The sequence below is a fragment of the Manis pentadactyla genome, chromosome 6, assembly GCF_030020395.1.
Source record: "Manis pentadactyla isolate mManPen7 chromosome 6, mManPen7.hap1, whole genome shotgun sequence".
In the NCBI taxonomy this organism is placed as follows: domain Eukaryota; kingdom Metazoa; phylum Chordata; class Mammalia; order Pholidota; family Manidae; genus Manis; species Manis pentadactyla.
The window spans coordinates 10,469,657-10,541,745 of record NC_080024.1 but is presented as its reverse complement, the minus strand read 5'-3'; the positions used below and the strand labels follow the sequence as shown (position 1 = coordinate 10,541,745).

Below are 72,089 nucleotides of genomic sequence, written 5' to 3'. Positions count from 1 at the left end.
TGCTGTGGCTGTGGAGGCTGTGGCTGTGGACGCTGCGGCGGCTGCACCACCTGCAGGTGCTACCGGTGGGACTGCTGCTCCGCCTGCTGCCCCTGCTGCGGTGGCTGCTGCAGCGTCCCGTGGTCTCTCTGCTCACGCCGCTCCCTGGCAGAGACCAGGCTAAAACTGTGTGACTGTGCTCATATCAGAAACTGAGTCCTCCAATTCCTTTGGACTCCAGCCAGCAGCAGAACCATAGCTTCTTGTTTCTGCATTTGCCTGAATAGGTTATGTAAATGCTTTGCATTGGCAAGATTCCGTCAATGACAGGAAGATAACTTCCATAAGCTATAAACTAAAAAAAGAAAAGAAGAACAAATCAGTGAATCACATAAAATGGATATTTGACACTAAAAGATATAATAATGCTTTATTACTAACAAAGAGATCTTCAGCAGGTCATTTGTAAAATTAGAATAGTAACAATACCTGCTCACACATTTGTTGTGAGGATTAAGTGAGTTATTATATATAAGGCATATAGAAAAGTACCTAGGTGGCAAGATTTCAATCAATTGTAACTGTTTCTATAGTTCTGAAACTCTGCAAATATATATATATATATATATATATGTATGTATATAAACTTCCTTCTTGCTTTTCTTCTTTTTTCATAGTCACATTTAGGAGTTTATTTTTTCCCCTAGACAGTAATACACTTGAAAATTTTGCAGTGTTTCTGTCTAAAATATTGAAATTATATTAATAGATGTATGGAAGTTTAGAATTTGGATATATATTCCTAATGAATAAATTGAACCAACCTGGATTCATTTTTAATGACTCTATATATCCAGGTCAAGACGTCTTAGTTATATTTTATCTTTTAAAGAATTTACCTGTATTAACTTTAAAAAATTTTTGTTAGCTTGGAGTGAATTTTCCCTCCCCCCACCTTTAGATGTCTCTGTATTTTAGATGTGTTTCCTAAGAATAGAATATAGTTGTGACCCTTTTTAAATCCAGTCTGATAATATTTTTCTTTATTATTGTATTTTTTTTACAGGATAGTTTCGCTAAGACTTCCTTGGTTCATTCTATTTTTGGAAAATGATAAACATTCACAAAAGTGGACAGACTTGTATACAAATGCCCATACATCCATGACCTGGCTTCATCAGTTACTGATTGCTTGCCAGTCTTGGTTCATTGCTGCCCCAGCCACTTACCTTTTTCCCTCACAGATTAATCTGAATCCCAGGTTATATAATTTAATAGATATTTCAGCTTGTAACTTTAAAAATAAGGACTCACAAAAACATAACCACAAACCACTCTCACACTTTAAAAAAATGAATAATTTTGTCTAGTCAGTGTTCACAGTTTCCTGATTGTCTCATAACATTTTTAGTTTCATGGGATGAATGAGAATTCAAATAAAATCCACAAATTGTGACTGAGATAGAGTACCCTATCACACTACCAATCTCTCTTTGTTTCCCCTCAGATTTTGATAGTTGGAAAAACTATAGAGTTTCCCAGATTCTGGTGTTTTCACGTGCTACTCCTGCACACCGTTTAATGAGTTCTTCTGTCTCCTGTAAAATGGTGGTTCAATCTAGGGGTTCATTGATTATTTTCGTGGTCATTGACATATTTATCTTCACTTGTGCTATCACGTTTTCCCTATTTTTCATGCTATTTAATTTGTCCCTTTTCTTTCTTGAATTCTTTTGTGTTAATTGTTTTCCATATGTTTTATTCCTCTCTTCTGGATAGACATTACGTAATCTATTTCTAATTTTTTAGTAGTTGCACTTGAAATGTTAACTCTTAAATGGACAAAGCAGTGGTGTGTACCCTGGTGGGAGTGGGAGCTGTCTGGCCCGAGACAGGCAGTATTGTCTGTAGCCAGCTTAAAAACAAAAATAAAAGTGATTAAAAGTCTGTCTGCATTTTATTATTGCCACGCCACAGCAATTCTAAACGATGGTGGTGATAAAATGCTCCTCCCTGCCAGATGGACGGCCACCCCACGCCCAGCTTGGTGTCCCAGCCTAGCAGTGTCTGTTCAGTATTTTTGCCCTTCTCTGAAACAGTACAGAAATCTTTAGTTTTGAACATTTTTCTATTGACTTGTGCATTATTGTTTTGTCCAGTATTTTAGTCATCTTTAAAAAAAAAACTCCTCAAGATATAAAATACAAGCATTCCTGTTTTAAATGGTGAGTGCTTGTTTACATTTAGTCACATATTTACCGCTTTATTCACATTCCTCCCATACCTTCCTTTTGGGACAATTTTCCTTCTTCCTCAAATGCACACTTTAGAAATTGTTTTTGTGAGAGCTATTGGTGATAACACACTCATCCCATTTCTTTTTGTCTGAAAATGTCTTTATGTTGCCCTCATTCTGGAAACGTAGCTTCTCTTTGTATATAATTCTCGGCTGTTAATTATTTTCTCCAACGCTTTGAAGGCACAGCTTGTCTCGCTTATGCTATGTGCTCTGAAGTCAGTTGTCAATCTAACTGCTGATTCTCTGTAGCTGCTGTTCTTGTTTCTCGGTTGTTCAGATTTCTTTTTCTTTGGTTTTGTGCATTTTTACCAGTGTGTTTAGATACGAATTTCTTTTCACTCTCTCTTCTTGAGATTTTTGGGGCTTCCTAATTCGGAGAATGCGTGCCGTTTATTAATTCTGGAAAATTCTCAGTAAATATTTCTTTACCTGCTTCCCTCTCTACTACCTCTATTATATCAACAAGGAATGCCAAGTAGGTATTCGTAGAACTTTCTCACTTTAATCTTTGTGGTAATAATATTTTCCATTTCTGAGCTGCATTTTAGATGACTTTTTCCTGTTTAATAGTTTTCCCTTTGTATGTGTCTAAATGGCTCTTAACATATTTAAGTTTCTAATTCTTATTAGTTCTGTTTTTTTCCCAAAGTTTCATTATCATTCATGATATATCTTGTTCCATTTTTGTGTTATTTTTTTCGTCTGTATAAATACATTAAACATCTTCCTTTATGTTCAAATGCTGGTAATTCCTCCATCCCAAATCTTTGTTGGTCTGATTCTGCTATTTATTATTTCAGTTGGTTTACTAGTGATACTTTTTATCCATGTATGGTTTTGGATTTTTTAAATCATAAGTTCATATTTAATGGAATTTTATCTGTAGCAATTTTTTGATTCCTGTATTGAGGGACACTCTTCCAGAAAGCATTTACCATTAATATAGATAGGTACCTGGGGCCATTGCCAATCAGAGCCACTTTAAGTTAAATTCTCAGCTTTAAAAAAGTTTAGCTTATTGGAATTGGGCTGCAGAATTCTGTGAGTGCCAGTTTATGAAGGCAAATTCCTAGGGAAAATTCGTCTGACATGGCCCAGATTAATCTTTGTTAGGGTTTTCCCCACTTTTACCCCTGCCCCCCACTCTCACAATTTCATATTTTATTTTCTTTCATCATTCCCTGAGGGTGTACCCCTTCGAGTTACTACTAAAACCAAAATTCCAGTTCACTGTGAGAATCAGAAGGTGTCTTGAGCACATGGCAGATTTGGTGTTTCCTTACTATTTGGTTTCCTGGTCTTGCTTTGGCCTCTGAGTTCTCCTATTTCTTACCAATTCAGCCATTTCCTGAAAAAACAAAAACAAAACATCTTGAGTTTATATCTGGAAGTTTTAGTTGTTTAGTCGTATAAGGATTTTCTGATATCTAGCCTGTTGTTGCTTTAATGGAAATAAGTCTTTCTTATTTGAATAGTTTTAAAAGGCTGTGGCTTTTGATGGAAGTAAGTCTTTTTCAATTTAATAGTTTAAAAACCACTTGTTGCCTTTCATTGAAATTTTAAATTTCAAGCAACCCAGAGGCCCCCTTTCTCCTTCTTCAAACTCAATCCCTCAGTCCCATCCCCCTGAAGGCACTGTGTCAAGGCCATCTCCTTTAGAAAAGAAAAGTAAGAAAAAAGGCAGTGTTTGAATGACCAGGACCCAAACTCATTGAAAATCCATGAAAATAGTTATTTTGTTTGATAATGAAAATCTGGCCTTCAGCTTCAGCTTTTCTTTAAGACTCCAAAATAGTTTATGAAATGGTGAAAGCTACGGCGGGGAGACCTCACTCATCCCATGTTTGAGTTAATGAATGTGAATTAGAAACACTCATGTGCGCTGTCTGGACTGGCAAATATTATATACTTTAAACACACCTGAAAATGTTCAATTTTAATGTATTTTCAGTTTTGTGAGGCTGCTCCAAATCTCAGTGAATCCCTGTATCATGCACTAAAAAAAAAAGCATCACTGTTCTATGTTTTCTGTGAGGTAATCTTTCCATTTGGAGGACCCCATTCCTTACTAAGCCCTTCGGGGTTACAACTAAAAATCCATTTTCATGATTCTAATTTTCATTTAATTTAAGGTAGATGAAAGGACCAGCTACCCCAGCTGGAGAGCTAATGGATGTGCACTCAGGGGCCATCTGGCTGGTCCCACAGCGGCTGTGTGCGGTGGCGTCCTGCCGGCTGAGTAGGGAGGACCACGCTGCATTTCCCAGTGCGGGCATGAAAGACAGAGCCGTGCAGCGGCTGGGATTTCTGTGACATCCGCAGGCCCCGTGGCACCCCTGGCCTTTCCCTCTTCTTTTTCATGTGCGCTTCCTGAACTTGTTGGTGACAGGGCCCAGGACATGCCACTGCAGAACCCGGCACTGTGGCATACTGAGTGATTTTAACCAAAGGAGTCTGAGACATCGCAGGCGCAGAAGGGATTGTCTGACGTTCCCCTGAAGGAGGTCCTGAGACCCTCGTGTCTACCAGGGAAGGAACATCCTTCTCCCCAAAGATGAAGAGACACGGAGAGGAATCTGAGTGAACAGGCCGTGGGCAGCTTCCCCCAGTTCACTATTCTTAACTCATATCCTTTGGTCCTGTCACATTTTTCCCCATGACTTTCCACTCTTCCTCAGATCTACTATAAAAACAGGGAGGTTTAACTCTTATTTCCTCAGGGCTTCATTTCCTTATGAAGGCTCCTATGTTACATGAAAGTTATATCAAATAAATGAGTATGCTTTTCTTTTGGTAATCTGTCTTTCACCACAGAAACCCAGTTCTCGGATTGGAAGAAAAAATATCCCCCCGCTTTAGTATCAAGTGCTGCTTTTCATATCTTAAGCCACAAGTCCGTCCACAGGGAAGGAGGGTGAAGGCCGTGAGATTCATGAATGGAAGAGATTAATTTCTTTAATAAGGAAGAAGTTGATGTTTACCAATCTGTTCTTCATTCCAAGGAGTATCTCTGAAAACAGTGGGGTGGAACTGGGTGGGGGGGTGAAAGGGATGGAGAGAGAGAGTAAAAGTAACCAATTTGTGGATGGTTGGGTGCTTTGGTGGAAAACTTGTGGGGAGTGTTATTACTTCATTCACCTAATGAAAGGATTATTTAAGCTATTTATAAAAATAATTTATAAAAAATTTATTAACAAATTTGCCTTTTTTTGAAGGGTGGTGTGGTTATTGACTCACTCCCTCCAAAAGCCCCTCCTACTTTAGACTTATGAATTTCACCTAATTTTTTTAAAATTCCCCCAGGAATTATTTTATAATCACTGATACACCACAAATGTTCTTATGCCTTCAGAAAAGATAGAGACTTTACAGTTACCTCTCCTTATATAACTAGCTAAATCACTCAGCTTTTTCTAGATGAGGTAAAAAAGATTCTTTTAGCTTTTCTCCTGGGCCTTTTAGGCCTTAGCCTTTTGGTAATATTCAAAGATGTGCTTGAAACCTCTTTTTAGGACCTTTATAGTCTTCTTAAATTGAGAAATCCATAAATAGCCTATGTTGTGATAACAGATAAATAATGAGAAAATGGAAGAATTACTCCAGGACGTCTCAGTGCAGCCTTCTCGCTGATGAATCTGTCTTATGAACATGCTGACTCGGGTATTTTCTGATTTTTTTTTTTTAGATTTCAATCTTTTAGAATGTCATTTCGCATTATATTAAGAAGCTCATGGGATATCATAAGTGCACAGTCAATGATAAAGGAACATTCGTGATTGAGGTAAGGGAGTTATTAATCAATATACCTTTATATTCTTGACTCTTTGAGTCTAATTCAAACATACTTAATTAGATTCCTACCAAAAAGTCAATTTTTAAGAAGCTTGCTTTTCAAAACTGGTGATTTGCATTAACACATTTTTGGCTGCAGAAATATTTTATAAAAATAGGATTTGTCTTCTGGTATGCCTTTGGACTGTAAATTTTGTGCTTACCCAGCTCTGGCACCTGGCTAGACTAGTCCTTTCTTTAGGAGTTGAGTTTTAAAATAACGTGCATGTAAGAATCTCTGTGAAAGTTGAGAATGTTGGCATAGACTGGAAGAGATGGAAATACAAAGATCTTAGGTGCTTGCCTTAAATCTAGATTTCCTTTGGTCAAGAAGGAAAAAAGATTTGGAAATCTTGAATTATCAGGGGAGACAAAGGGGAAGCTTGACTTTTTCTGCCAAATTTAATTTTTTGCCCTGCTTTTGATGTTTGTGCAAACTCCCCCCAAAAGTCAAAATGTATTGATTTGCCTGAAAAGCAGACATTTAAATCAGGTTATGTTATACAAAATAGTGGCAGAGAGGATAGACAGGTTGGTGGGTAATGTTTTTCTCAAGTTCTATTTTGTCTACCTCAGTTATAGAAATTCATTAATTTCAAATTAAGACACATGGATTTGTGGAAAAATAAGGGAAATATCTGGAGATGATTAATGTAGAAGTCCTTAGAAAAGGTAAGTGCATCCTAACAATGCTGACTAATGTGAACAAATATTGTTTATTCAATTAAGAAAAGAGAGAAACACAACCATTTATTAAGTACACTGTGGGCCAGGAATGGTGCATTTTATAGGCTAGCCTTTAATCTGTGTAAGCCGTCATGAAGCAGGTATTGTTCTCTATGTTATTGACAAGAAAGCTGAGACATTAAAAAAGGGTACATCTTTGGATTATGGATGAGAAATTGCATAGAGGGGGTACAGATGAAGCAAGATTGGCCATAAACTGACCATCACCAATGCTGGGTGATGGATACATGGGGCCTCGAAACACTATTCTCTTTAAAAAACATATTTGAAATGTTCTAAAATGAAAGTTTTTTTAAAAGTCACTCATAAACATCAATATTCAATTCCATATTTTGCTGATTTCAGGCTTGTTCCCTTGCCTTTGTATGTAACACACTTAGTAAATTCTGGAAACCTGGAGGAGAAATCGCAAGCTGGATAATTAACCAAGAATTTAAATTTTATTTTAGAAAGTATAATTGTTTCTTTTATGTCTTCAAAAAGTATTGCATCTATGTTAATCTTAGTTTTAATATTTAATAAATGAAGCCATCTTTCAAGTGTGAGACTAAGTATAACCTTAAAATAGATTTTTTGAATATCCTGGTGTTATTTCACTTAATTGTGTTTTCTGAAATGATTTGTTTTTAAAGAAGGTAGTTCAATATTCTAAACATTTTGTATTGAATGTTTGTAAAGATACGTAGGACTGACTGTTTTGTCCCTGAGGCTGAGGAGGCTTAGTGGAGCTTGCGAGCTATGCTTTAATCAGAGGCACTTCAGCCAGGGCAGGAGAGACCTTTGGCTGTGGGTACTGAGACCCCCTTCCACTGGAATGACTCGATGGCTGTGTTAGGAAGTACTTTCATTCTTTCACCGTTTTAATGAAGAAGTTTCTTAAATAGAATGTATCTTAACTACATCATATTTATATTTCTCAGTACAAAATATTTCATTGAAGACAATAGGCTAAACAAGAGGAATCAGAAACAAAAGGCTATAAGATACCCCAGACCCTTGAACGACACAGGTTTGAGCTCCATCCAGGCGGATTTTTTTCAGTAAACACTGGAAAAAATGTTGGAGGCTTAACGAGAGTTTGAAAAAACATTTTCTTTTCTCTAGCTTACTTTATTATAAGAATACCATATATAACACATATACAAAATACATGTTAAGCAACTGTTTATATTATCTGTAAGGCTTCTGGTCAAGAGTAGGCTATTGGTCAGTGGTTAAGTTTCTGAGGACTCAAAAGTTATATGTGGATTTTTGACTGCATACTGGTTGGTGTTCCTGCAGCCCATGCTGTTCAAAGGTCGACTGTATATGATTCCTTTTATATGACTTTCCAAAATGACAAAGTCATAGGAATAGAAAACTGATCAGTGGTTTCTGGGGAGCTGAGAGGGAGGGAAGAGATTGACTCCAAGTGGCACGGGGCACTGTTAGGAGCGAAGGAACTCTCTTCTTTATTTTCATTGTGGTGGTGGCTACACAGCTGTGTTTTTGCCCAAATTAACAACTGTACATAAATTTATTTATGTGTTGATTCATTGTATGTAAGTTATATCTCGATAAGTCTGATTTAAAAATATATGAATGTATATACCTAATTTTAAAAATATGCCTCTGTGTCAATGGGGCACAGAAGCAATGGACTCACCTGAGTGCTGAGTGGAAGCCCCAGTGCCGGGTTGTCAGCCCCAGGCAGGGGCTTGATCGCCTGGATCACCAAGGCAAGGAGAGCAGGATGATGCTGAACAACAGGGCGCAGCGTTCCATGCTGAGATTAACGGCAATCTGAGATCTAACAGGGTACAAAGGGAAAGGCTTTTGAAAGAACATGTATGTGGGTTTTTAAATGCAGAGCACTGAGTTATGCTCCCAAGAACTTTGCTCTTCTCAAGAAACCCAGGCTTTTGTTGACAGTGTCTTGCTAAAAGCTCCTCTAGCAGAGAAAATGGAATGAAGGGTAAATGGAATAGAGAAATGTATTTTAGCCTTTCATGGGATGTGATATATTATGGTAAGAATCTAAAACCAGGTGAACTATTTTTAAAAGTCTGTAACTAGGGAACATTGAACATTTGATATAGATATGATTTAGTGGTCACTTTTAAACATGTCAATGAGAGAGAACAGGTCAATTTGATGAATTTTTGCCTAATTGGAGATTGTTCATTGATTGTCTAAGTTAGCAGTTTCAGAATCTAGTAGATGATTTTTTTTCTGGGAAACTCACAAATTATTTCCTTTCACAGTTTATTCAATCTGGCAATTAATTCATTTAAAATAATTGTACTAGGTTTTCAAATTTAGTCAGGCAAGAATGGCATATATACACAAGAATTCTTCCATATAATTTAGCTAAAACATTTGCAACCTGAATCTGTTTAAAAATATGAAACTAAATGAAAAGGTTTAACTACTTTTACATTTCCTCTCAAAATCATCACATTAAAAAACAAAAACAACCATTTAAAAATTATGTGATTCAATTAAAATGCATTAGTTTAGTGCAAAAAAAAATTACCTACACCTCACAGGAACCATCAATAACCCTAAATCCCCCAAAGTGAACGTAACAGGCGGTCCAGATGGGCTTTATGATTTTAGGAGTTTCTTGTTCAGCGAACATTTTCTCCTTGTGTTATACTAGATTGATGCTTTTGAAACCTAGCTTAAATCAAATGGCAGATTCCCTTGTAGCATGCAAATTATTCCAAGATGGAATCTTGATTTAATTTGTACAGATGCTTGAACAGCTTGTCGGTGATTATGTGGTTTTGGCTAAGTGCCATGTACACAGTGGATTTGGATGAAAGCACAGTTCTGCTATCGGGCTGAAAGTGGCATTGAATCATAAGATTTTTCAGTTTTAGCCAGAAATTTCTGCCCCAGGTCCCTGAAATTACATGTGATCATATTATCTGTACTCTTATTTTGTAGCTCCTCCTGGATCACTCCTCAGCGGCAGCTAAATGCTCATCGTGGAGACGGGAAGCTACTGTGGCTCAGGGCTAGTAAATTCTTGGAAAAAGAACCATATTCATGTTTTTCTATGAGGTATTTAGCACTAAATAGAGATGAGCTTCTGGGATAGTCTATAATCTAAAAGATAGTACCACCTTGAAATTTTATTTGATCCTTTATGTACCAATTTACCCTGTAACTGAAATCATAGGAATAATTACATTTTCTAAATATTAAAAAAACAATGTTTGTTTGTGCCTATATAAAAATAAAGTTAAATTAAAAAAAATTCAATAGCCAAAGTTTTTTTTGTTTTTTATATTATATCCATTCATTTATTTTTTTTCAAGAAATGCTAACCAAGTGCTTGTCATGAGGTAAGAACCAGGGTGAGCACAGGGGCATGATGCTGAACAAGCTTGACCCTTGCAGAGTTTACTCCCCATCAGGAAATAGTTAATTGGTACTCAATAACTTTTTTGACTTATATTTAGTTAAATTTATCAGTTTTTACATCATGGAAAAGAAATATGAAAAATCACACGTTAATTCATGTGAACTCCTTGTGTCACGTGATGGTTGACACCGTGGGTGGTTAATAATCTCAGAATTCTTCCATACCTGGACACTAACCCTTTGCATTAGAGATAAATTTATCTTACACTTGCTACATTTGTTTCAAAATTTGTCTAGGCTCTCCTCTCTCTCAGGTCGCCCACACTTTCTTAAGTGTGTAACCTTTTAATCTTAAACTTTCTCTCTCCAATCTTTCAGGTCGCCTGTCCTTGCTGAGGTTGCCTGCTGCACTTTTTCTCTCTTCAAGTAACTTTAAATAAAACTTTCACTCTGCTTCCAAATAAATTAATTAATTAATTAATTTAATTTGTCTAGAAATTATAGTGGTGATTAGATGTAGTGAAGTTATAGAGATTGGAGTTACCTACAGAAAATGGTACTCTATCAATACGCTGATTGGATACGTGAGTGATAATTTCATTTAGCTCTGAATTTGACACATCTGTGAAGTGAAGTTCTTGTCTTTTCACCACTATGAGTGTGTATGGATGTTAAAATACTAGGTTTGCTCAATTCTGCCCAGCAATTAGACAATTTTTTTAAATGTAACCAAAATTATGTGTGAAATAGTTCTTTCACTAAACTTACCAATCATCTGACTGAATTGACAAATTAGTTGAAAGATAATGGCTGGGCCTTGGGTAGAAAGCTCTACACATACTTTCTAGGCAAACCCTGACAGTTAGCTTATGGGACCCACCTTCATGGTCTCTGAGAAACAGCATTGTCGCACTATGTATGTGCTTAACCTTATCCTTCCTTTATGTTTATAATAAAACATTCTGAGAAGTTTTCAATACATCAAAACATTTTGGATGTTGCTTTTTTCCTAAACCATCTCACATTCCAACGATTAAGCTTACTATTTTTCAAATGTTCCTATTTGTTTCTTTAGTAGAACAGTATTGACTTGCCTCATGGTAAGCCATGGAAAAGCAAGGTGGTTGTAAACCAATCTGTTCATAAATATTATCAAATAATAATATATTTTTTGCCCTTTAGCTCTGTGGAAGCTGTGGTCAGGGACAGTAAAAATAACTCTGAAAAATGATTTTACCAACATTCAAAAGCACAATGAAATGTACAAGAACAAAGAAAAGGACACAGGTTAGTTTGAACACCAACTGGAGCCAACAACATATAATGAATGGGAGGGAAATCTAGCATCTATCTAGCTATGCTTTTGTAGAAAATATGGTTTACAAAACACCTGAAAGGAGCAGCCGGGTCTTAGAATTTGTGGAATTAATAGGCTGGTACATATAGTCTGGTGCAATTTCAGTTTTGAAATCTGTTTGAAACAAAAAATTGTTCAAGAGATAGTTTATTTCTTAGTGATTTGGCTTTCTTTTTTGTGTCAACTTTTCTGTTTGTTTTTTTACTAAATTTCATTGTATTGTGTTTGAAAATGTGCTATATGCTGTTTCTATGAATTTACTCAGGTTTTCTTTAGAATTAGTGCCTGTAAATGCACCATTGGTACTTAAAAATAATATGCTTTTCTTCACCATATAGAGTTTGAAACTCGCCTGTTGGATCTGTCTTATTAGCCTCATTAATCAGGTCCTGTATAGTCTCACTTATTTTTAGTTCCCCTGATATGTCATGGGATAAGACCTCTGAGTCCTTTTTATCCTTTCAAGTTCTCCTTGTTTTTATAGCAGTTTTGATGCTACATATTTTGATCACACCTGCTACTCAACATTTAAAGGTCCAAGATGTCTACATTTTCAATTATACATTTCATTATAATTGGAAAAAAATTATTTCACTCACTTTCAGGTTCTCCTTCCTTCTAAATGTAGCCATGGTGCATTAAGCTAAGCTAATTTAGGTTTGGCTTGAATTCTTTTTCCTAATCAGAGTTAGATTGCTAAGGGAAAACAAAATGTTTAGAATATCTTCTAAAATAATAATAGGGGAAAGTAGAGATTTACATCTTGTTAGGGTGTAGAAGGACAGGAAAGACCAGGCTAACAATAAGAAAAGAACAGGGTAAGCTAAAAGTCACACTTTTCCATAAAAAAAAATACACAAATAGAGTCAAACAAAAATAAAAGAATATGAAAGAAAAAGTCGATGAAATTATTGTTAAATAAATAAAATAAAAGCAGAAAATGTTAAAAGCAGCCTAAAGCAAAAATATCATTGCATTTTGGGGAACAATGAGAATAACAGCGAACTCCTTAATGCAAACCAGGTTTATATTATGATTATTCAAATAAGTAGGGAAAATTGGGAATGAAAACTAAATTTAGCTAATGGATATAATCGCATTATATTATGTTGCTAAATAAAAGTAAGTCAATGTAGAAAAAATGGAGCGCCAGTACACTGCTAGTGGGAATGTAAAATGGTCCAACCACTACGGAAAATAGTATGGAGGTTTCTCAAAAAAACAAAGACTGGAACTACTATGTGATCCAGCAATCCCACTTCTGAGTATTTATCCAAAATAACTGAAATCAGGATTTGAAGAGATACTAGCACTTCCATGTTTATTACAGTGCAGTACATGGTAGCCAAGATGTGGAAACAACCTGATTGTCCATTGATGGATTTATGGATAATGAAAATGTGGTATATGCACACAGTGGAATATTATTCAGCCTTTAAAAAGATGGAAATCCAGCGATATGGGACAGTGTGGATGAACCTTGATGACACTATGCCAAGTGAAATAAGGCAATCACATCTAAGTCACCTCTACAGTACTGTATAGCACACTTAAAAGTCTTCAAAAGGTAGATCTCATGTTAAGTATTCTTACAAAAATAAAATAGGAAAGAAAAAAGTCAAGGAAGTTATTGTTAAATAAATCAAATGTAAAAAAATTTAAATACAAAACCTGAGAATATGTCACTTTATTGTGAGAACTTTGAATTTTTTTTTGCATTGTTTAACATTACAAAAATGGTCTTCCGAGGAACTAGAAGAATAAAGATATATACGTTGTTGCTTTAGGTTTAGATAAAGAAAAAAATGCTTATGCTGCTGTTGTTAAAAGAAACATGTAACTTAACTTGAATGTCAAGTAGCTAGCGCAGCAGGCCCAGACATCGGTTGTGTAATGCATGAGAAACAGAGATCCTGCCTCTGCTGCTCAGAAGATCCCTGGAGCCAGCTCTCCCAGGAGCCCCAGGAGCCAGCTCCCCCCAGGAGCCCCAGGAGCCAGCTCCCCCCACGAGCCCCAGGAGCCAGCTCCCCCCACGAGCCCCAGGAGCCAGCTCTCCCAGGAGCCCCAGGAGCCAGCTCTTCCAGAAGCCCCAGGAGCCAGCTCTCCCAGGAGCCCCAGGAGCCAGCTCCCCCCACGAGCCCCAGGAGCCAGCTCTCCCAGGAGCCCCAGGAGCCAGCTCCCCCCACGAGCCCCAGAAGCCCCAGCTCTCCCAGGAGCCCCAGGAGCCAGCTCTCCCAGGAGCCCCAGCTCTCCCAGGAGCCCCAGGAGCCAGCTCCCCCCACGAGCCCCAGGAGCCAGCTCTCCCAGGAGCCCCAGGAGCCAGCTCTCCCAGGAGCCCCAGGAGCCAGCTCTCCCAGGAGCCCCAGGAGCCAGCTCCCCCCACGAGCCCCAGGAGCCAGCTCTCCCAGGAGCCCCAGGAGCCAGCTCCCCCCACGAGCCCCAGGAGCCAGCTCTCCCAGGAGCCCCAGGAGCCAGCTCTCCCAGCAGCCCCAGCTCTCCCAGAGGCCCCAGTTGACTTTCACTTAGCCCACTGTGAAGGCTGCCACTGCCCTGAAGAGAAAGGAATGTACATTACATCTTGTCCATGTATGTTCCATTTTTGTCATTCCATGCATAATGTAGTGGCATACCATTTTGTTTAAATCCATATCGTATAAGCATTGAAGCATTTTCAGGGGATGGTAAAAAATACTGAGTTACTGTAAACTTTGATTGAATGAAAAAACTCTTGATCCAGCTCTGTGAAGTGTACATATCTTTCTTAAAGTTTGAAATGGATCAACTGAGTTTGGGTTTCAATAAATCACACATTAGAAAGGACTGGATAGAGGTCGTTTTTTTTTTTTCTTTCCTCTTTCCTGTGCAGAAGATAAAACTCAGGCTCAGAAACCCAGCGTCCAATAAAAACAAATCCGGACTTTGGTAAGGAGGGGCTTTGTTGAGAAGAAAGACTATGGAAAAAGGGAGTGCACTCTGATGGCTAAGATCTGCAAGCATCTTAAAGCCAAACAGAAAAAGAGTTTTCTTTTTAAGAGGGTAATCCTTTGCTACAGGGCAGAGATAAGCAGGATCTTTGGAGGGGAAGCTGGACCAGCAAGGGGAAATGACCGTGGAGTCGGTCGGGAAGTGTCCCATGTGGTCAGCCTGCTCCCAGGAGAAGCTGACAAGGTGGGGAGCACGTTCCACATTTTTTGTGTTTGCTTGGGGGTGGGGCAGGCGGGTGTAAGGAGCCTGTAGGAAAGAGAAGGCATGGCTAAAGTTTGGTCAAGACAAAGAAGGTAAGAAACGGGCAAATGTGAGTGCTCGGTGACCAAGCAAGGTGCCAGTCTTCAGCTGGGATGCCAGCTCCTTCTTAGTCCTGACAGATACCAGACTTCTTTTCAAGAATTCTTTCCACACACTCCTGCCCGGTGTTGGACCCTTCCCTTCTTTATTTGCTCACTCATTCCTTCACTTATCCATCAAACATTTTTGAGCTTCTCTGTGGGAAAATAACACAGCCCACTGGAGAAACTACATAAATAAATGTATGGTTTTAATAGAGTGTAATAAGGGTCATAAAGGCTCTGGCCCTCACTGAAATCCAGCCTCACCCGAACCCAGCGGTTCGCACCAGGGGCGTTTTGCCCTTCTCAGGGCAGATGGCAATATTTGAAGACATTTTTGGTTGTCATGCCTGGTGGGGAGGGTGTGGGTCTGGTGGGTTAGCGGCCAGGGATGCTGCTGACCATCTTGCAGTGCCAGGACAGCTCCCCATGGCAGAGAGCTACCCAACCCCAAATGTCATTATTGCTGAGGATGGGAAATCCTGATCCAGGTTCTGACCCAGCTCACCAAGAGCTTGGGGGCACATGTAGTCACAAGACACACCACAGAGAAATCCATTCTATAATGTGCATTACGTAGATGACGTACTTCTAATGTGTTCCTATGATGCGCTGTGAGCTAAGTGGTCGACTCTCACTCTTCTTTCTCAGCTCAGCTTTATTTTTTAAAGATATACCTTAATTTACATGCTTGGGTCAGCAAACCAATCCTACTTCACCTGGTTTTGCCCAAAATTTTGATACTAATTTAGATCTTCAGTTGCACCAAGAGACTAATATTTGTATTTAAAGAGCTTTTAAGGAATAAGTTTTATGAAAAATGTACCTTTTCTATACAGCCCCTAAGTAATGGCAATTATCTGAAGAGGAGATAATTTTTTCCCCCCTTCTTTCCCGGAGAAAGTACTTATAGAAGTAAAGGTTTAAGGTGAACCAAATCCTACTACAGGTTCCTAGGAGTTGACATGGAATTTCCAGAAAGGGAAATGAGAAGAATATTACCTCAACAATAGACCCTGAAATGTTAATAAATATGTGGGTGTGGAACACCCTGACTTAAAAATAGACATCTTCAAAGTCTTATTTGATGTAAAAGCTTTGTTATGTCAGGAAAATCCATGTGCGTTGTTGGGCCAAGTTCAAAGGGCTTTGGGTGTTGCCCTTCTGACCGTGGACTGTTCATTGTTGCATCAGCCCTCTTTCTCACCCTCTCTTCACCTCACTTCCTTTGGAATAGCACTTCAAACTTCACAAAGTGCTTTCTGGGAAAAAAAGAATAGTTCATGGACGAGTATCTAAGCCCCCCAAAACTACCAAAGCTTCTCAGTTGGGAGGGAAGTTTTGCCGAAGCAGCAAGCCCAGGGCGGGGCTGGGGGTGGGTCCAGCAGCAGAAGCTGGGAACCTCCCATCCCCCAGAGACCTTCCCAAGGTCCCTCAGTCTCCCTGCCTCTTACCTCTTGGACAAAACGCAATCTCAGAAATCCATCTATAGGTAAATCAGGACGAAGCAGACACGTACGAGCCAACTCAAGGAAAAGCAATGAATACGTGGGCACTTGCATATTCCCTTGGAGGCCTTCCTCTCCCACCTCTCCCACCTCACCTCTCCCCCTTCCCACAGTGCTTCTTGTCTTTGGCTGCCATTTTCTCCATAAGCAAGAGTTACTATTTGTTAAGGGGCTGCTGTGTCTCTTGTTCTTACTAATGACAACTGAATTGAAGTATAATACCTATGAAAGGCCAGAGAGAAAATTATACAAGATAATGCAGTAACTCGGTTGAGGAGAAGAAACGGGATGGAAGGTTGTAAGAATCCAGTCTGGTTTAACTATTATTCTAGCAAATACCTGTATATGGTAGGGAATGGGGAATATGGCTGTGGAAAATAGTCTTAAACAGAAGGCAACCAGCTTGAACAAATCCTCACATGGAGAGTTAAGGAAAGATACCAATACATTATTTAGGTCATTTTGATGGGATCCCATGAGAAAATAAAGTAGTTCCTAGACTTGTAGCTTTCAAACTTCTTTGATGCTTGAAAAAGAAATATACTTTATATGTTGACCAGTGCACATATATGTATGTGTAAACAAAATTTTCACAAAGCAGACCTTATACTTACAAGCGGATATGCTCTCTAGTCTATTCTCTATTCTATTATATTCTTTCTTCTGTTCTTTAATTTAAAAATGCTGGTCAGAAATCCACTAAATTGATTTCAAGATCTGTATTCTGTAAAGGGCCAGATAGTAGATATTTGAGGCTTGTGGATCATATATCCTTTGCTTTGTTTGTTTTTTGGCTGAATTTATATATATTTTTAAAATAGCCCTTTTCATATATTCTTCTCTTACCCTTACAACCTCTTAAAAATGTAAAAACTATGAACTCTGGTAGCCCATGGAGCCATTGCCTGTCTACCTCTTATTAATGGTTTGCAAACCACACTTTAAAGACTCTAGTTACTGAAAGGTCAGAGAGAGGAAAGAGTTTTGATAGTTTAACCTTAAACAAGCCAGTTCTTCTTGGCCAAACCAGGTTTCACCACTGGGACACCAACTTGCAACACTTATTTTTAAGGATGTGTGAAACTTTGTCTTCCACGTACAGCTTTATCAGTCTTCTATTATATATATTGCCTCTATTAAATTTTGTGACAAAAACTCTTTTCTTTTTCCAAGTATTTGGTATTCTGATTGTTGAAATCACTACAACAAAGTTATCCAAGAATATATTTGGAAAAATGCACTTGTGCACATTGAAAAGATAAAGGCTTGTATACCTGCCCCTGAAGGTTGCAAGGGCTTCTATTGTTCCATTTTATATTGTAGGACTCTGGGACGGGGCCTTGTAATCCCACAGGGTTTGAACATGGTTCAAAACCTGGTTAAAACCTGCTGTGGAAAAAGCCCACCACAGGGGGCTTTTTTACTACCAGGAAAAAAAGATTCTTTGAGGAGTAGCCCTCTTTCAAATCTTGGAACCACTGCACAAAAGCTCTCAAAGGTACCTTTCCTGGCTTCGGGCTGCTCAGCTGGCTGTCACCCAGGTTCCCTGAAATGGTGAATAGTCCTTGGCAGACTGGTCCCTGATCCTTGGGAGGTCCTTCTAAGAAAGCATCCTTTCCTGGTGGCTTTGGAGGAGTTTCTTTGCTGGGATTTGCATGAAAAAACATGCTCTTCTTAGGCATCAGTAGAGAAAGTGAGACAAGAAAGGCCACGGACACAGAGGCCAAGGTTATGACGTTGAGGTAAAAGTACGACAGGTTGGCCAGGGAGACCAAGAGTTGGGCCAGCACCGACGCCGCCGTGTAGGCCACCAGCGTGACACTCCTGCAGCAGCCACTCACTCTCTGGTAGTGCTCGGGGCTGACCACGCTGTAGATGTAGGCGTAGTAGGCCACCTCGGTGGCCGAGACCATTCCGTAGAAGAACTCCACAGCCTGCATGGCCTTCACTCCTTGGCCAAACAGCAGCAGCAGCCAGGTGACGATGAAGCTAATCCCTTGTAGGACGATGACGGGCTTGTAGCGGATGTAATCGGTGAGGATAAACACGGGGAGGAGCAGCACCAGGTAAGAGTATGTCCAAACGGGAAAGATTAAATGGGGAGGGTGTGAGCACAAGAACATCAGAAAGTGAAGTGCACCATGGATCTCTGACATATACACTATACAGATGACGTGTATCAACCCCAGGACACATGCCAAAGGATTTCTGACAATACAATAAAAAGCATCAGGAAACTGAAATTCAGGGAAACAAACTGCAAAGATGACAAATATTCATAATATGTGGGCTCATTCCTCCAGGTGTAGAGCAATAGTAGTTATTGCTCTTAGTTGAGTTATCTGCTTCCTACATTTAAAAAATGTTCTTTGAACTGCATAGACTGTTGAATCTGGGAAAAGAGGCCATAATGCATGCATTAATATTCTTACTTCACCGTATTTCCAGGGTAGTTCAGGGCTGCTCAGGTACTGCTGCCTGAAAGCATTTAAAATACTTTCTTTTCTTCAAAGTCATAGCTATAGGTTTAAAAAGGATGTTTTAGTGCTGACAGAGCCTGACCACCTTCACCTTTGATCCACATCAGTATGTGAATGTGCAGACCATCAAGATACAATTTGGGTGATCAGGCAAATACAGAACAAATGGCCAGTTCAAGACTGAATGTCAGAAAAAGAAACGTGTTCATCTATTTCTGCTCTTGCACATTCTTGGCCTGACTTTAATGGGCTGCTCTGGAGGAACCGTGAGAAACTGCCTACTATCTCTCTTGCTTAAGTCAATTTTGGTCGCAATTTCTCATGGGACACTGGTTGTACTAGCAAATTATCTAAGCCCATCCATAGTACATGATTACTGCAGCTTATACAGGAGGAATCTGTAGTGGATAGAAGATGACATAAGAGAAGTTGCCAATCCCTGTTTGCTCAAACCACTGAAATAAACACACTGATTTACTGAGCCCAAGAGTGTCTTTGTTTTGACCTGACCTTTATTATCTCTTCTTGGGTTCCAGGTAGACTTTACATAAGTGTTCTTAAAGTTTGGTAGAACTTTATTCTTGCTCTTTCTGATGTTTAGGTGTAGTTAATGACTGCATTCCATATCTGCTTTTTATGAGAGCCTTTGAAGTATAACTCCAGACCCAGGATACCTCCCAGCTAAACCTGTCTGTGCTCCACAGCATTCAAGATTGGAATGCGCTTGTGTTTGTTGTGAGGAGAGATGGTTGACCGGTTTAGGGGACAAATTTTTCTTGATATGGGTACAGGAATGAGGAAGGTATCTGGAAAAGGGAGGAAAATGGAGATAAAATATTTATGCCCCATTTGCAGAATAACCACCCTGTAAAACTGATGCTGGAGACATTTTTTTTTTTCATACATAAAGGGAAACTCTCCAGTCCCTTGTCTAATCTTGTTATTGCTCTATGGCTTAAAGCAATGGTTTTTAAATTTTAGTATGTATCAGATTCACCTGTAGGGTTTATTTAAAAACACAAGGAATTTAGATTCAATAGATCTGGGATGGGCTTGACAATTCATACTTCTAACAAGGTCCCAGATGATGTGGATGCCTTTGGTGGTCCAAGGGGGACACTTTGAGCACCCCTGACTAAGGAGCTCCTTAGGATTAGATCCTGTGATCTGACTAAAAGTTAAACACAGCCTTAATGTTTCTCAATAAAGAGGGGGAAATCTTCAGAAGATTTTTCACATGCTTTTCAGTAAGTTTTTCCCCTGCAGACCATTCACTATCCTCTAAGATTTGTACTTAGAACTTCAAAGGGATGATTTTATTTTAGGTTAATGATAATAAGCCACGAGGTCCTGGAATATTGTTTTTGTACAACTGAAAGATTAAAGGCAGGTTGTTTTGCATCCACCCCATTTTTCTTGCAGCTAACGGTTTATATTTTTACATGACAAATATATGAAAATCATTAAGGCCTATTTGTTCAAATTGGACATGGTAAGAAGTGCTGGTACCCAAGTCTTTACATACTCATTCTAACAAGATTTAAGACTAAGATAAGCATGTTAGTTAATTTACCACACTGAGGCTTAGATTTTTATTTGGCCCTGCTAAGTGAGGCATGATACATGGCTTGAATGGCTTCATCATTGAGGAAAATTCAAAGGAGCTGAGACTTACTGTGGAAGACCCAGGAATGGCTTGGTGATGTTGGGCAGCAATTCATGGATGGTTAATCTGCTGCAGAAAAAAGGAAAAAAGCAAGTAAGAAGAGTGGCCATCAATCCAATTGATTTCTTTTCATAAAACTTACGTTCTGTTCCCTATTGTCCTCCAGTCTTAAAAATGAAAAAAAAAAATCACCGTAACAGTGGAAATATATCTCAGGTCAAAGCACAGGAAGTGAATCTTTGCTTTTGGGTTCCTGGGTCTAAAGAGAAAACTAATGATTACCTGAAAACCCTGTGTAAGCGATTGATCTTAGCTGGCATGGCAGGCTCAGTGATGAAAAAGCGCTCTCAGCATTTCTTAGATAAGTCAGTTACACTCTGCTTTAATCTTTTGCAGTAGAAAAAAATCAGGAATTTCTGCTAAGGCCTCTTAGGCAGAAGATAAGATTGGTAGGATTTAGATAGGCGAGATGCTTTCAACAGACGTAATTGCTAAGCAAACATCTGCTTCATGCTTTGCATCACGAGCTTGTTAACCTTTAGCTATTGATGACTTGGAAATTCATTGGAATGAGAATTTTAAAATGGTGAATGAAATAGGCTTTAGAGAGTGGAGACATAATCAGATAGACCCTTTGCTTTTTCTAAGTGTCAAATTCAAAGTGAGCATTGATTTAGCATCAGAAGCCTCAAATTACTTTGAACTGTCATCCATCTAGGGGATATGATTTGTTTTTAATACCTATTTTCAGAAGAAGAATTATGTGATGCCCAGACAATATCAAATCATGGATAAAATTAAAATGCAACACTTAGGAGTATTTTCTCACTTGAATTACAGCCCCCACTCTGTTCCTATTTTTTCCCTTTTCCTCTGCTAATACTGAAAAGTGAGAACTTCCATTCAGGATGATAATCCTTAAGGTTGGCTGCCTGAAGGCAAGATGAGGCCGTCTTTTAAAGAGGCTCCCAGAGAACTCACACTCGCTAGCGACTGCTTCCTCCCGGAAGCCTCCCGGCCACCTTCTCTCCATCCTTACTGCCTCATCTCAGTCACAGACCTGGCAAGACAGACACTGGTAGGGCAGTCAAGGGCAGTCAAGGGCAGGGCTTTGGAGCCAAATGAGATCTAAATCCTTCTCTGCTACTTACAAGCCTGTGACCTTTTGCAAGTTACTGGACCTCTTTGTTACCTCAGGTAAGTCATCTGTAAAATGGAGATGATAATACCTGCCTCACATTGTGGGGATGACATGCAGCAGCACATGTTACAACAAGGCCAGTCAGTAAGCCCGAGCCACCCAGTGTGTAGTACTGATGGCTTTGGAAGGTACCGAGCTGGTGACACACACATCTGCTCATTAGCCAGGGATTCGTCTTTGTCACCCACAGTCTAGCACAGCATCTTACACATCAAAGATCTCCTGAAAATGCTTGTTGAAAGTACAGCCTTTGGACCAAACAGAAACATTCTAACCAACCAGAAAAATTCAAATAATAAAAACAAGATGTTTTCCAAGTGTTTCAGGTATTTAAAGTTGTTCGCTGGAGTGGGAACCACAAACCCCCATTTGATTCTCAAGAATATTCACATTGAAGCAACCTAAGTTTCCATCAGTAGATGAATGGATAAAGAAGATGTGGTACATATACACAATGGAATACTATTCAGCCATAAGAAGAAAACAAATCCTACCATTTGCAACAACATGGATGGAGCTAGAGGGTATTATGCTCAGTGAAATAAGCCAGGCGGAGAAAGACAAGTACCAAATGATTTCACTCATCTGTGGAGTATAAGAACAAAGAAAAACTGAAGGAACAAAACAGCAGCAGACTCACAGAACCCAAGAATGGACTAATAGTTACCAAAGGGAAAGGGATTGGGGAGGATGGGTGGGAAGGGAGGGATAAGGGGGAAAAAGGGACATTACATTAGCACACATAATGTAGGGGGAGGCACAAGGAGGGCTGGACAACACAGAGAAGACAAGTAATGATTCTACAGCATCTTACTACGCTGATGGACAGTGACTGTAATGGGGTTTGTGGGGGGGACTTGATAATGGGGGGAGCCTAGTAAACATAATGTTCCTCATGTAATTGTAGATTAATGATACCAAAAAAAAAAAAAAAGAATATTCATGTTACTCTTGAAGTAGTTTTGGAATAATAAAAAGAAGATTACCTGATAAGAGGAACACAGGCTTTGTAGCTGAGCAAATTCCAGTCTCTTGACCACCCTTCCAAGTCCTGTGAGCCTGGACAAGTTTGTTAATGTGCTGAGGTCCCAGAGTTCTTCTCCTGCATAGGTGGATTGCGATGCCCATAGCAATGTGTAGTTGTGAGGAAAGTTCCTGTCATGATGGTGTCACTGCTGCAGGTGGTTAGCATGGGACAGAGTCTTTCCTTTGCCTGGAGATTCCATATCAGCATCTGGGGCAATGGACTGGGGAAACATCATCTTTAGAGACACTGTTGGCATTTGCCATCACTGCTCTGTGTCTAGTGGAGTATGAAACGCTTAAGCCACAGGCAGGTTCTAAAACCTGGGGCAATTAGGTTTATTGAGATTATTGTTTACATGGATTAGTAACTTAAATGCCTGCTGGCAGCTAAGGGGAATAACCAGAGAGATATCTCTTTATCAGAAATAATCCCCTGGAGAGTAACACGCTAAAATAACGGCATATTTTGTAAAAATTATAATTTCTGCGCTGTTTGATCCACTGCAGTTTTTGAAAGTGTTTTTTAGAGAGTAGTAATTCTTGGGATACTAATAAAAACATGCAGAGCAGAAACACACAGCTTCCAACAGAATTTGTACCCAGGAAATCTCAAATCCTTCCTCTGAATCCACGTCTTAGGTGTTGGTGTGGATGAAATATCGCTTAGCACTTTTGATACCAGGCGCTTTGCTTCCAGACACCGTGACTCCAGGTTTCTATTTTGGAGGTAACTTCCGGTTCCACCCTTAATGTTTGCAGCCAGTTTGTAAAAGTGGAAAGCTGATCTCAAAGTGGGTAGACGGGTTGGTCTGACTACATTAAGGAATCCATCACCACGACAGTGAGAAGACTCACGTAAAGTGAGCACGTGGATCAATAGCTGCAACAAATCCTCCCGAATGTGAGATTTCCACTAGTCTTATTCGGAGGGGGAATCTAAGTTTGCCCCCTGCTGGTATCCTCATTTATTGCAAAAAGACTTGTACGTGTGTTCATTTTATCTGTTGGTATTCTGCCCACAGTCCTGAATGGAAACGCTTTTCTTGTGGTTTGCAGAAAGCTAACAGCTCCCTAGGAAACACTTTGAAAACATGGGGAGTATAATGTTCCTGGAGTGAAAGGAGCAAAAAACTCCTCATGAAAGATGAAGGCACCTCTTCCTCGGCACTCTTTTTCTAATTCATAGGCATTTTTCTCTTTTTGAAATTAATGGTGGAATCACAGCTTTTAAAAAGGGCAAATGCTGTATTTAAAATTTCACAGGCTATCCCAGAGTTGTAATTTTTAATATTTCAAGCAGGTGATAATTTTTAGTTAATTTTTAACCTGTTGCTGCAAAGGTCATTGGAAATCAGTTAAAATGTTACCAAATACTCTGATTTGCTCCTAATTATGTTGAAGTGCACATTTGTAGCTTTTCCTGAGGAAGTTGGGTGTACTGAAAGCAGGAGGCTTCTGTTCGCGACACTGGTCTATCCCAGCGTCTTTCAGCTGGGGAGTCCTGGAGCCTGGGGGCCCTGGCTCATTGCCACGAGTGGGTGGCATATTAAAAAAAGATGTTAACAAAAGACGTTAAAAAAAGATGTTAACAAAGACGTAGCCTCACCCTTTTTAATGGTGATTGGACAGATCTTCTTCCTGGTCACTTTCAATGGTCGCCTCACTCACCTTGCTGTTTGGATGCTATGAACTAGGACTAGAGACACAATTCAAGGGCATGTTTTCTTTGCACCCAGGAAATCACAAGGATTAATGAATCGTTGATGCCAATCTTGGTACTGGGCAGGCAGTGCAGGGTTGGGGTGGGAGTGCTGTGGCTGTTGTAACAAATACCTAATAGTGTGTAAGTGGCTTTGAAACTGAATAATGGGCCGAAGCTGGAGGAGTTTTGAGACATGTGATAGAGAAAACTTAGAATGCCTTAAAGAGACATATGGACATCAAAGACAATTTTGGTGAGGGCTCAGATAGAAGAGAGAGGTGCTATTAAGTAACGACTGTCTTGCAGGGTACACCTATCACCATGCACAGAATGTTGCTAGAAATATGAATGTAAAGGTGCTTCTGGTGAGGTCTCAGAGAGAAAAAGGAGGAAATGTTATTGGACACTGGAGGGAAGGATCTCTTTGTTATAAAATGGCAGAAAACATGGTTGAATTATGTTCTGTTTTGGGGAGGAAAGTAGAACTTGTAAGCAATGACCTTGGATGCTTTACTTGGGTATTTCTCAGCAGTGTGGAAGGTGCAGCCTGGCTTCTCTTTGCTGCTTAAATGTGAGAAGAAAGAGATAAATTGAGGAAGGAACTGCAAAGCACAAAGGAACCAGCCCTTGATGATTTGGAAGATTCTCAGCCTATCCAGATAGTGTACTTTAGAAACAGCGTCACGAGTGTGGCTGGACAATCACTTGCTAAAGAGATTAGGTGTGTGATTAGTGGATCCTATCGACCATTTCAGCAGAAGTCAAGTCCATACCTCAAAATGGGACTTATTTGGAAGCAGGGTTGTTAAAGGTATAATTCGTTAAGTTACAATGAGGTCATATGGAAGTAGGGAGAACCTTCAATCCAGTATGACTGGGATGCTTACAAGAAGAGATACAGATACAAAGACACACAACGAGAAGGTGGCCATGTGACAATGAAGGCAACTGTTGGAGTCATCCATCCATTAGCCAAGAACATCAAGGATGGCCAGCAGGCACCAGAAGCTAGCAGAGGCAGGGAAGGACCTTCCCCTGCAGGTTCCAGAGGGAGACCGGTCCTAGTGACACCTTAGACTTGGTTTCTAATCTCTGGAATTGTGAGACAATACATTTCCATTGTTTTAAACCACCCAGTTTGTGGTATTCGGGTACAGCAGGCCTAGTGACCTGCTACAATTCTGATACATCTAATTTGAATTTTTGATAATTGGACAAGATGCATGATGCACTTCACGTTTACAATTTTTTATTGACTATGTTCTATCCTGGCTTTCCAATATGCATACTTTCATTATTGTTAAATATGAATAGGACAAATGAGTCTTATTTACATATGGAGTGAACTTTTCCAGTTTGTTTTTGCAGCTACTCATAAATATCTTTAGTTTGGTGATGAGCATTGGTTAGACCCCATACGGAGGTTTTTGGAAAACTTAAGTGTTCTCATAAAAGACTAAATGTTACTTTTTTAAATTACATGTTACATGATTTGCAGAAATGATGGAGAGCTCACCCATTTAGGTGACCTGCCTTTCTAAGCAAGTTGTAATTTTCAAATAAAAATAGACAAGTCTCCTCATAGCTTAGTCATTACTTTAAATTTATTTTATACTGATTTTTCCCTTGCGATACTGATGTTTATAACTGCTGCTCTTCTTTTTGCTGGTTCTGCCTTCTTTATCACGTTATCAAGTTTTGGGAACAGGTGGACCATGGTGACAAATGAAGGTGTCTTCTGTGTGGGAGGCTGACTCCCAGGGCACCTTCGGTAGGGCCAGGCTTTCAGCCAACAGAGTCCTCATCCATCCCCCGACAAGGGTTGGGCAGCCTTTGGGGAAGGAGGAAAGCCATATTCTCTTGTAGTTGGGGCGAAATTGCTCTAATCCAATTGTGCATCTTCACCTGGTCTCCCTGCGAATGGAACATGGATTCCGCATGGCTGACCACAAAGCACACGTACGCCGAAAATACCATCCCGTGTACATGTCAAACACAGGTTAGCTTTACAGGGTCTTCACCATGATTTCCCAATGCAAACCCTGCTGTTTACAATGGGAATTATCACCACAGAACTTTTCCTTTAAAGAAAAGATGACCGGGAACAGGCTTTCCGCAGGCTGTTAACAAGTCCTTTTTCTTTTTTCTTTCTTTAGTTGACAACAGCCACATGGTACCAAAAATTGCTTCTCCCACCCGTGGGTGATGGGCTGAGTTACAGTTCCGTTCCTTATCTGGAGGACGGCTTGGTGGGTCTCTGCCCCCTTTACTGATGCAGTGAGTTTCAAGTGGGAAAGGGTCGAGATGGAGAATTTTCATTTCTAACAAGCTCCCAGGTGCTGATGACACTGGTGCTCAGGAACTTCACTTTGAGATTCACTGCTTAGCAAGTAGCGATCTTGGTCAGCTCTTGGGCTGAAAGTTTGAAAAAAGAGATGTCCTAGACTGTTAGCTTTACTTTCTCTGAAGATGAGACACGAGGGGGCAGTGCGACGTTGGAGAGAGAGCTCGTGGGCTTCACACGGAATCCAGACCGGTGTTTGCCAGCTAGTCCCCACTACTCCTGCTTCGGCCCAGCACCTTCGATTTTACCTATTTTGTTTGCTGATGTTTCACATAGGAATTTATATATAAGAAAGGCTCTATTGTGAAAAATAAACTTAAAAGCTGCTCTTCCTCCGGTCTGCTTTTTTTAAGAGTCCTACTAGTTAACTAGAGAGCTGGGCATGTCGTGAGATTTTGTGTCCCGTTATTCAGATGACTTAAGAACTCAGAGATGAATTGGCTTCCTGAGTATAGTGTTTCTTAAAAAGTTTTCAATGAATCCGAATTCTGTTAATAGTAGAAATAGGGTTTTGAAACCAAATTAAGTTTGGAAACATTGGGTTAAGTTATACAGGTTCCTTTACCAGGATGATCCTCAGAGCCGTTATCTGTGCCTCGGACACCTGGCAGGAGGGTGCGGCACGCAGGACCGCTGTGGGCATCTAGGAATGGAAACACCGACCTGGCCCTAGTCCTTCATCTTTTCTCTAAGGACGCAGGGACCAGGAGATGTACAATGACTGTGGGGAAGCGACAGGACGTCCCCTGACTGCAGCTCAGTGTATTCCCACAGCACCAAAATACTTCCAGGGTTGCGTGCAGACCGGTCAGTGGAGCTTCCTCCTCATGGCCGTGCATCTTGTCACCCCATCAGCTGGAATACCCTTCCTCCGGCACCTGTGGGCCCTGCCCCGCCATGCCTTGGAGACTGGACTCAGATGCCCCTTTCCAGAGACCACGTCTCAGAGCACCCCATCCTCAGTGGCCCTTTGCTGTCACTCTCTATTGCCTTGCTTTGCTATCACTTGTTACCTAATAACACGCTTATTTGGTTTTTGTCTCTTTCTTCCCTATAAAATAGAAAAGCCATAACAGAAGGGAATATCAGTCTTGGTGTTCCTACTGTATTCCTAGTACTTAGTAGGACTTAACATTTTTTGGATCAATTAACTAATGCTCTCAAAATCTATGCCATAAGATGGAATATTGTGTCAGTCAGGGTGCTCCAGAGAAAGAGAACCAATAGACGTCACATATGTCAGGTGTCAAATGTGTTAAAGTGGTAAAAACCAGTGTGTTTTATGAAATAGTTCTAACAGGACTCAGATAATCTGAGCACTCTATGATTTTATGGAAACATTTCTGCTCAGATTTCTGGGTTTAAAACTACAATACCTGACACTTCCCAGTAATTGTTTAAACGTAACGATGTTTTATTTGTACATACGCTGGTTATGTTAGACACTATTCTCACAGGCTTCAGGAAGTTTGAATTTAAATGCTTTAAAGTAGTGGGGATTTAAATTTATCTACAGGCCTCCCTGAGAAGGAATTGTGCAGAGTTTGATTGTAATGACAAGGACTGTCTTGGAGAATTCTGGCCACTTTTTTTCTTTTCTATTCTCCAAATCTCACAGGAGTACCTGACCTGCACCCACAGAGGGAAACAAATTCAGGTGAATGTCATCCCAGGTTTCTTCCATGCAGGAGGGAGGAGGCCCTGGGAGGTGGTGGTGTGGTGGTGGTGACTTTGAGTTGCCAACAGACAAGGAAGCAGAGGACCGTTCACAGGTATTTCTGAGGTTAATTCACTTGAGAGAAGGGCCACCTTTGAGTGGACCCTCTCCCACTGGGTCTCACAGACTTGATCTTCTCTCCTTGGATGGCAAGGCCCCTCCTCCTCTGCTGACCATGAGGTAATAGGAGTGGGGTTGCAGGGGTGTGCGTGTGGGAGGAGTTGGGAGACTAAAATTGCAATATTTCCAGAATCTCTTACCTGGCTATCAAGAGGTGTTTCTAAGGGGTGGAGAACAGTAGAGGCCATCTCCAGATGAATAGATAATTCCAAGGGTGAGCCAGGACTTATCTGAGGTTGGGTGGGGCTCTCCTGCAGCCGGTGGGGAGAGATGTAGGACAACTGCTTGTAAGAAATAAATGGGTTTCTTAAACTTTATTTCTACCTTCAACTGATTTCGGTTTCAAAGGTATTTTGCCCCAGGATTTTCCCCCCGGAGTTACTGTGTACTATTAGATATAAAAGAAAACCTGATAACAGATATCATGGGTTAAAGAACTCACGTGTTCAATAGCTGGCTTCTGGCATTCTCAGCTGGAACAATCCTGTCTGCAGCCAGAGATGAAGGTGTTAATATAAGCACATTCACACTCACCTGCTAGTAACAATCAAGTGGTCCTTTGGTAATTTTACTTTGAAAGGAGGTGAGAGACAGTGCTCACCATGGAAGATGATGCTCCCCAGAAAAGAGTGAGAAACTTTGGGTGGAGTTCCTGCTCTCCGTGGCAGAACTTTGGGAGGGACGACCTTCTGAATCACCCCACACTATCTACCACCCACTGTCCCCTTTCACAGGGTGAGCCCATGACTCATTTGGAGACCCAATAGATAGACTGTTCTCTCCCTTGAGGTAAATATCGATCCTATTTATATCAACAAATCTCTTCCTTAAACAGAGTAGGTGACAAAGACAATCGGAAAATGAATTGTATTAGTCAAGAGATGAATTGCATCATTCATGATGACAATGACAAAAATTTGCCAGTGGAAAGTTGAGGAGACTGCTTTCCACTTATTTCTACTGACAGGACCTAAGTACAGAGTTCTTCTACATGGGAGGTTTCTGGGATTTTCTAGGTCTTTCTTGTATAAGTAACTGATGAAATGACTGTCTGCTGAGTCATTGAGGAGCCTTATGAGGTCATTAATTTTCTTGTGCTCCTGGAAGCCTAGTCTCTTTTATTGTCCACTGTATTTCTGTCTAGTCTGACCATGGATTGTTCGCACAACTCCAAAGTTGAACTTTGAGCTGAACTTCTGGTCTTCTCTTTTCCGTGCTTTTCATGGACCTATGATCACCTCTGCTGTCCTGCACGTGCTGACATGCCTCTGCCTTTTCTCATCTTTTTGCCTACTCTGGAATTCCTGCCCTCTGAATTTGGCTTGAGAAAATCGGAAATAAACTTAATAGAAAACTATTGATGGGGATGTGAGAGGCCAGAGTCTGGGGCCATATAGAAGAGCTGAGGTTCTCAGCAATCATCACAGGACTCCTAGGTAAGAAGCACCCTTATCAGCTCTGACATTCAACCCCAGCTCTGAGAGCTGCTGGGGAGGCCTCTGGGGCTGCCGGAATCCTGCCACTCAAATGCTCAGATGCGCGCACCCCCGCAATCCCACCTTTATTCCAGGGTTTGGGTGGCTGTCCCAGGTGATTGGTTTAAGTTCCTGCCTCCTCTTTTGGTCCTCTTCACACGGGCCATTTAGCAAAAGGCTGTGATGAATAGGTTCGAGCATCAGAGTCACCTGGGGGGCTTGGTAAAAACACAAATGTCCTGGTCTCATCTCTACAGCTTTTGACTTTACAAGTCAGGTTTGAAGCTCAAGGTCCTGCACATTTAACAAGCCCTGGAGCTACTGGTGGTGTGGTCACTATTGGGAGCAGTGAACCAAGGTGCACTGCATTTTATTTTCACAGGGGTCTCCCTACTGGTCCAGTTCTCCCAACAGCAAACCCCTGAGGCACATCCCACAATGGCCATTCACAAAAGTAGGAAATAAGACTGTCACAACTACTTTGGCATTTCCACCTTCTTTCATGGAGATCCTGGAATGCCCTTCCAGGCGAAGGTACTAGAATGTCCCATGTGCAACTTCAAGCTGCTACTCAGTGATCCTCCTGGTTCCTATGCACCCCACCCGCAAGCTGAGAACCACCCTGGCACCCCTGCCTAGAATGCTTTCCCCAAAAGGGGCCACCTGAGTGTCAGCCCTTCGTGCTGCCTAGTTTAGGGCTATACAAAGTGGTATAGCAGGGCTACACTAGGGAAAAGAGGTGCTCACAAATACCTGGAATTCTTCAGACCACAAAAACTCAGCACCTGGAAGTACTTGGGTAGTAAAATACAACTCATCTTCTTCTAATAGCTCTTTAATTTAAGTAAGCACCCTTAAATATGACTTCTAGCAACCTACTGCAGTCTGGTTGTACCTGTCTTCCCACATTTTTTGAGATTGAGTACTCGGATTATATTTCAAATATGCAATCCTTCACCAAAATGAAATCATTTCTTCCTAGCACGTAACACCAGCAAGCACACAAAAACAAGACTGCCAGAAGCTGCCACTTTTAACTTAACAACTAACTTCTTTGCTTATCCTAATACCTACACATTTATACTACATGCTTTCCATTGCTTTTTTCTATTGCTTTGAAAAGTGTGCAAAGTAGCTATTGTCTCCATTTGCAGATGAGAAAGCAGACATTCAGGGATAGACCACCCGACTTGCCCAGGGTCATACAGTTTACAATCCAGTTCTGTAAGGATGCAAAGCCTGAACTCTTCTACCTGCTGGGTGGGGCCTGATCGTCTCAGTTCCTTTTTCTCTTTCTTTTCAAGCTGTTCCATGGTCTTGCATACTTCTGTCTCTGTCCTGGTGACTCCCAAAGTTTGAGCCTTTGTTGTATACTACTTAAGGTTGCTATGTTTTTTCATATGCATACAATAGTATATCATACACCAGTAGTAGTATACAACTCCTTTTGGATTCCCGGGCCTGATTCCCATGTGTGCATTGTTGGGGGAAGGAGTATTCTGACAACACAACACCAAGTGACTCTTGAACACCAGCAGGGAGTCTGAGAACTCAACTCATTTTTGATGCTGTCTGCCTGCACACAGCCCCAGATTCCTCAGGTCAAGGGCCCTGTCCTGCAAGACTCCCCTCCATCCCCAACTCCAGATGCCAGTTGCAAACCCCAGGCAGTTACCTGTGCTCTGACCTACTGGCTACAGATTGGAGATTCCCAGGACCTCCCCCCTTAGGCTCCATTCATTTGCTAAAGCGGATCAGGAAAACACGTTTACCAGTTTAATAAAGGATTCTGTAAAGGATACAAGTTAACAGCCAGAGAAAGAGAGACATAGGGCACGGTCCCAAATGAAGAAGCTTCCAGCCTCGTGGAGCTTGGGGCCCGGCTTGGTGGAATGAGGCTGCTTTCTGGATCCCCAAGCATGGAAGTCCTCTGACACAGAAGCAGAATCCAAGAGATCGCTCTTCTCCAGGGGTTTTTGTGAGGGGCTTCATTGCATAGTCATGATTGACCAAATCAATGGCCATTGGCTGATCCAACCTCCAGCCCCTGCCCTTGGGTGGGGTCAAAGTCTCTCATTAACATGATCAAACACCCATTTCACCTTTAACACTCTGCAGCCCTTTCTGGAGACCAAATATACTTAGGAAATCGATACTTGGTCATATGAATGACCAAGTATGTATTTCTTATAACTCATTATATTGCAGTTGTCATCTAAAAGTGATGCATATTCTTAAATGGTCACATATTACCTTAACTGATAATAAATGCAGCATGCATTCTTTTTTAAATTGACATACAGTATCCTATTTCTTTAAGGTGTACATCATAGTGATTTGATATTTTTAAACATTAAAAAATGACCTCCATAATAAGTTTAGTCACCATCTGTCATGCCATTCAAAATTACTGCAATATTACTGACTATATTCTCTATGCTGTACATTACATCCCTGTGACTGATTTATTTCATAACTGGAAGTTTGTATCTTTTAGTCTCCTTCACATATTTTACCCAAACTCTGACCTTCTCCTCTGGCAACCAACAGTTTGTTTCCTATATCTGTGAGTGTGTCCCTTTTGTTTTGATGTTTAGATTCCATATATAAGTGAAACTATATAGTATTTGTCTTTCTCTGACTTATTTCACTTAGCAAAATACAGTCTAGGTCCATCCGTGTTGTTGCAAATGCAAGAGTTCATTCTTTTTTATGGCTGAGTACTGCATCATACATTCTTGAAATGAGTTCAGTGGACGTTGAAGAACCTCTTCTTTGAATCATTTGAGTCTCCAAAAGTTGTTCCTTTGACCAAAGGCATCCTGTACTATTTACTGGTAGTGACATCTAGCACTAGCCTCAGGTGATAGGGTGGCTTAGCCCCTACCTGCAAATCTTCCTACATTGAAAGTTCAGATACACATGGGGGAGCATCTGCCTTGAGAGCTGCTTTATCTGTGAGGCCTGAGAACCTACAGGGGGTTAAGGCTCCTTCTTCTCCTTACTCAAGGACCTCCCATTCCAGATTTGCTGGTACCACTAACCAAGTGTTGGAGGTTGCTACAAGGGTACTTTGCCTTTATTATGGACATGATGGCATATAATTTTGAGTATGTTGCAGCCCCTTTCTAACCTGGGGAAATGATAAAATCAATGAGATTTTAATTATTATTAGACTCATGTAAAAGACCTTCTTAGGTCAGACCCAATGAGGAGTAGAAATATCAATTCCATACTAATTACTATTTTGCTATTTCCCTCTCTGTTCAAATTTGTTTTTCTTTCCTCTAGAGTGAATAATTTTCCATACTTTATTTTACCCTACTAAGCTCAAGCAGGAGTGGCTCCATATTTAGTGGAAATAGTGTCTGAAGTAAATACTTGAAAGATGTCTTTCATCAGCTGTTCTTTTCAATGGATGGTAAAGCTGGTCTGGGCTTACCTTTGTGGTCTTAAAAGCAAAAGCAAGAGAAGAGGAGACTTTACACAAAAGGAGAGTGTTAGCCAGCAAAAGATAAGATTAACGAGGTGGGCACGGAGGTTTCGTACTTTGCTCCCTTGGGACACGAAGCCAGCCACAATCAACCACCACCTCAAAGTTCCTGTCTGTAGGGCAGATCAGATAACACCTGCCACAAATTTTGATTGAGTGATGAAGCACACCTTGGCATGCCGCAATCCTTGGCAGACAGGAAATAAGAGCCTCATTGCCACAGATTTATGAAACCACCTTTGTATCAGCAGAAAATTGGTTTTTCCTTGTATTAAAAATAAATCACTCCTCTTATACCAACAACCTCTTGGAGAAACTAAGTTGTTGGATTTTTTCCCAGCACCTAATTTTGTTAGTGATCAGATCCTGCTGTTTCACTAGCTTCCTATTTTAACCTCGTGTCATGGGTCTTTTCCAAAGTCACATTTTTCTTCCTGGAACATCTAATAGGGTTGAAGTTTTGAGTCCTCACACTTGCCCTTTTCCTCTATGACATTTCACTTTAATTTCTGTCTCCCAAGGTGGTTGCGTTTTCCCCCCTATCCTTTTCTTTGATAAAGGGTCCCTCTCCAGGATCCCAAAGAGATTTGGTCCCTCCATTCATTCATATAATATGAATTAAGATTCTGCCTCCCTTTATTGCAAATATTAATGTGCTGTCTCATTTTTCCTATTATATCACTTACCACCTGTTTTTGAGCCACCTCCTCCCAGGCACTGGTAGCATTCATCTCCTTATATGTGGGGGGTGCTCGCAGGGCTAGGCGTTTGCCGGTCAGCACTGTGGAGTTCATGTGATGGCCCTGAAGTCTACACACATTTGTACATCAGGGCAGCTGACCTTACAATGGAGAGGGAAATAATGTTCATGAAGGAAGCAAAAAGCAATGACACGCTGCCCAAGATTTTCATTTTGTGTGTAATGGAAGGGAACTGAGTGTGGGATGTGCCCTCCCAAATTCTCTGAGGACTTGCTTGGGGTATTATTAGTCTCCTTTTACCCCTCAAGATCTATCCCTTTTCTTTCTGAGTCATCGTACCTGAGGGGGAGAAAGTCGAATTCAGTGACGCAAATAATAGTATCTGTGGAGTGGGCACAGCCCAATCCCCCACTATTTTTCATCACCCCACCACTTTAAAAAAAAATTCCAAAGGTCTAGAAGAGCTCACCTAGTAATAAGAAAATGTATATTATTTGGTTCTCATCATCAAAAATGCCCACATTATTTTGGCAACAGTTTTATACTCTTCTTCAAAACCCACCGTTTCCTACACTGTTCCCCGAATAAGCTCTGACTATAAAGATACAGATTGGGGATTGGGGACAGGATCCACCAAAATTGAATAACAGAAATGTAAATTTAAGCACTTAGCTGAAATTCATATACCTGGAATAAAATAAATATCTGATTTACTCTTTAGGGTTAAAGCAGGGAAAATTTTTTTTAAAAGTGCATAAATTTAGATAAATCCAGCATATGTTGTTCTAATTTGGGCCAGGATCAGATGGAACAGAAGCTGATGCTATAGGAAGTAAAGAGTTTTTAATTTCTATTTCTCTGCTACAAATAGAAAACATGGAGGGTGGTGTTCCTAAACCTCCTGATGGAAAACAAGCTAATTGCAGGACCTAGAACAATGCCTCATTCATACCAAGCACTCAATTATTAACAAGAGGTCTGCTTTAGATGGAGCCTCCTCTAGGGCAATTCAATATTTTCAACCTCACACAGACTCTTTCTTCTCAAGACCTCTGGTTTTCCTACCAGTTCAGTGACCATCACTTCCAAAACCCAAACAGGTACCCTGCTGTGTAATTACGTAGTAACAAGAGATACTCGCAATGGTGACTGTCTTAGGAAAATGCGGTCTCTGAATCAAAACTCAGGCAGCTCAAGAAAGCATTTATGCCTGAACATTTTACATTTAGAGAAATAATTATTAGTAGTCGTATTCTTACAGGGCCCTTAGGGTGTACTGGGCGCTCTCCGGTCCTTGACATGCATGTCTTAACCCTTTTAATTCTTACAGCAGTCTTATGAAGTAAGACCATTCTTGTCCCCATTTTCTAGGTGAGAAAATCGAGGTACAAAAAGACTGAGTAATTTTGCCCAAGTCATGCACTGTGTAGGAATTTGAAGCTGGGAAGGTCAGCAGCACAAACAAAACAGCCCTCTGAAATACTGTTTTTCCTGTATCAGGCTGATACAACAATACTGTATCAAACCATCCCCTTCCCTTCTCCATTGTTGAGGAAGACAGAATGTTGGGAAATTGAGCGAGTTACCTTTTCTCAATTCTGCCTGTTTTTATTCCTTTCTGGGTGAGTTCTGATTGCTGCTTCTGCTGCTCCTGGTATCTGTGATCACCCAGTTTCTGCGTCCCTCTGAGCCACCTCCCTCCACTGCTAAAGTGTCAGGACGTAGTCCAGACCCTGAAGCACACATCCTGCCGAGGCCAACTTCTTTTATAAAGTCACACAGAAACTCGGTTCTTGGATCAGATCTTCTTGGGAAAATAGGGAACTGGGGAAAAAAATCTAAGCCAACATCTTCTCCAGACTGATAGGATCAAAGGAGCCTAATTCAGACTTTCTTTAGAACTTTGTGCTCAGTGGCTTAACGTCCTAGAACCACAAATTTAGAAAAAACTCCCACCCAATGTAGACACCAGCTGGATACCACCCCCAACTCCAGGCGATGTTTTCAGCCTCTGTAGGAGTAAAAGGACACCAAGTGGTCAGGTCAGAGTGAAGTTGCTTTTATCTTGTTTCTTTACTTTTCAGTTGAATATGAGGTGTGTAATATGTAGAGAAGAATTTATGCATCACTAAAGAACTAGACACTGTCTAGACTCTAGAGCACATTCTTCCAGTTACCTGATTCTAGCTTTCCATTGCCAGTGAGCTGTTTTACAGATCTGTACTTTGTAGATAACCAAAAGTGACACAAAATACTTGTCTACAGATATGCATATGAATTCAGTCTAGTAGATGGACCATCCTCCCCTGTGGTAAAAACTCTGGAAAGAATTTCTTTTGGATGCTATTCTAAGCTGACATTTATACTCCAGTGTTTTCTGACTTCCATTGTGTTGAGACAAATGCTCTTGGGTTAATGATCACGTCTTTGTAGATAACTTTCCCTTTTTTGGGAGGCTACTTTAGACTTATTTTCTTTTGTATTCTTCAGTTTTACTACAGTGTGTGCAGTTTAACTTAAAAAATTTTTTTCTTCCAAATTGGTATCTGTTAACATTCTTGAATTGGAGGTTTGGCATCTCTATCTCCGGAAAATTAACATTATCTTTGACTTTTATGTGTTCTTCATTCTTTGCCTTATCTTCTTCATCTTCAATCAGACATTTGTTAAACTAAAATTTCTCAACAGAAGCACTATTGCAAATTTGCATGGGAAGGTTCTTTGTGTGGGATTATCTTTACATTATAGGACATTATACATGCTTGGTTCCCAGACACTAAATGTTGGCAGGGCGTCGAATGTGCCTTCCTACATTTCCGAATGACCCTTAAGGTCAACAGTCGTGCCTCTGCTTGGGAACCACTGTGAGGAAACTCTTTGGTCTATGTCTTCTCACCTTTCTTATTTTTCATCTCTTTTCCTCTCTGTGTTGAATTCTGGGTAATGTATTTACCTGTGTTGTCTGGACTGATTTTCTCCTCAGCTGTGTCTGATAATCTGTTTAAGTTTTCTAGTTTTTTTGAGTTTTTAAATTATGATTTCATTTCTCATTTCTTGAAGTTCTAAGAATTTGGTTCCTATGTGAATTATTTGGTCACTGTTGATAGCTTTGTGCTCCTTTATCCAATTTATGTTATCTTTTTTTGTTTCTTTAAGCATATTAACCGTTTTATATTTCATTGAACCCAGTATGTCATTATTCATAAGTGTGGGTAAAATGGGCAGTATTTCCAGACTCTCTCCCAGGGTCTTAGTGCACCTCCATATCAATAGGTGTTAAAGAGAGGTGGAGAGAAGTAGTTCATCTCCATATCAAAAGGTAATTGCAAGGGCCAGCAAGGGCATATCTGGACCCAAGAGGTTGGGTGGGGTCCCTTCTTCTCCCACCAGGTTGTGAGAGACACAGGTGAGCAGAAGTGGACAACTGCTTGTAGGCAATAAATGGTTTCTCCCACTTTATTTCTCCCTTTGACTGATTTTGTTTTCAAAAGTATTACAGTAAGAAATGCCACTCATTTATTTATCACTAAGAAAGATAAAGGCTCTCTCTGGGACAGAGAAGTGTTCTTACAGTACTTCTCTGTAGAGAAATATTTTTTCTTTCTCATTAAATATTTTGAAGTCATGGAAAGAGTCTTAGCCATCTTTGGGAATTCATCAAGCACCTTACGCTTTTTCTTGAGATTTCCCTATAATACGAATTAAGGCTTGAATTTAGGGACTACAGTGGGAGAAGCCACAGAGTTGGTGGTGCCTCTAATATAGTTCAAAATTCAAGGAAAACTTGGAAGATGCCATAACAGTATCTCAATTACACAAGTACTTTCACAATTGCTTTAATTCTATTTTGTCCAACCATGACACCATCTTTTTCTTTGAGTCTGCAACTCAACACATCAGAAATGGTGAATAATGAATGACATTTCCATATTGCTCATTGTCAGAAAGATGTGTGCTTTCAAAGGTGATGATGATTTGCTCTGATAAATACACATTTCCCCACCTAGTTAATCTGCCAACCCAGGGCATACATTTATAAGGCAACAAGGAGATTTAGGTATAACCTGTGGTTATGATAAAGTTAAGCAGCCCACATAGGGGTAGAACCTATCTTCTGGCCCCAGTCAAGACCAGGTGGTCCTTTCTTGATGACACAGCCCCCGCTTGACTCTCTCTGCTGCTGTCAATGGCCTGGAAGATGGGCTGTATCTCCCTTGATCCTAACAGTGGCTGTCTGCTCTGAGTCCTTTGTTCCTGGAACATCTTACTCCTGCCAGTGACCCCTGGCAATGTCACTGCCCAGCACCATCAGCATCCCTCTCTACTTCCATGGTGCAAGGAGATGTTCTGTGTCTCTACTCCCGATACGGGATCTGGGGCTCACTCAGCGTCACTCCCCCAAGCTGAACAGAGCATCCCCAGGAGAAGATAAGATGCACACCAATTGACTCCTTCTGCCTCTTTTTCTTTTCTTCTCCCCAAATTCTACTGAGTCAGAAGCCATTCAGATTCCCTTTCTTGTACCTCACACCTTCCGAGTTTTATGTCTATGTGACCTGATTTCTTAACATGAAAATGTTTTTCTAAAATTTAGCTTTTGTGTTATGTTAAATATTTCCACTAGGATTTAAAGGAGAAAGAACTCTAGATTCTTTTCTGGATACTGGAATAAAAAATAACCAGGAAGAAGCCATTGTTATGTGTCCTAGGTCAATCCATCACCATTCCCTCAAGAATGTACATAGGGGACCCCTGCAGTAGACAGCGCAGACCCCCCTCACTTCCTGAATCTGTTCCTCACCTCTCCTGAGTCCTCCTGACACCATGCGTTGCTGCAGCTGTGGAGGCTGCAGCGGCGGCGGCTGCACTGGCTGCACCATCTGCAGGTGCTACGGGGTGGCGGCTGCTGTTCCTCCTGCTGCCCCTGTTGCGGCGGCTGCTGTGGGGGCTGCTGCAGCGTCCCCGTGGTTTGCTGCACGCACCGCTCCCGGGGCTGAGGCTCGTATGGCTGCAGCTGCAGCTGCGGGCAGGGCTGCTGCGGGCGGAAGGGCTGCTGTCAGCAGACAGGCTGCTGTAAGGAGCGGTGCAGCTGCTAGGCGGGGGTTCGGCTCGCCTGTGGGGTCACAGATGCTTGGGGCTTGCTCACAGCATTTGGTAAGACTTCCCTCCCTCCCTCCTGGCTGCTTCCTCCTGCCTTGAATACCTCGATGTCTTGCAACTGCTCGCTCTGTCCCTTGCATTCTGAAGTTCCGGGGCTTTTCTTTCCCCTCAGTTCAGTATCATGACAACCGCAATTTCTTCTCCCTGTATATTCCAGAACTTAGCATCAAGGAGGTGACTATTCTCTGTCATCTTTGTAATTGTCTCCATTTGGAAGAAGGACAAAAGACCATTATATACTGTCAACGTTGAGATGTGGAAACACAGCCATCTATGGCAAAAATCTATTTATAAGGTTAACAAAAAATCATGACAGCTAATTTTTCAGAAAAAATGACTTACGATGAAAGTTTTGTTCTGTTGTACATTCACTAACTTGTTTCCCATTTCTATGTCTCTGTTTTTTTTTCTTTTCAGGGTAACTTTCTCAATTGAAAAAAGTTCCTTATTGTAATGTGTCTCTCTGTTCTGTAAGATGTGCACCCTCCCATGCTTGAGGCCAATGAGCAAAGACAAAGGGTGATACTGGAATACCTGGGGTAGGTTTCAGTTCATGGACGATGGGCTCGACACTGTCCTCTCGTGGGTTTTACAGTAAAGACGGGAATCTGGGGGGAGATCTCCAAACACTGGCCATCAGTGCCATCGAGGGGGATCCCTGCTCTCCTCTCCCACAGATGCTCTCAGGACGTTTGTCGGCAGCTGGCTCTGGCTGTGTTGGGCAGTCCCAGCGTGGCAAGTCATAGCTTCACTCCAGCATTCCAGGTACTTTCTGCTCATTCATTCAGCAAATACATGAAAGCAGTACTAGGTACACAGCCAAGCACTAGACAGCTAAAGGTAATAAGCCTTTGCCTTCAAAGCATTGAGTCTAAGAGGGAGACAGAGAGCGGCAATTACAAAAAGCTTCCTATCTCAGATTTCTTTGCCTGGTCACCTTTCCCCCACTCCGACTACCAACAATTCAATGATTCAAATATTTCTGTGCACATTTTTGCAGCCACTTTGTTAAGTGCCAGTCTAAGAGACTCTCCCTTCACTTGCTAGGTAAGCTTACCAGGTGAGTTGGTGACATTTTCCACAGGGTTCCCACTTGGTGTCCCTCCTCCAAGCCCCTCATCCCTCCTGACTGACCCCTCACTCTTTCTGCTGATCTTCTTTGCGTCCTCTGTATGCTTTTCCCAACTTTAACGCCCCAAACCTCAGACCCTGGCCCTTTCCTCTGTCATTCTATGCCCTCTTCTGCTCTTTCCTCTGTCTTTTTTTTGTTCTTTTCCCTAGCATTTATCATTTTCTAATATACCATAAGATTCAGGAATTTATCATGTTACCCTACGGTGTTCCATCTGCATCCCCCATGTACAAATGGAATGCACACTCTACAGAGCAAAGATTTCTAACTCTTTTGCTCGCTAATGTACCTCAAGCATCTTAGAACAGTGTCCAGCACATGGCACGTACTCAATAAATAGCTTCTTTATGAATAAACTGTATTTTAAACTTTTTATTATGGAAAATGCCAAACATACACAAAAGTGGAGAACATTACAATAAATTGCATAATAAATGTCTAAGAGCCACCACCCAAGTAAACAATTATCAACATGGCCAATCTCTTGTCATCTATATACTCACACAACTTACATGAAACCACATCCAGACCTCTGGTCATCTCATCAGTAAACATGTTTAGGTTCCTCAAAAGAATGAATTCTTCTTCATCTCTCTGACCTAGATTATGGCTATGAGATATCAAAGACAGAAAATAACTTCTCAAGGTCCAAACTGAGGACTTTTCCTGGTGAGAGGTACAGAAGAAATCACCATACCTTTAACCTTCAAGAAAACAGCACAGTATTCCCTGGAAAGGCCCAGCAATTCAGAAGGGCACCCACTCTGTTGCACAGTGAACAAGGCACTCCCACTCCTGCGGTGCATCCTGGTTATTTACAAGCAGACTTCCCCCAAATCCTAGGAAAGTGAGAATAGAAAATCTAAACCACTAGGATGATGACCCAAAACATCTGGGGAGCTTTTAATGAACTGTTATTACTGCTAGTAGCCCTTAGAAACCAAACACTGTTTATCTTTGGGGAAGGTTTTCCATTTCCTCCAACAGAACCAAAAAAGTTGTTTTTAAAATTCCATTTTAACCAACGAGAGCTATACAATGCTTTTTTAAAAAAACCTCTGCTTAATAAAAAATATTTATTATATGAACTATTTGTTAGAAAATTCTCAAAGTACAAGGAAACCACACCAATTCACCACCTTAAAAAAAAACAAAAAACTCAGTGCTTATAACATTGACTCTAGAGCTAGGATAGCCCAACAAAAATCCAGGCTTCTCTATTTACGAGCCGTATTGTGCTCTGCCTCACTTTCTCCATACGCAGAATGGACATCTTAGCTGTATTTCTCATGCGTTTGGGGGAGAAATAAGTGGATTTATAGGAAAGGATGTATTTATAAACCAATCGACACTGCACCGAGCTCATGCTGCTTGTTTACATTGATATCGGGTGTCAGCATGCCACTGCAGTCTTCTCCTTTCGTGCAGACAGACGTACGTCCGCAGGGTTTGTCTACAGACTTGGGATTTCTGCCTCCCAGTGTAAAGGTTCAGGAAGCCTGTCGTTAGCATATGTAAAACGTGGGGGCGGGGCCTCCGGTCTCCGCACTGGGCAGGCCCCGCCCCCAACCCCTACCTCCCGCGCCTGGCTTCGCCAGACGGGACGGTCACTGGGGCTGGTTCTTTAGGGATGCGAGCGAGTTGCCGAACAGAAACCCTCTCCGATAGGTAAGACCAGCCCCGGGAGGTGAGGTACGCGGAGAAACACCCCCCCACCCCCGCGCCAGCCCTCCCCGGTCGGGCCGCGGCGGCGGGGACTGCGCTGCGGCGGCGCACGGCACGGGCCTCGGCCCCGGCGGGCGGAGGGAGGGCCGCGCTCCCCGGAGCCGCCGCGCGCTGCGCTCCCTGCCGTCTCGCGGCCGGTACTCGCCCAAGGTTTGTCCTGAATTCCCTCTTTCAGCCATCTGGAAAAGCAGATTAATTAAGACCTGGTATTTGGTGGAGGGCCAGCACCCCCCGTGGTGACAGACGAGTTCACAGATTTCAACTGGAAAAAAAAAAAAATTTTAGCGCAAAATTACAAATCCCAATCCAAGAATGGCAGAAAAAGTCCTACAAGGGGACTTGGGAGTCAAAAGACCTGAAACTCTATTGAGACTACTTGAATTAAAGGAAAACAGAACTGTGCCTTATAGGAATTTTTCTGGAAGTGATACCCAAGTCATCAAAGAACATGTATCACAATTATTCATTAAGTCAATGTTGCTGCTGTAAATGTGAGACAAGTTTGAGTTTGCGGAGAGTTTAAAGTTTGAAAAGAGTGAATGAAATACTGTTTTTAAAAAAGACACAGAAGTGTTTTGCTCTCACCAATACTGGAAAACACTGGGGGCTTCTCCGGTGAAAGGTGTGTTTTCATTAAGGTATATATTTTAAATAGACCTAAATATAGCTAACTTCCAAATACGTTTTTTTTCAAACTGTCTAGTAGTACCTGAAATGGACAGAAATGCTGCTACTTTGGCTCAGTCGTCGTTGGTTGTAGTTCAACAATGATTTCTCAAGGTTGGGTGATGGTAAATGTTATTCAAGCATAAATATTCAAAGATGAATTTATTTGGCCTGCTGCTCATTAGCAGTTTAGGTTAGATTACCTACCACGTACCTTTTTGAACAAGGTTACTATCTCTGAACTATGAGTGCCCAGCTGTGCTCATTCTGGTTGAATTTGTGCTCTGTGCCTCCGTGAGATGCTGGCAAGGAGGCTTTACTGAGGGCTTGATCTGTGCCAAGAACCAGACTGAGTGGTTCCTGAGACTTCTTGTGACGTGGGTGTGATTATACACATTTTAAAAGAAGGCTTAGGACATGCCAGACAGGGGTGGGGCCACATGAGCCTCAAACTACAAAGTCGTCTGCCTTTCCGCTGGACCACACCGGCCGCCAGGAACCCAGATCTGAGGAAGGGAAAAAAAAAAAACAAGCTAAAGGCTGGGAAGTTCAGCAGTGAGCTGTCAAAATATTGAAGGTGGCGATTTGGTAATTTAACAACTATTAGCAAATCATTTCAATTCAGAGGAATAAACTGGAGGTTATTTGGATAGGCTAGAGGCACAGTGAATGGTAAAAAGTATTAAAAGATAGTTTTCTGCAAAGGATAAAGTCATGACTTTCTTACAGACACAAAAAAAGTTTTATTAACTCAGTAATGAGAAAATTGGTTAGGCGGTTACAACCAGATCTAAGGAGAATCCAAAGAATGGGTATGTTTATAGTTCAGGAATATTGAAATGGAAGAAAAACTGGTTTTTCTTGGGGGAGAGGGTAAGAGGGCTGTCCCTTCATCAGAGAGAAACATTGGCGTGTCTGTAGACAAGAATGTGAAATATCACATTGCTATCAGTTACAACAGTTTACAGAATTATAAAATAGCTCAAACAGCACATAGGGAAGCACAGACTTTTCCCTACCCGCATCCACACCTGTCCACTTGACCAATTACCCACACTGCATTGCCGTGGGTAGATGTGGTCAGTTGGCTTTCTGTGTAAGTTGTCCCCCACTTTATTTCTTCAGCTGCACCAGCCACACAGAGAATAAACAATTTGGGAGGGGAGGACTGATTCATTAGCAAATGTTCTAGGCATACACAAAGGAATGATGCCGTATCTAACAAAATGGAATACAAAGCGTGGTTTTTAAAGATCACTCTTGAAATGGTTTTGACCAAAAGTGGGACTATGCACGCCTGGATATGGAATGTGCAGACCTAATTCACACCCTCTGAAGTTCTGCGGAGTGCTTCATTTCATCAAAGTGTGCTTTTTTGGGGAGGGATAAGGTACATAAAGAATTATGAGTGGGAAATAGGTGGAAGGACTGTTTCTGAGATTCTAAGTCTCTTAATATCAAATTCTAGAGAAACTAAATTAGAGTAGTACTAGCATTCAGGGGAAAGTATTTTTGAAATGTTTACCTCCCTGATTCTGTTGTAAAAAGATCTGAATCTGGTTCTATATATTTTGTGTAGATAATTATTTTTTATTGAAGGGTAGTTGACACACAGTATTACATTACATTAGTTTCAGGTGTACAACACAGTGATTCAACATTTATATACATGACAATTCTAGGTATCAGCTATCACCATACCAAGCTGTTACAATATCTTGACTATATACATTACATCCCGGTTACTTATTATTTTACCATTGGAAGTGTATACTTTTTTTTTTTTTGAGGGCATCTCTCATATTTCTTGATCAAATTGTTGTTAACAACAATAAAATTCTGTATAGGGGAGTCAATGCTCAATGCACAATCATTAATCCACCCCAAGCCTAATTTTCATCAGTCTCCAATCTTCTGAGGCATAACAAACAAGTTCTTACATGGAGAACAAATTCTTACATAGTGAATAAGTTCTTACATGGTGAACAGTACAAGGGCAGTCATCACAGAAACCTTCGGTTTTGCTCATGCATTATGAACTATAAACGGTCAGTTCAAATATGAATAGTCATTTGATTTTTATACTTGATTTATATGTGGATACCACATTTCTCTCTTTATTATTATTATTTTTAATAAAATGCTGAAGTGGTAGGTAGATACAAGATTAAGGTAGAAAACATAGTTTAGTGTTGTAAGAGAGCAAATGTAGATGATCAGGTGTGTGCCTGTAGACTATGTGTTAATCCAAGCTAGACAAGGGCAATAAAACATCCACGTATGCAGAAGATTTCTCTCAGAACGGGGGGGTGAGGTTCTAAGCCTCACCTCTGTTGATCCCCAATTTCTCACCTGATGGCCCCCCTGCGACTGTGCCTGTCTTAGGTTGTTCCTCCCTTGAGGAATCTTACCCGTCTCTGGCTAACCAGTCATCTTCCGGGGCCATACAGGGAAATGTTAAGTTGGTAAGTGAGAGGGAAGCCTTATTGTTTGAAAAGGTTAGCTTTTTACTTCTTTGCATATTTATGCCCTGTGGCTTCTATGCCCAGCATTTGTCTTGAGGTATCTTTACCACTTGGAAGAATTATGATACTCGGTAAATTTGATATGAGGCACGAATTCTATTTAAGGGTTGTAATTAGGAAGGAAGAAGAAAAGCTATAGAAGTAGCAGGCGGAAGAAAACATGGGAAGATTGGTTATTTCTTTGGCATATCTTCTTGTAGAGTAACTTCAGCATGTATAGGTTTTAAGCTACTACTTAAATTGTGCACCCACATTAACATAATAGGAGTATAGTTACATAACCAAAGCATACCTGTAATTACCAGCCATCTCCAGTGAAACCAAGAAAACCAGTTAGGCACCTTAGGCATTTGTGAAAACTTATCTATGATATGGTGGATATTGTCCAACTGAACTTGAACAGTCTGAGAGAAATCAGACAAATTAAAACAACCCATTCCTGGGGAATGTTCACATCCCTTATGTTCTTTTAACAGTAAATAGTCTGTAGTTGTAAGATTTTGGAGCGCTACAATTTGCACTTCTCCTAATTCTTGGTTGAGTTCCAACAGTATAGATCCAGTCAAATTTGTTGTTTTACTGTATGCACAGGCCAGCTTAGATATCTCCTTCCTCATTCCCATGGCAAGTCCAGGATCTGGTGGGATGAGTGCATCTACAGCTGTAGCAGTGCGTGGATCCTTGTTGGGGTTTTTTGATGACCATCTTCTGGCATGAGTCTTCCAGAGAGTGCAGATGTTGGAAGTTCTTTTTCATATCGTATCTTAGTTCATTTTCGGGGTAGCCCAATTAGGCTTTGATCCTCTGTATAAACACAAACAGACCCTTTGCCTACACTTTTATATGCCCTTTATACTCTTGTGTAGAACTCATTGGAGGTCACCACACAGGAACTGCCTTTTTTTTTTTTTTTTGTATCATTAACCTACACTTACATGACGAATATTATGTTTACTAGGCTCTCCCCTATACCAGGTCCCCCCTACAAACCACTTTACAGTCACTGTCCATCAGCATAGCAAAATGTTGTAGAATCACTACTTGCCTTCTCTGTGTTGTACAGCCCTCCCTTTTCTCCCACCCCCCATGTATGCTAATCTTAATACCCCTTTCTTCTTCTCCCCCCCTTATCCCTCCCTACCCACCCATCCTCCCCAGTCCCTTTCCCTTTGGTACCTGTTAGTCCATTCTTGAGTTCTGTGATTCTGCTGCTGTTTTGTTCCTTCAGTTTTTCCTTTGTTCTTATATTCCACAGATAAGTGAAATCATTTGGTATTTCTCTTTCTCCGCTTGGCTTGTTTCACTGAGCATAATACCCTCCAGCTCCATCCATGTTGCTGCAAATGGTTGGATTTGCCCTTTTCTTATGGCTGAGTAGTATTCCATTGTGTATATGTACCACATCTTCTTTATCCATTCATCTATCAATGGACATTTAGGTTGCTTCCAATTCTTGGCTATTGTAAATAGTGCTGCGATAAACATAGGGGTGCACTGATCTTTCTCATCCTTGATTGCTGCATTCTTAGGGTAAATTCCTAGGAGTGCAATTCCTGGGTCAAATGGTAAGTCTGTTTTGAGCATTTTGATGTACCTCCATACTGCTTTCCACAATGGTTGAACTAACTTACATTCCCACCAGCAGTGTAGGAGGGTTCCCCTTTCTCCACAGCCTCGCCAACATTTGTTGTTCTCTGTCTTTTGGATGGCAGCCATCCTTACTGGTGTGAGGTGATACCTCATTGTAGTTTTAATTTGCATTTCTCTGATAATTAGCGATGTGGAGCATCTTTTCATGTGTCTGTTGGCCATCTGTATTTCTTTTTTGGAGAACTGTCTGTTCAGTTCCTCTGCCCATTTTTTAATTGGGTTATTTGTTTTTTGTTTGTTGAGGCATGTGAGCTCTTTATATATTCTGGACGTCAAGCCTTTATCGGATGTGTCATTTTCAAATATATTCTCCCATACTGTAGGGTTCCTTTTTGTTCTATTGATGGTGTCTTTTGCTGTACAGAAGCTTTTCAGCTTAATGTAGTCTCACTTATTCATTTTTGCTGTTGTTTTCCTTGCCCGGGGAGATATGTTCAAGAAGAGGTCACTCATGTTTATGTCTAAGAGGTTTTTGCCTATGTTTTCTTCCAGGAGTTTAATGGTTTCATGACTTACATTCAGGTCTTTGATCCATTTTGAGTTTACTTTTGTATATGGGGTTAGACAATGGTCCAGTTTCATTCTCCTACATGTAGCTGTCCAGTTTTGCCAGCACCATCTGTTGAAGAGACTGTCATTTCGCCATTGTATGTCCATGGCTCCTTTATCAAATATTAATTGACCATATATGTCTGGGTTAATGTCTGGATTCTCTAGTCTGTTCCATGGGTCTGTGGCTCTGTTCTTGTGCCAGTACCAAATTGTCTTGATTACTATGGCTTTATAGTAGAGCTTGAAGTTGGGGAGTGAGATCCCCCCTACTTTATTCTTCTTTCTCAGGATTGCTTTGGCTATTTGGGGTCTTTGGTGTTTCCATATGAATTTTTGAATTATTTGTTCCAGTTCATTGAAGAATGTTGCTGGTAGTTTCATAGGGATTGCATCAAATCTGTATATTGCTTTGGGCAGGATGGCCATTTTGACGATATTAATTCTTCCTAGCCATGAGCATGGGATGAGTTTCCATCTGTTAGTGTCCCCTTTAATTTCTCTTAAGAGTGACTTGTAGTTTTCAGAGTATAAGTCTTTCACTTCCTTGGTTAGGTTTATTCCTAGGTATTTTATTTTTTTTGATGCAATTGTGAATGGAGTTGTTTTCCTGATTTCTCTTTCTGTTGGCTCATTGTTAGTGTATAGGAAAGCCACAGATTTCTGTGTGTTGATTTTGTATCCTGCAACTTTGCTGTATTCCGATATCAGTTCTAGTAGTTTTGGGGTGGAGTCTTTAGGGTTTTTTATGTACAGTATCATGTCATCTGCAAATAGTGACAGTTTAACTTCTTCTTTACCAATCTGGATTCCTTGTATTTCTTTGTTTTGTCTGATTGCTGTGGCTAGGACCTCCAGTACTATGTTAAATAACAGTGGAGACAGTGGGCATCCCTGTCTAGTTCCCGATCTCAGAGGAAATGCTTTCAGCTTCTCGCTGTTCAATATAATGTTGGCTGTGGGTTTATCATAGATGGCCTTTATTATGTTGAGGTACTTGCCCTCTATTCCCATTTTGCTGAGAGTTTTTATCATGAATGGATGTTGAACTTTGTCAAATGCTTTTTCAGCATCTATGGAGATGATCATGTGGTTTTTGTCTTTCTTTTTGTTGATGTGGTGGATGATGTTGACAGACTTTCGAATGTTGTACCATCCTTGCATCCCTGGGATGAATCCCACTTGGTCATGGCGTATGATCCTTTTGATGTATTTTTGAATTCGGTTTGCTAATATTTTGTTGAGTATTTTTGCATCTACGTTCATCAGGGATATTGGTCTGTAGTTTTCTTTTTTGGTGGGGTCTTTGCCTGGTTTTGGTATTAGGGTGATGTTAGCTTCATAGAATGAGTTTGGGAGTATCCCCTCCTCCTCTATTTTTTGGAAAACTCTAAGGAGAATGGGTATTATGTCTTCCCTGTATGTCTGATAAAATTCCGAGGTAAATCCATCTGGCCCGGGGGTTTTGTTCTTTGGTAGTTTTTTGATTACCGCTTCAATTTCGTTGCTGGTAATTGGTCTGTTTAGATTTTCTGTTTCTTTCTGGGTCAATCATGGAAGGTTGTATTTTTCTAGGTAGTTGTCCATTTCTCCTAGGTTTCCCAGCTTGTTAGCATATAGGTTTTCATAGTATTCTCTAATAATTCTTTGCATTTCTGTGGGGTCCGTCGTGATTTTTCCTTTCTCGTTTCTGATACTGTTGATTTGTGTTGACTCTCTTTTCTTCTTAATAAGTCTGGCTAGAGGCATATCTATTTTGTTTATTTTCTCGATAACCAGCTCTTGGTTTCATTGATTTTTTCTATTGTTTTATTCTTCTCAATTTTATTTATTTCTTCTCTGATCTTTATTATGTCCCTCCTTCTGCTGACCTTAGGCCTCATTTGTTCTTCTTTTTCCAATTTCGATAATTGTGACATTAGACCATTCATTTGTGATTGTTCTTCCTTTTTTAAATATGCTTGGATTGCTATATACTTTCCTCTTAAGACTGCTTTTGCTGCGTCCCACAGAAGTTGGGGCTTAGTGTTGTTGTTGTCATTTTTTTCCATGTATTGCTGGATCTCCATTTTGATTTGGTCATTGATCCATTGATTATTTAGGAGCGTGTTGTTAAGCCTCCATGTGTTTGTGAGCCTCTTTGCTTTCTTTGTACAGTTTATTTCTAGTTTTATGCCTTTGTGGTCTGAAAAGTTGGTTTGTAGGCTTTCAATCTTTTGGAATTTACTGAGGCTCTTTTTGTGGCCTAGTATGTGGTCTGTTCTGGAGAATGTTCCATGTGCACTTGAGAAGAATGTATATCCTGTTGCTTTTGGATATAGAGTTCTATAGATGTCTATTAGGTCCATCTGCTCTACTGTGTTGTTCAGTGCTTCCGTGTCCTTACTTATTTTCTGCCCGGTGGATCTATCCTTTGGGGTGAGTGGTGTGTTGAAGTCTCCTAGAATGAATGCATTGCAGTCTATTTCCCTCTTTAGTTCTGTTAGTATTTGTTTCACATATGCTGGTGCTCCTGTGTTGGGTGCATATGTATTTATAATGGTTATATCCTCTTGTTGGACTGAGCCCTTTATCATTATGTAGTGTCCTTCTTTATCTCTTGTTACTTTCTTTGTTTTGAAGTCTATTTTGTCTGATATTAGTACTGCAACCCCTGCTTTCTTCTCGCTGTTGTTTGCTTGAAATATGTTTTTCCATCCCTTGACTTTTAGTCTGTACATGTCTTTGGGTTTGAGGTGAGTTTCTTGTAAGCAGCATATAGATGGGTCTTGCTTTTTTATCCATTCTATTACTCTATGTCTTTTGGTTGGTGCATTCAGCCCATTAACATTTAGGGTGACTATTGAAAGATATGTACTTATTGCCATTGCAGGCTTTAAATTCATGGTTACCAAAGGTTCAAGGTTAGCCTCTTTAGTATCTTACTGCCTAACTTAGCTCGCTTATTGAGCTGTTATATACACTGTCTGGAGATTCTTTTCTTTTCTCCCGTCTTGTTCCTCCTCCTCGATTCTTCATATGTTGGGTGTTTTGTGCTGTGCTCTTTCTAGGAGTGCTCCCATCTAGAGCAGTCCCTGTAAGATGTTCTGTAGAGGTGGTTTGTGGAAAGCAAATTCCCTCAGCTTTTGTCTGTCTGGGCATTGTTTATTCCCACCGTCATACTTGAATGATAGTCGTGCTGGATACAGTATCCTTGGTTCAAGGCCCTTCTGTTTCATTGCATTAAGTATATCATGCCATTCTCTTCTGGCCTATAGGGTTTCTGTCGAGAAGTCTGATGTTAGCCTGATGTGTTTTCCTTTATAGGTGACCTTTTTCTCTCTAGCTGCCTTTAAAACTCTTTCTTTGTCCTTGATCTTTGCCATTTTAATTATTATGTGTCTTGGTGTTGTCCTCCTTGGATCCTTTCTGTTGGGGGTTCTGTGTATTTCCATGGTCTGTTCAATTATTTCCTCCCCCATTTTGGGGAAGTTTTCAGCAATTATTTCTTCTAAGATACTTTCCATCTATTTTCCTCTCTGTTCTTCTTCTGGAACCCCTATAATACAGATATTGTTCCTTTTGGATTGGTCACACAGTTCTCTTAACATTGTTTCATTCCTGGAGATCCTTTTATCTCTCTCTATGTCAGCTTCTGTGCGTTCCTGTTCTCTGGTTTCAATTCCATCAATGGCCTCTTGCATTCTATCCATTCTGCTTATAAACCCTTCCAGAGTTTGTTTCATTTCTGTGATCTCCTTTCTGGCATCTGTGATCTCCCTCCGCACTTCATCCCATTTCTCTTGCGTATTTCTCTGCATCTCTGTCAGCATGTTTATGATTCTTATTTTGAATTCTTTGTCAGGAAGACTGGTTAGGTCTGTCTCCTTCTCTGGTGTTGTCTCTGTGATCTTTGTCTGCCTGTAGCTTTGCCTTTTCATGGTGATAGGAGTAGTTTGCAGAGCTGGGACGAGTGACGGCTGGAAGGACTTCCTTTCTTGTTGGTTTGTGGCCCTTCTCTCCTGGGAGAACAGCGACCTCTAGTGGCTTGTGCTGTGCAGCTGCGCGCAGACAGGGTTTCTGCTTCCTGCCCGGCTGCTATGGAGTTAATCTCCGCTGTTGCTGCGGGCGTGGCCTGGCTCAGGCAGCTGCTCCAAAGTGGTGGAGTCGCGTTGGAGCAGGAGCTGCTGGGAGGCTATTTATCTCCGTAAGGGGCCTCCCTGCTCCCTGCAGCCCAGGGGTTAGGGTGCCCAGAGATCCCGGATTCCCTACCTCTGGTTTAAGTGTCCCACCCTGCCCCTTTAAGACTTCCAAAAAGCACCCGCCAAAACAAAACAGCGACCAGAAAAAAAAAAAAAAAAATTTAAATTACAAAAAAAAAAAAAGGTGGCTACTCGTTTTTCTTTATTCTCTGGCACCAGCCTCAGGCATCTGCTCACCGGTCTTGCTGCCCTGTTTCCCTAGTATTGGGGTCCCTATCCCTTTAAGACTTCCAAAAAGCGCTTGCCAAAACAAAACAGCAAAAAAATTAAAAAAAAAATGGTTGCTCGCTTTTCTTATGTCCTCTGGTGCCCGGCCTCCGGTGCCCGCTCACTGTTCTTGCTGCCCTGTTTCCCTAGTATCCAGGGCCCCCTGGGTACGCACTGTGTCTGCACTCTGGTCTGGGTGGCTGGGGCTGGGTGCTCGGCAGTCCTGGGCTCCGTCTCCCTCCCGCTCTGCCTGCTCTTCTCCTGCTGGGAGCTGGGGGGATGGGCGCTCGGCTCCCGCGGGGCCGGGGCTCGTATCTTACCCCCTTCGCGAGGTGCTGGGTTCTCTCAGGTGTGGATGTGGTCTGGATATTGTCCTGTGTCCTCTGGTCTTTATTCTAGGAAGGGTTGTCTTTGTTATATTTTCATAGATATATGTGGTTTTGGGAGGAGATTTCCGCTGCTCTACTCACGCCGCCATCTTCCGCCCCTCTCCCTATATTTGTTTTTAAGTGAGATTCCAAAGAAGGCTGTGGAAAGTGGTGTATTCCAGTATAAAGCCCTCAGAAGTGGGTGGGCTTTGCTGTATAAAGCCATTACCCTGGACTGTCAATTCCAAATCAGGACTTCTCAGACTCCATTGCGAGGAAGGACTCCCTCCAGTGACAGCAGCTGGCAGTGGGAAGGAATAGAAGTTGGATCTGAAGGCGGGACTTGCTTCTAGAAAGAAACTCATCATGGAAGGAACAGGTAACTCTTATTCTCTTTGTATTCTTTTGAACACTGTTACATGTGACCAGACTTAAAAAGTTTGTTGGTCTGTCCTAGCTTTAATTTATGGGCACTGTTACCACTCTGAATTTTTTAGGATAGACTCAATTTCAAAGATGCTGTTGTTTCCAGATTAAATAGAGACCTTGCCTAGTGTTGAATTTGGAAAACCCATAGTCTGTACACCAAAAGGAAAAGCCCAGGGCTTCAGAAAGCCTACCCAGTAAAATGTGTAAGGAGAGCAGTTAAGCATATATTGTTTTTAATTGATATAATTTACATACAATATAAAATATGAATCTTTAGTTTGAGTCTTTATCATTGCATATACCCATGTAACTATGTCCCAATCAGCTCTAGGATGCTTTATCATCCCAGAAAGTTCTCTCATTCCCCTTACCAGTGAGTTCCCACCTGCCCCCATATATGTATCTCAGATATAACCACTGTTCTGATTTCTAATCGGAATCATACAGTATGTCATTTTTACATGTCTGGCTTCTTTTTACACAACATAGTGTTTGAGATTCATTTGTTGTGTGCTATGCATCAATGATTTGTTCCTGTTTTCCAATCATCTTTATTGAGATCCAGTTTACAAATAATAAAATATACATTGTAAGTGTATAGTAAATGGATTTTGACAGGTGTGTGTCAATTTGTAACCCCACCACAATCAAGTTATAGAGCATTTTCATAGTCCAGAATGTTCCATTGTGCTCCATTGCATTCATTCCTTTCCTTATCTCCCACCCCAGGCAATAGTTGATTCAGTTTCTGTTACTGTAGATTAGTTTTGCTTGTTTTAGGACTCTATAGATATTAATGGAATCATCCAGCTTTATGTGTGGATCCTTTGACACAGCACAATGCTTTTTACACTCACCCATATTTTTGCAATAGTTCATTCCTTTTTATTGCTAAATAATTCAGTTGCTTAAATATACAGTATTTTTTATTCATTCACCTTTTAATGGACATTTTGGTTGCTTCCCATTTTTCCACAATTATGAATACATGAACATTCCTTTATAGATTGCCAAATGGTTTTCCAAAGAACTGATACTATTTCACATTCCCACATGCAATGTGTATGAATTTAGTTGCTTTAAATCTGCACCGACATTGGTATGCTAGTCTTCTTGTACTTAGGCATTCTAGTGGTTGTGAAATGTTCTCTCTTGTTTTCTTTTCTGGTTTCTTAATGGTTTTTCTTGATGAGCAGATACAGTTTTTTGATGAAATCCAGTTATCATTTTTTTCCCATTAGGTTTAGTCCTTTCTATCATGTCAATGACATATTTGCTAATCCCTAGATCACAAAAATCTGTTTTCTTTTAGACTGTACTCTGTGGCATAGAGTTTATTATGTCAAATTTGTTTTCATGTGTAGAGGGAGGTAAAGGTCAGTAGAATTCATTTTAAATAAGATGAAGTCACAGCTAAAATATGAAAGCTTGTTAGGAATTGGTGAAACCAGCCTCCCATCCTGATTTTGCAACAGAGGAATGAATAGTAATGAAGCAATTCCCTGGAATTACTTCCCCATGCCTTTCTCCAGTGTCAGATTGCCTTGACTTAAGCAGACAGTATCCCTTCATTTTATTTGGATGTTTTACTTAAAGTTATAGTCCCTTTATTTTTATAGAAAGTAGATTAAGAGATTCAAGTAGTTTTATATTCTGTTTTCAGCAAAGAGCAAATATTTAGGTTTTGAATTATCAAACTTTTGGTTTGCTTCTGTCTGGCACTAGCGATGTTGAATATCTAAAAGGTGGACCTTTTGGAGAATGTAACAAGTACTGGCCCTAATTATTTTTCAAAAGGCTTTGGGCCTTCAGGAGTGAAGCCATTTGCAAATGTCAACTCTCTCAACCAGCTATCCAAGTCCTTTGGAATTTAGAGTTTGTGAGATTCATGATTATCTAAAATTATCAGTCTATTGCTCTGTTCTTTGAGATAGGTATATGGGCTCCATATCGGGGAGACTGGAGATTCTAGATAGTTTTCTTCTAAATTATTGTCATCTCAGTTAATTCTGGCAGTATCTTCAAACAATTAGGGAGAGGATTTGATAAAACAATTCCTTTCTACTAACCTAGTTCTGTATACCCCAGGCTCTCTGTTGTGGGGAACTGTTGCAAACACAGGTTTGGAGAAGGTCTTTGTTTGATCAAAGCATCTTGCCCCCTGCATCAGGGAGCCCACAGCTTTGAAAGCTTTGGCTGTGGGGGAATTCCATCTTCTGGGAGTGAGTGAAGGAATCTAATCAGCTAAGGTCCTTCTTGGCTGGGAATTCCACCCAGACCTCAAGAAGCCAGAAAGCCCACTGGTATGTACTAATTATTACCGCTCTTCCTTTTTAATAGTTGCCTGTGCTATGCAAATAAAAATATTTATGGCCATATAATTTTTTATATATATACACTTATGCAAATGCACAGCCTATTGATTAAGAAACAGGACACTGTCAGTGCCTGAAATTTAGATAAGGTCCACATTGGCTTAGGCCCAATATAGTTCCCCCTGGCATAGATGAAGAATACCTGGACATTTTTATGTGCACAAATATAGAGAAGATTTAGTTCAGACAGTGAGTGTACAAGATAAGACTAACTGAAAGTTTCCTGGTCCCCATCCATAGTTATAATAACAAATGACCTACTTTTACAGTCAATATAAGAAAAGTGGGGATATCAGAGACAGTATTATAAAGCAAAGAAACACTTATGACTATTATTAAAACGATGCACATTCAAACAGAAAAGATGGGGCCAGTTAGAAAGATTTAAGGGTATGGTTAAAGAACAATCAGAGGGGAAGAAGTCAATAATAAGGCAATAATTGGAACAAATTATTATTTATTATGAGATTTTTAATAGTTACATTTATAAATTATGTATTATTATTCTTTACTAGAAGAAAAATTGAACTCTGAGACCAAGAGACTAGAAACATATAAGAGGTTGCATAAGAAGACATTTTTCCAAGTAAAAGGAAGATTTTCCACTATTTTCAAAACTTTTCTATATAAAGAAAATCCAAAAAATGTTTCCAGATGAGAACAGAAACAGTGAGAAGCTACCCCAGCCCCAACTTGGTCATAGGCAAAAAATAAGTAAATCATAGATGTTTTAGGAGATAAAGAAAAACAAAATGGGATTAACTATGGGAGTAAGGGGATTGTCATTTAGAAAAAGGCTACCGCACCTCCACATAGCCTGGAGAGAAAGGCGAGTAGCCGCAAAAACATATGGCCTTCCAGAAATGGACCCAAATGAAGGGGGGAGAGAAGCTGGAGACTTAACCATAGACTGTTGCCGGGTCCTCGGTGGGACAGCTGTGGCTTTGAATGAAAAATAATCATTATTCCCCTCCCAGCAAAAAGAGAAAGGAGTATATCATTTTCAAAGTAATTTAGGTGGGTCACTTCCAGTGCAAAGGCATTGGCTGTCTTTGAGGTTCATTCCAGGTCACACTGGCTGGCTGGGAGCCCCAACATGGCACCTGGCCATTTATGCCCAGGACCCCCATAGTGTACCGCCCATGCGCACAGATAATGCAAGTAAGTCAGAAGCAAGCACCTTCTGGCTTACTGGGCAGGTAGAGGAGGTGGCAGCCCGGGGCCACCATAGCTGTGGAGGGAAACAGGCCCACACTCAGCACCCACTTCTCCATCTACTTTTGCTCGCTAGCCCCGGTTCTCCCTCTGAAGAACCCTCCTACCCAGCCCAGCCCACCGATGTAGGCTCTGTGATAAAACTGAGCTGCTCGGCGTCTCTGCTAGCAGGAGTCGCTCATTCATTCGGTCTCTCTTGTTCCTTCTGGATCCTAACTGTAGATTTCAAGTCATGATAGCCTGACAGGCTGACGTTTTGTCTGAAGAATGTCCTTTTCTTTTTCTTCCATTTAAACAGACTGCCTACATAGCATTGAAAGGAAAGGAGCGACACACAGCAGCAATTCACCGGAGAATTCTGCTTTATTGGGGAAAGGTGCTGGGTTATATAGGAAGGGGCATGGGGTGATTGTGCTGTTACTTCTACGGGGCTGGTGGCTATTGGCTAGGTGCTGGGAGTGGGAGTGGGGAGAGAGGTGATTGGCCTTTAGGTGGTGTCGTCAGGAACTGAGGACCCGGAAGAGAAGCCGGAAGTTCGCCATCTTACTGGTGGGGGCCCTTCAAGCATTCTTGTACCTTTTTTCAAATGGTGATGGAGCACATGAGTAAGATGTGTGAATTACTACCACAGGAGCAACTTTTAAAGGGAGTATCTTATTTGGAAAGCACAGACAGGGAGAGGATAAGCAGCTTGCTGTCAGATGTGTCCACTTAGACAATCACCGCAATTCATGTCCTCAAATTAGAGTCAGTGAAGGGAAGGGATGTATAGGGTGTTCTTTAGGAGGAAGATACAATTAGGGCATCAAAATTAATGAAAAATAGAAAAATAGCAAAAGAGCAGTCTTTTTCGGGGTGGTGTTTTGCTGTGAAGTCTGTGGTCCTCCCAGACATAGCCGGTATTCCGTGATGACATCATCAAGTGTGCTTATGAGGGGTGTGAGTAGATATTCAGTCCTATACTTGCCTCTGCAACTTCTAACCCAGGGACTCTGTCTAACCCAGGGACAGAAAAGTATGATGTACAGTGTGATCACTTTTTTATGTATCTATATATTGATAACCCAAACAAAGTTTCAGGAAAAGAAAAACAGCCTTACTCTGTGGTACATTTTTATATTTATTATCTTTTCTGCAACATTTAAAAACGATGCTGCTTGCAACCCACTGAATGTTTTGACACTCCCAATCCAAAAAGTGCTACTTGAAAATAAACTGGAATTGGAATTTCTGAGGATATGAGCAGGCATTCTCAACACAGCGTAAGAGGAAAGATTACTTGACCTCAGAATTAGAAAAACAGTCTAAACTAAATCCAGGTTCTAATGTTGATTAAATGTGAAAACTGGCACAAATCTTCTTGCCTCTGGCCCCCATTTCCCCACCTACAAAAGTAGGACGATACCACCTCTGTCTCACAAAATTATCAAAGAAAGAGTAATTTTCAAAATGTAAAAATTACAGAGCTTGTGGAAGTAATTTGATCATCATAGTCACGATGACAGAAAAGAGCAGGATCTCCCCCCGAGTTGATAAGGTAAAAATAAAAAGATAGTGATCAGTACTTCCAAGAATCATGAGACCGTTAGCCACCGAGGCCCATAGGCCCTCCCCACCTGCCCAGCCCCTAACAAAGTTCCTGGATACGGGGAGGTCCACTCAGGTGACTTGCTCTTCTGGAGTGAGCATCATCTTCCCTCTCGGCAGGCCACTTTCAAATTATAATTGCCCCTGGAAGCTCTACGTATTGAGCCATAATCTGTAGTATGAATGTGTTCATAGCAGCTCCTTCTTCCTTCACAGTGAGGAGAGATTAGGGTATGAGGATCAGGGGAGGAAGAAGGGGCGCCGGGGTGGGGCAGGGTGGAGCAGGTGGAAGCGCCCCGAGGGGAGCCAGGGGCTCCTGGCTTCAGATCTTGGCGATGTGGTTTGAAGCCAGTTGTTGGACATTGTGGAGCTCCCATATCCGTATGTGGGAATTGGGAATAATAGTATATATTATACAGTTATTCTGAAGATTTAATGAGATAATGCACCAAAGATATGTACACTTTACAAAGTAAAGCTGGATCCAAGATGTGAAGGAATGCCTGTTCCCTGTTGCACATGGTGATCCACATGGAAAAGCAAGGTGCTTTCCAATATAGCCACCTTAACTTAAGGGTTTTTTGTTTTGTTCTGTTTTATGTTTTCTCCTGTGCAGTGACAAAGGATCCTCCACTGGACTTTTTGTCTGAAGTTTGAATTTCAAGCACATTTATTTCTGGGTTAAGAATAAAGTAGGAACTGTGAATTAGCTACCTGCCCCCACTGAGTGGTGTGTAACTGAAGACTTGGAGAGGAAATGGGACCCGTCATAAAGAAAAATGGAACAACACCCAAAGAGGCAATTTCTCTCATTCCCAACATAGAGTTAGCACCACTGTGAAAAAGGGACACAGTACAGGAAAGTGGTCAAGTCAAATCTTTATCTAGTTTAATTTTTTAAATTACAGAATGATAAATTCTCAGATTGGTGACACCTAACAAAAGTATGTTGGATGTCTGTGTTAAGCACTAAGAGATAGTCTCATGGAGAGATACATGTGTAATTAAATTCATGCCATCCAATGTATTAAAGATTTCAGAGTCACAGTGCAAAATAGAGTGTGCAGATAACAGAGGGCTTGATCAACTTTGTGTTCTCTTGGGTTTGTCCTCTCAGAAGGACAAACATTTTTACCTTCCATACATGCACCAGCAATTCACTAGCTGATGCTTTACTTACTTTTAGATAGTGGCCCTTGGTTCATCTTTTATTAAATACCCATTACTGAGTGTTTGTGATGAAGAATGCTCAAGAAATGTGACTACCCTGAGCTGTAGTGCATAAGAAGTGCATTGAAAAAGGAGAGTTTGACTAGCTCACCCAAGGAGGATCACCTAAGAGCAGCTCCTTACTCACCTTTTCATGTCACCTACAGATATATGAAACTTTCATAAGGCATTTAGAAATCAGTTTTCACTACATCCAACATGCCAAAAAAGAATAACCATCTTTGTTAATTTTGACTTTGTTTCCATTTGATCAGCTGTGGATGTTTTCCAAATTTCACCAAGCCATTCCTGGATTTATCCCACTGTGATCCTCTGCCTGTTTGGATTTTTCTCCATGTTAAAACCCTCAGAACCCTTCCTTATCCCATATTTATCTGGACCAGACAAAAACCTGACCAGCGCAGAGGTAAATTAATCTACATGCTTATCTTAATATGGTTTAATTTTATAGGACTTGAACAAGGACATAGAATTAGGATTTTATTCAACTTGAGATAAGATTATCACATGGACCTCAGTGAATCCCATTTTCAAACTCTTCTTCCTTCCTCACACTTTCAAAACACACTCCATGTGTAACAAATATTTTAACTTTAATGGAGTTCTAACATTAGTCTTAATGCATACGAACATTTCTGGTCTCCACTGATTCTGTTACACTAATCCCAAAATAAAATCCCTGCCAGGCACAGGATCTAGTCCTAATAAACTTTCAGGCTGCTGAGATATAACCAAGACCTAATAAAAATTGTGCCATTTCTTTAGGACATCTTACTCAGTTTTGAAAAGCTATTAACTAGCAGGTGAGACATTAGCAGCTTTATCTCCCAACTTATCTTGCCTGAAAGGTCAAATTATCTTCCTTAGAAATCCATGTCTTTTTTCACAAGTACAATAAGAAAAGGCACTGGTCCAGCAGGAGAATTACCCTGAACTGGTTTTGTAATCTCCAGCCGCAGCTATGAAAACACTGCAGAGTGTGTGGCTTCCCTTGGAGGGCTCATCGCTGCTCGTTAATTTGGTGATGAGGTGGTAAGGATGAAGGCAAGCTTGCTGCCCTGTGGTTGAATTGCTTAGCAACAACTCTGTTTCAGAGTTTTCCAGATGGAAGCATGTCACAATTCGGAGAACACGGGTCCAAAATCAGCCTGTGACCCCACTGGGGGCTTGCTCCTGTGACCACCGTGGACCAGTCAGGGAACCCATCCTCTGAGGGGCCGCTCAGTGAGACCAGGCTTTCAGATGACTGAACGTCCCCCTCGTCATTGACGTTTGGACCCCCCACCAAGGTGGCTGTAGAGGGGCACAGAACAAATGCTAGTGTCACTGAGCTGCACCTGCCTCATTCATGACCCCAAATCAACAGCTGTGTCAGGCTTTTCTCTCTATGAGTGGACATTGAGGTTGCATGCATGTCTGACTCAGTGCATGAAATGACCCATATTCATTTGAAGCCAGAATGGGGTAAGCAGAGATTAATCAGAACTGGAGGGAAAATGGTTTGGAAGCCCAGCAAATGTGCCCAGGAAGGAAATTCAATGCTTTGCCTGTCCCCACTTTGTAATTCTGTAAGCTTGTTTACTCTAGCTATCTTCACATGTGTTCATCCACACTTCGACGATGTTTTACATAGTGATGGATCAAATAAAGATAAAGTTCCTGGATTCTTCTAATATTATGGCCACTTTATCTAATGTTAATCCTTGAACAAGGAGGTAATGGTATTTTTTAAGAGCCTGAAAAACCAGAAATGTCTGTTGAACAATTTTCAAGTAGTTTACTCAAATGTTCATGCTGTTTAAATTTAAGAGTTCAGATTGCACATTAAGACAATATATTCTTCTACTGGGATGCACATAAGTATATAAATTGGAATTTTTGGGGGCAGGGGGAATTCTGTTTTCCTAGCTGTTTCCTTGAAAATCAGTTCTCTATTGCGCTCTTCCATAATATGAAGAATCTCCTATCTGATGGGATGCAGAATTTGATACTGGGAAGGCCAGATGTGCCTTACCTACCAAAGGTACATACCTACGAAAGGTAACTCTCTTCACTTCCTGGCGCCTCATGGTCACACTATCCATTTTTTCAATTTCATAGATCACGAATGAGATCTTTCCCGTTTGGACATACTCTTACCTGGTGCTGCTCCTCCCCGTGTTTATCCTCACCGATTACATCCGCTACAAGCCCGTCATCGTCCTACAAGGGATTAGCTTCATCGTCACCTGGCTGCTGCTGCTGTTTGGCCAAGGAGTGAAGGCCATGCAGGCTGTGGAGTTCTTCTACGGAATGGTCTCGGCCACCGAGGTGGCCTACTACGCCTACATCTACAGCGTGGTCAGCCCCGAGCACTACCAGAGAGTGAGTGGCTGCTGCAGGAGTGTCACGCTGGTGGCCTACACGGCGGCGTCGGTGCTGGCCCAACTCTTGGTCTCCCTGGCCAACCTGTCGTACTTTTACCTCAACGTCATAACCTTGGCCTCTGTGTCCGTGGCCTTTCTTGTCTCACTTTCTCTACCGATGCCTAAGAAGAGCATGTTTTTTCATGCAAATCCCAGCAAAGAAGCTCCTCCAAAGCCACCGGGAAAGGATGCTTTCTTAGAAGGACCTCCCAAGGATCAGGGACCAGTCTGCCAAGGACTATTCACCATTTCAGGGAACCTGGATGACGACCAGCTGAGCAGCCCAAAGCCAGGAAACGTAGCTTTGAGAGCTTTTGTGCAGTGGTTCCAAGATTTGAAGGAGTGCTACTCCTCAAAGCGTCTTTTTTACTGGTCCCTGTGGTGGGCTTTTTCCACAGCAGGTTTTAACCAGGTCTTGAACTATGTTCAAATCCTGTGGGATTACAAGGCACCGTCGTCCCAAAATTCTTCCATCTATAACGGGGCAGTAGAAGCTATTGGAACCTTTGGAGGTAAATCAACGTTGATTTACCTTCCTTTGATGGTCTAACTCCCACTCAGTTCATGTCTCCCATTGAGAAACTTCTCTATGCTGGTAAATTAGCTCTGTTAAGAAGGCATGCCAATCTTTTTTTTGGAAGGGAAGGCATGGGAGTAGAAAAAGAGGACTGTGACACTTCTATTTCATGTGGCATAGCTATAATGAGTAACTTAAGCTCAGGAATAACCGCCCAACAATTATACTCTAGCCAGATTCCTAGGATTCCAGTTCATCAGGATGAAGAATGTTAATAATATCCCCTGGTCTTCCATGATTGTTTTCAATATCAAATGGAAAATAGGCATCTTATATATAAAGGAGTTTTATTATTTTAGAAAGTAAATTGAGCTGTTAAGCCTTCCAAATTGTCACTGGAAGACTTTGTTTATAAAGGATTTGCTTTAGTGCCTGCCTTTAACAATCCTAGGCTACACACCAAAAATCTTCTAAAGTAACTTTCTTAAGAGATTTAAATGAGAAGTAGAAGATACCTTAGAGTCAGTATTTTAGTATCAGAAGGAAATCTGCCACTGAAGTTTATTCTACAATAAATATTTATGTCCTGGTAAATGGAGACTTAAATGCAAATGAGACTTAGAAGATAGTTTTTAGAAAGCAGGAGATTTCTACAACCTCATGTACAAAAAATTTCTGAAAACCCATGTCGTGCCCTGTTTATTATTGTCCTCCTTTTGGGAGGCTTCGGTTTAACTACTGCAACCCAGGACTGTGCTAGAATCAATTAACTGAAATTATTTCTCTACACTCCATATTCTAGTGGGGGGTATAATTTTATTTCCTTTGTAGTAATGGTTCTTTCCTAGGTGACATGAGGAAAAGTTAATCAAATGTCAGTGAACTGAAACATAAATACCTTTCATTTTGTTGAAGAGAACTATGATTACTAACCCTAAATACAGTCAGTTATTCAATCTCCTAAACTCTGCAAGTCAGTATAGGTCTATTCATCCAAAACCCCAAGTAAATTAGGCCAGATCTTGAAAACATCAAGATGGACCCTAGAAATAAGATGAATATTAATAAAGATTAATAATAAGACTAAAACGTACCACCCAACACAATAGATCTGTTACCCATCACTGAAAAGAACTTCATGATAAAAAAATGATACAGGCAGCAGAGATGCACAGGCCAGGTGTGCTACCAAAGCATTTGTTTCATCTTTTTCTCTCTCTGCTCTTAACATGTCATATTAAGTGACTGAGCTATGTATCATTTTTCCCTACTCTGCTGTGGTTAGGAACCTTCCTGGCCCCTCTGCACAGCACAGTGCTTGGCATGTAGTTGGTGAAATTAAAAATTGTGAGGACTAAATGAAAGAACAGGAAGTAAAGAGAGCAGCCAAATGAAAACATGGTTAAGAAAAGGATAAATCCACAGTTAGGTGGATTTGCTATTTTTGGGATAGCAATATATTCACCTCTTAGGATTACCTAATACCTGAGTTTTATTTAAGAGAGCATGTTGGTATTTCCCAGGAGCAGTTTTTGTCCTCTGATCTTTACTGCTTCTTTCTCAGGGGCCGTGGCTGCCTTTGCAGTGGGCTATGTGAAAGTCAACTGGGATCTACTGGGAGAGCTGGCCCTGGGGATCTTCTCAGTTGTCAACTCAGGCTCTCTATTTCTCATGCATTATGCAGCCAACATCTGGGCATGCTATGCTGGCTACTTGATATTCAAGTCCAGCTATATGCTTCTTATAACCATAGCAGTGTAAGTATTACCAACCATTTCTTTCCACTCCTGAAACTAAGCCATTGTCTCTTTTCTGTGTTCCCATAGTTCTTTTAAGAACTTCAGAAGGGTTTTTAATCAGTTGCAATATTAGGTGTTGACTACTTCATATTAAATTAGACACAATTAGTGCCATCTGTTCATTTAACTATTTGTCCTCCAAATATTGCTAAGAGTAGTTACCAAGGAAAAAATTCTGTAGGTTCATAAACCAAAAGCAATGATACACTATCAGATTGTGATTTTTATTTCAAGCAATTTGCCATAACAAGGTAGAGGGCAACCTGATTTTGAATGATTAAGTTTAGATTTCATCATCCCTAATTTCACTTTCCAGGCATATACTTTTGTGTGAAACAAAGTATTCTCAACAAGTTATAAAAAGTTGCATACTGAAAAAAACAGATGCAAAGATTACAAGAAACTGCAAATTGCAGAAATTACTTTTTTTATTTAAAAGCATTTGGTCCCATATAAAAGTGCAGAGAAAGCTGACAATGGGAATTGGGCTTTGGTATTAACCAAAAGAGATTAGAAACATTTGAATTTCAAATCACATGAAAGAAGTCGAGCCAAAAGCTTTATTAAATTTTGGTTTTTAATTTGTGAAAAATGTTTGATAAGTAATTGACAAAACACAGAAATATAAGCACCCTGGGAAAGTGTCATGATACAAAGGAAAGAGATTAAACTTGTTTATTTTTTATAAGCAAGTTGTTTTTTTATTTTCACTGACATCAGTTTAATGACTCAAACTTACATGTCTTGAGTTTTCTTTTTTGTAGTGTTACGGTAGGATTACATTATTTCTTTTCATTTTAAGAATAGTCAGAACCCACAGCCTTACACCTGCCTTCCAAGGAAGAAGTCTAACATACATTTGCCAGTCTTTCAGAAGTATTTTATAACAAGATTTCAGAATCTATATAATTATTAATTGTAATAAATAAGTTATATCATTATTTTAAGAAATGAATTACAGACTCAATTGTGCAACCAGTCATGGTCTGGATCTTCCAAAGAATAAGTCACCTACAAAACTTTGAAACTGTTAATATAATTAACAATTAAAGAAGCATAACTCTCCAGAAAAAGTCCTTAGATTGGGTGTTGCTTGCATTTTCATAAAAATTCACTGTGAATTAGTATCTAAAATCAGATCTCATGCAGTCTTCTCAAGTCATAATAACTTAGAACATTTAGGGGTAAGTTCTGGAAGAATTAAATTGGATAGGAGGAATTTTGCCATATTTCCTTTAACTGTATTTTCACTCAGCCCTTAACTGTATTTTTAACTCCCTTTCCTTGCCTGTTGGTCTATACTGGAGGAGATTTGGGTAAAAATTGCTGTTAACAAGACACTGCTTTCTCTTCAGTTCCTGTCTTTTAAAGATAAGATCTATGTATGTTCCTGTCAAAAAACGTATTCAATGTTTCATGCTAGATTTCAGATTGCAGTTAATCTGGGTGTGGAGCGCTATGCCCTGGTGTTTGGGATCAACACCTTCATTGCCCTGGTGATCCAGACCATTATCACTGTGATCGTAGTGGATCCGAGAGGACTCAACCTGCCAGTCAGCATTCAGGTAACCTGCAGTATTTTTGTTCTCCTGCTCATGTAGCTGGGGGAATGTAGAATAACTAGGTCATTGCAAAAGTTTTTTCAACTTGAACCACTTTCAGTATTTAATTTCTTGAATTTCTTGGTGAGGCAAGTTTTAAAATAAGCAATTCCTTAATTGTCACACTGTAACACACCAAGTAGGTCTTGAGCGATCCTCACAATCGGTTAGAACTACAGGTACCATTGGCTCCTCACCAGATAACACTCTTGCCATTGTGTCTCCCATATGTTTCCTCTTCCTCCTAATATCCGGTTACAAGGTTTACTGAGATTCAACTAGGAAGAGGTACATGGCCGCAGAACTCAGTTCCCCTTCCCTCACTACACTGAGGACTGGAAATTAGCCCAATTTCACATTTTACATATGGATCTGAAGAAAGAGGGATAAGGCAGGTAAGAAGTAACCTCAGTGTCTAAGATTCATTCTTGGAGACGTTACATATAGCATCGCAGTATCTTCCAAAGATAGACACAGAGATCGGTGGGATTTAGTGTTTTCTCACTACTGGTGATGTTAGGAAAGATTTGAAGCCACGTAACCCTGGCTTCCGAGCATTCTTAAGTTACTGCGTTGCTCACACTTTGATATCTGATTCTTCTAAGATGGAAGAGGAAGGTATTGCACAAATCTAAATAACCTGTATTAAGATCCTAAGTCTCAGTTACCCTATAATCCAAGCAAATCAACAAAGTCACTATGTATTATCAATGGCACAGATGGTTGTATTTTATGTGTTGTTTAATTAATTCCATTTGTTTTTCTCTAGTTTTTAGTTTATGGAAGTTATTTTGCATTCATTGCTGGCATTTTCCTAATGCGAAGCATATACATTATCTGCTCAGCCATATGCCAAAATGAAGTGCAGAGCTCTGCCGGAAGTCAGAATCCAGATGGCCCACACTCAGAACACTTAGAGGGACCAAGGAAAGTCACTATGGGAACAAGGCTCTAACCTTGTGTCAACCACTATCCTCTGAGCGAGGACACTCTGCTTGTCACAAGTCACTGAGTGCCATAAATTGATGCACTTCACAAATCTGGATCCCAATGAACCTTTCAAAGCCACAACAGAATTTCAGCTTTAGACCAGATATCTGTGTGCTCAGTTGAACTGAGTACAGCCAACAGGGCCCATCACCTCAAATAACCCATGTTGGGGACTCCTGTGAACAGCAAGGACTGGAAATTTCAGCCTTCCTGGAATGGAGGGTCCCCATTTGTGAACAGAAATACTAATGCAACTGATCCTTTTGCATGGTGTAAATATTTACTTGATGTTACCAAAATAGGCAACACATGGAACATTTTTTTGTCACAAAAGCTGTTTTCCTTCTTCTTCCATTAAGTGTATTTCTATATAACTTGAAGTATTCTGAGAGAACTACAAGGTTTGGTCTCATTTCTAAGGACTCCTCTTTAAGCCTGATAACATAGAATTATTCACAAACTATTATTTAATAATATCAGCACTTAATTTTTTCATGATTACTTTTCATTTTGAGCCTTGTTGTTGAAACTCTACCTCAGGAGTAGCTCCCGACATTCCTCTGTGTCCACACAATGACACGCATGTCAGTTTGTAGCAGTCCTAGGAGAGGCAATGAGCTTTCTCCCCACCCTGACTCCAGATGGGTGTTTTAATGCTATGTCAGTGAAATGTTGGTCTAAAACAGAGAAACTGAAGTAGAAATTTTCAGGGGTTTCTAGAAGCATTCATAAATAAGAATGGGGGCAGGGGACATGAATTTTTAAATGGCAGTGATTGTGCCAAATAAAACAATGTGTGCAAAATATTTAAGGGCTTTTCTAATTTTTTGATGACTTGTGCTAAAAACTACCTGAGTTTGTCTGTCCTTTGACTTCAACAGAGGTCCCACTGAGAAGTCTGCCATGGGAGTAAAGAATCCTGGTTCAAGGTTTATGTTTCAAATATACTTTTCTCCAAATCCAAAAATTCAGTCACTGGATTAAAAATAAAGTCAGCTCAAAAGCTAACACTTACTTAATGGAGAAAATTAATGACATTCCTACTTACATCAAAAGCAAGGGAAGGATGACCACTCTTATCATTCATATTTAACTAGTGATATTAGCCAACACAATTAGACAAGCAAAAAAATGAGAAGTCAAAAATTGCACAGGAGGAAGCAAAACTGTCACTATTCCTAGTATATACCCAAGAGACTTAACTAAAAACCGAGATAATAGTACAAAAGGTTAGTATATAAAAACCAGCAGCCTTCATGATATAACAACCATTTAGAAGATATAGGAGTAAAAAACCCTATCTATAATAGGACAAAAATAATACAAAAATAATTATATTTAATCTATTTAATAATACAATAAATGTGTAAGACATATGAATATGCCTGAAAACATTTTTGAGAACTATGAAATAATCCCTAAACAAATGGGAAAGCCTATCTTGGTTAGGAAGAAAAAGTATATAAAGACATCAGTCCTAAATAAATTTATAAGTTAGATTACTATCCCAATAGTTTTTTTTTAATAACTAGTATGAGTGAGTCTAAATTTTTTTTGGAAAATTAAAGAAGAACCAAGAAAATGTTTTTCAAGTAGAAAAATGAGATTAAATTATTTGCAAGAAAAAACTCCTACTCTAAACTCTTTATTACAGTAACATAGGAGCATGATGAGACAGTCCAAAGCAACAGAGCGGAAACTTCTGAATTAGTCCTTAATTCACATGGGATTTTAGACTGTGAAAAAGATAACATCTCATGAAAGAAGAAAGATAACATCTCATGAAAGAAGAAAATTGGAACAATTTTTAAAATTGGGACATTTTTTCCAAAGGAAAACCTAAGTTGAACCCAAGAATGCTAGAATAAGTCTATCAATACATAATGTATATGCATCCATAGGCAAATTAAGAAAATTGAAACTACAAAAGTACTAGAAGAAAACAAGAACTGTTTTTCAATCTCAAACCTTCCTAAAGTAACATAGCACCTAGAAATCATATAAAAGTTAATTGACAGCATGAAACTAAACTTGTACATGGAAGGAAAAATGAGCAAAAGATAAATGATAATCCGGAGGAAATGTTGCAAGTCATCTAAGCTACTTTCCCTAGTTTATAAGGAACCAATACAAATTGATCAGAAAAAGGTAAATAACCTGATAGAAAAATGGGCAAAGGATGTAAACAGGGAATTCAAAGAAAGGGAAATAGAAAGAGCTCGGACACATAAAAGAGGCTTGAATTAACTAGAATGTTAAGTATCTAAGAGAAACGTATATTAAAGCTGAAATAAGATACCATTTTTCACCTGTCACATTAGAAAATAATACGAAAGTGTGACAATACACTTTGCTCTCTGGGGATGGGTCAACAAGCAGTCTGCAAGATTGCTACTGGAAGTATAAATTTCATTGCTACAACAGAAGATTTGGCATTTTCAAAATCACAAATGTGTGTATCTTTCCACCTACAGATTTCCTCGATAGAAATATATGCTTCCAATATACTTGCACACCTGGGAATTATATAAAAGGTTTTTCATTACAGCATTGTTTCAAAGCACAAACTTTATGAAATGGGGACAAGGAAAATATGTAATGGTATATCAGTATATTCATTTGAAATAATATTAACTAGATAAAAATGAGGAATATCTTTACATAGTGTTAAAGGGCTCTAAAATATACTGATTAATAGAAAGAAATCAAGTGCCAAAATAATAGTGAATGAAACAGCTGATCATTTGTGCCCACATGAAAGAAAAATATCTGTATTGGCTTATATGCACATACAATTTTCTTGAAGGACAAACAAAACTAGTAACAATGATTACCTGCTGTGGGGTGATGGGAAATGGGAGGGAGATGTCTTCTTTTCATGAATTTTGATGTTGATACCACATAAAATACTCATTACCCAATTAAAGTGCTAATTTTTAAAAAGTGTTTAACCTCTTGGGAAATAAATTAGCATTGAAGAATAAGGAGCTGGATGTTTTTTTTATATTCTGTGTATGTAACCATTCTAATGTTTTTATATTTTTTGCTATATTCATGAATAACTAAATGTGATTTATAATTAAAAGGAACAAATGGAGAAGAAAAAAGAGTATTTTTTAAATAAAAATATTTTGTATTACTAATTGTATTTGTTTTTGTATTAAAACATAGGTTTACTTTGTAAGGTATAGAGTATTATGACTGGTTAAGAATACCTTATGAAGTCAAGAGACACATCCAAGATCATAAATCTACTCATCTGCTGAGGTCGACTTAATCCAGACCTTTCGATTCCTCCATATTCTTGTCATTGTACTGCAATTGCGTTTCCCAGATTTAAAAAAATTAAAAACATAGCCAGTCATTCTAATGTTTGCTATCATCCAAATACAAATGACTGATATGTTGTTTGGCATTATATAGATAAAACTTCACCTATGTCCGAAAAAAAAAAAATACCTTATGAAGAAATACCTTAAATGTTTTGTTTTATAAATAGAATGATTCAGAAATAACAGAAGCAGAATTCATAGACAAAGAAATAAGGGATAGAAATGGCAAGATAATAACCATTTCTGAGAAGAAAAAGAAAAAGGTTATGGTTCTAGGTTGTTTGGATCAGCCCTTTACCTGTATTTACTCCTTGATTTAGGTGAAATGCTTAAATCTGGTTCAGGAAGTTGTCTGAAGAAGCAGATGATGCACACGTGACACGTGAGCAGGGCCACGGGGATTTCAGGTGGCTGGAGGGGCGGGCCCCAGACCTGTGCTTCGAGGGCTCTCCTTGGCCAAGAAGGTAGAAATCTCTTGCATGCACTCTTGTATATAGAATTTTTCAGTACAGGCTTGTTTCTAAGAACAAAGGTTGGCATTTGCCATAGCAGAATAAAAGCAGAATCACTGTTTTTCTGTGTTTAAAAAAATTTTTAGTTCACATTTTTTTACCTTTTGACCCCCCTTCCTTCATACCTCCGATCCTACCCCCACCTTTGGCAACCAGCTCTGGGTTCTCTGTACCTCTGAGTTTGTTTTTGTTTTTTGTTTATTTTAGATTCCAGGAATAAGTAAAATCACATGGTATGGGTCTTTCTCTTTCTGACTTATTTCATCACAAATGGCAAGATTTCATTCTTTTTTTGTGGTTGAATAATACTCCACAGTTTCTTTATCCATTCATCCATCAGTGAATGTTTAGTGTTTTATTAGGAAATTTAGGCAGTAGCTATGTGGTGACTGGAAACACTAGTAATAGTAATAGAAAATAGTAATGTACTAAAAATAGTGCAGAGAGGTAGAAATACCAAGTTGGAAGACCACGTGAATACCCATGGAGTACAACACTTGGAATTGTGATTGCCATTGGCTGGGCTCAGTGAGGATGCTGATCTCCAGGTATTGGGCAGGGTTCACATCTTTGTAATGGCCATTTCCTGTTTGCTTGGAATTTTTTCAAAAAAAATATTTGAGACAGTCTGGTTGAAAAACAGGGGCACAGAGTTAAAAAAAAAAAGTGGTATCATCCAAAAGAGTAAATCCCAGGACATGCAAGTGATAGCAAGTGGGGAGGCCTGGGAGGAGAAGCAGAGGGACCGGTGCAATTAAGTCCCAATAATGGGAGATCGTGGCTTCCCAGGGACAGAGGCCCCCGCCGGCCTAGCAGCTGCACCGCTGCTCCCAGCAGCCCTTCCTCCAGCAGCATCCCTTCCTGCAGCCGCAGCCGCAGCACCCCGTGGTGTCCGGAGGACTCAGGAGAGGTGACGGGGCTGATGCCCTTCGCTTCAGGGGCCTTCATGTGCCCTCTTCAGGGCCTAACCCAGGGCAGGCGGCCACTTCCTTGTAGTTTCCACCAGCCTCCCTGGAAGGATTTCACAAGACCCCCGAGTGTACTTTCTCACTGAACACCTCTGACCTTATTTGATTGCTTATTTTAGCATTTGCTTCTTCCTCAAGTTATGCTTCTAATAAACCGACATGTTTCTAAAATGCTTAACCTTGTTGGAGTCCAGCAGTCTTCAAGGGTGGACGGGACCCACACACGAGTCTCACTTGACTCCCTTCCCTGCTTGCAGATATTCTTGGCTGAATGCCAGAGAAGGTGGGATCCCACGCCAGGAAGCAAAGCACCCAAGTTTGCGTCTTCTCACGTGTCATAAAGTCCTGAGGCTAAAAATCAGTTTTCTCTTTTATTTTCCAATTCACTTTTGTCCTTAACTCCTGCGTCAAAATGGAAAGGGATTGCTCTGGGTTGATAATGTATTTCAAAATGAGCTTCCCAGGCTGGCTCACAGCACCCCTTCTTCTATACTCCTGGGGTCATGGACTAAGGGTCCAAGCTGGCTCCAAGTCCCTCAGAAAGCCATGGTCTCTTGTGACTCTGTTTCCTTGGTGGAGGTGA

General features: G+C 40.5%; 2 protein-coding genes and 1 long non-coding RNA gene across 4 annotated transcripts; 1 reads left to right on the top strand and 2 right to left on the bottom strand.

Moving 5' to 3' along the window:
- Window positions 1-17,644: 17,644 nt before the first annotated feature.
- Window positions 17,645-18,554, bottom strand: LOC118925507 (thiamine transporter 2-like). The gene has a single exon (XM_036911371.2). The coding sequence runs from the start codon at window positions 18,552-18,554 to the stop codon at window positions 17,778-17,780; it is 777 nt and encodes a 258-aa protein (XP_036767266.2). The 3' UTR covers window positions 17,645-17,777.
- Window positions 18,555-39,755: 21,201 nt separating this feature from the next.
- LOC130684222 (uncharacterized) lies at window positions 39,756-41,443 on the bottom strand. The gene is made up of 3 exons (XR_008998408.1): window positions 41,313-41,443; window positions 41,128-41,225; window positions 39,756-40,354 (listed from the first exon to the last, which is right to left on the bottom strand). It is a non-coding gene; the product is annotated as an uncharacterized LOC130684222 (long non-coding RNA).
- A 729-nt stretch (window positions 41,444-42,172) lies between these two features.
- SLC19A3 (solute carrier family 19 member 3) lies at window positions 42,173-67,500 on the top strand. 2 transcript variants are annotated; one of them, XM_036913156.2, is made up of 8 exons: window positions 42,173-42,283; window positions 52,689-52,925; window positions 55,146-55,278; window positions 59,637-59,788; window positions 61,483-62,299; window positions 63,869-64,061; window positions 65,527-65,668; window positions 66,474-67,500. In XM_036913156.2, the coding sequence occupies exons 4-8, from the start codon at window positions 59,717-59,719 to the stop codon at window positions 66,657-66,659; spliced, it is 1,410 nt and encodes a 469-aa protein (XP_036769051.1). In that variant the 5' UTR covers window positions 42,173-42,283; window positions 52,689-52,925; window positions 55,146-55,278; window positions 59,637-59,716; the 3' UTR covers window positions 66,660-67,500. The 2 variants fall into 2 exon arrangements, with proteins under 2 accessions (XP_036769051.1, XP_036769033.1); XM_036913138.2 differs by lacking the exon at window positions 55,146-55,278.
- The last annotated feature ends 4,589 nt before the right edge of the window (window positions 67,501-72,089 follow it).

Coding starts and splice junctions, on each gene's coding strand:
- LOC118925507 (XM_036911371.2), bottom strand. CDS start 18,554: ATGTCAGAGATCCATGGTGCACTTCACTTTCTGATGTTCTTGTGCTCA.
- SLC19A3 (XM_036913138.2), top strand. Junction 62,300..63,868: donor AGCTATTGGAACCTTTGGAG/GTAAATCAACGT, acceptor CTTCTTTCTCAG/GGGCCGTGGCTGCCTTTGCA. Junction 65,669..66,473: donor ACCTGCCAGTCAGCATTCAG/GTAACCTGCAGT, acceptor GTTTTTCTCTAG/TTTTTAGTTTATGGAAGTTA.